Source organism: Apodemus sylvaticus, chromosome 4 (assembly GCF_947179515.1).
Source record: "Apodemus sylvaticus chromosome 4, mApoSyl1.1, whole genome shotgun sequence".
NCBI classification, from domain to species: Eukaryota; Metazoa; Chordata; class Mammalia; order Rodentia; family Muridae; genus Apodemus; species Apodemus sylvaticus.
The window spans coordinates 76,989,034-77,058,694 of record NC_067475.1 but is presented as its reverse complement, the minus strand read 5'-3'; the positions used below and the strand labels follow the sequence as shown (position 1 = coordinate 77,058,694).

Here is a 69,661-nt window from a genome sequence, read left to right as displayed (position 1 = left end):
CTTTTATGAAGGACAACATTTAATTGAGGCTGGCTTACAGTTTCAGAGGTTCAGTCCATTATCATCATAGTGGGAACATGGCGGCATCCAAGCAGGCATGGTGCTGGAGAAGGTGCTAAGAGTTCTACACCTTGACCTGCAGGCAGCAGGACATGACGGTGAACAATTAGGCCTGGCTTGAGCTTCTGAGACCTCAAAGTCTACACATTTCCTCCTACAAGGCCATACCTACTCCAAAAAGGCCACTATGGGGCCATTATTGTTCAAGCTACCACAAGTTCCATCTTGTTTTCTCTCTCTCTCTCTCTCTCTCTCTCTCTCTCTCTCTCTCTCTCTCTCTCTGTGTGTGTGTGTGTACTGAATGCTGTGCACATATATTACCTAATTCCTGGTTTTTCAAACTGAGAGATACAACCCAATCTACATAGGGATATAGAAATTCAATCACAAATAAAAGGGGGAAATCACAAAAAAAAAATTGACAACGGTAAAAGATTTTGGAAGAAACAAGCAGAGATTAATTCAGAAGCTAACAGATGATGGCTCAGAGTGTGGGACCACACTGCTTCCCTTAGAGCTCCGAGCACAAGCAAGTGCTTTGTGGTGTGCAAAGCTTCACAGCACCGATGAACGCTGACGCACTGCTCAGGTTGAGGCTAGCTTATGTTATGATTTGCAATGCTTTTGCTGTATGGACAAGGTTTTTCTACTTTTATAGAAACATAACTTTTTACGATTTACTTTTATTGTTTTTAACTATGTATATGTATGGGGAAGGGTATGTGCAGGTGCCCTCAGAGGCCAGAGGAAAGTTGGATTCCCTGGAGCTGGAGTTACAGGTGGTTGTGAGCTGCATGTGGGTGCTGCAAACCAAACTTAACTCCTCTGTAAGAGCAACCAGTGCTCTTGACTGCTGAGCCAGCTCTTCAGCCTGGAAAATGAAGGCTATTAATAATTTCCTGTCATTATCCCTCAGCAAATTAGTAACAAATTAGAGTATTTTTGGATATTATTATGTTTGGATATTTGATTTTAAGAATTGTTGCTCGAGGCCAGGTGTGGTGGTCCACTTCCTTAATTCTATTGCTCAAGAGACAGAAGCCGGCTGATTTCTGAATTTGAGGTCAACCTCAGAACAAGTTCCAAGACAGCTAGGGCTACATAGAGAAACCCTGTCTCAAATTTTAAAAAGGAATTAATAATTGTTGTTTGAGGACCCTAAAGATGTAGTTTAGTTGACAGAGTGTTTGTTTAGCATGCACAGTCTTGGTTTTAGTTCCTGACACTATCTATATAAGCCTGGTGTAGCAGCACAAGCCTGTCATCCTAGCACTCTAGGGGTAGAGGCAGAAGGCTTAGAAGATCAAGGTCTGCCTCAGCCACACAGTAAGTTTAAGGCCAACCTAGAATATATGAGAGCCTGTCCCCCTAAAAACATGGAAGGCAGAGGGAAGCAGAGGAAATGGCTTAGCAGGTAAAGGCTCTTGCTAATGTGTGTGTGTGTGTGTGTGTGTGCAGTTGGAGCTCTATTAACTTTAAGGCCAGCCTAGTCTACATAGTGAGTTCCAGGTTAGCTAGGGCTACCTAGTAAATCCTGTCTCAAAAAGACAAAAAAAAAAAAAAAAAAACCCAAAAAACAAAAAAACAAAAAACAAAAAAACCAACAGTTATGGAAACTCACTAGTATGTAAGCTATTTTTTCCTTGCCTTTAAGAAGAATTTGAACACTGGTGTTCTCTAGCACTTCTCCAGCACTATGTGTGCCTGTCCACATGGGCGGACAGTGCTTCCCCTAGAAGACATGCGTTATAACTGAAAATCTCAATGCCAAGTATAGGATATGTCCCTGTGCTGCTGATGAGGGAAGCTTCAGAGCCCCCTAAAGCTCTTGCCGTTGCTCTTATCTCCCCAGCCCAGCTGGATGGCAAGATGCCGTCGATGAGGACTCTACACACTGGTTGACCTCAAATTCAGAAATCAGCCGGCTTCTGTCTCTTGAGCAATAGAATTAAGGAAGTGGACCACCACACCTGGCCTCGAGCAACAATTCTTAAAATCAAATATTCAAACATAATAATATCCAAAAATACTCTAATTTGTTATTAATTTGCTGAAGGATAATGACAGGAAATTATTAATAGCCTTCATTTTCCAGGCTGAAGAGCTGGCCCAGCAGTCAAGAGCACTGGTTGCTCTTACAGAGGAGTTAAGTTTGGTTTGCAGCACCCACATGCAGCTCACAACCACCTGTAACTCCAGCTCCAGGGAATCCAACTTTCCTCTGGTCTCTGAGGGCACCTGCACATACCCTTCCCCATACATATACATAGTTAAAAACAATAAAAATAAATCGTAAAAAGTTATGTTTCTATAAAAGTAGAAAACCTTGTCCATACAGCAAAAGCATTGCAAATCATAACATAAGCTAGCCTCGGACCTGAGCAGTGCGTCAGCGTTCATCGGTGCTGTGAAGCTTTGCACACCACAAAGCACTTGCTTGTGCTCGGAGCTCTAAGGGAAGCAGTGTGGTCCCACACTCTGAGCCATCATCTGTTAGCTTCTGAATTAATCTCTGTTTGTTTCTTCCAAAATCTTTTACCGTTGTCAATTTTTTCTGTGATTTCCCCCTTTTATTTGTGATTGAATTTCTATATCCCTATGTAGATTGGGTTGTATCACTCAGTTTGAAAAACCAAGAATTAGGTAATATATGTGCACAGCATTCAGTACATTTAGTTTCTTTCCACCTACTTGCTGACTGTCTTTTTTCCTTCTCAGAAGGACATATTCTCTGTCTTAAAGCTGGGCAGGTTCAGACCATTGCTCTTCACTTCTTTTAGGGATGATCTTGTCCTGAGACTTCCTCCTCCTCCTGGGATGTTAAGGTGAGTTCCTGTGCCAGGATTCCAGGAATCAGCTCCATTTCTTTCCAGAAGGAAAGTCCCTTGATGAATCCAGAGCCAAGGATAAAAAACTGGGTGGGAATAATGCTTTTCTTTCTCTTTCTTTCTTTCTTTCTTTCTTTCTTTCTTTCTTTCTTTCTTTCTTTCTTTCTTTCTTTCTTTCTTTCTTTCTTTCTTTCTTTCTTTCCTTCCTTCCTTCCTTCCTTCCTTCCTTCCTTCCTTCCTTCCTTCCTTCCTTCCTTCTTTCCTTCCTTCCTCCCTCCCTCCCTCCCTCCCTCTCTCTCTCTCTCTCTCTCTCTCTCTCTCTCTCTCTCTCTCTCTCTCTCTCTCTTCCTTTCTTTTCTTTCTTGACAGGATCTCATTCTTATGCAATCCAGGCTAGTTTTAAACATGCTGTGTAGTTGAAGCTGGCCTTAAACTTCTGATCTTCCTACCTCATGTGCTGGGATTACAGGTCTCTACCAATACACCCAGAGATGCAAATGATCTTAAATGACCATATTAGGGTGTATGTCTCTCCTTGTAGAGAATATAATTGATTTATTTTTCTTCTTTTTTAAAAGATTGAGTTATATCTTAAACTTTTATTTGTATGAGTGCTTTCCTACGTGCCTATGTGTGTGGTGACTGTGGAGGTCAGTAAAGGGAGTTATATGCCTTAGAACCGGAGATAGTCAGTTGTGGAGCACCATGTGGATGGTGGAAATTGAACGCAGGTCCTTTGCAAGTAGTGCTCTTAACCACTGGGCCATCTCTGAAGCTCTGGTATCCTTTTGAGTGCACTGAATTCTTGTGTATGTCACATGATCTGTAGCTGGGATAGTATTTGTCTGTTACAGAAGAGGGGAGCATAGATTTCAGAGTTACCTATTTGTGAGAGCACACAGTGAATGTAGTTACTTTGACAACCTGCTTGCTTGTTTTAGTAAAAGACCCTAATAACTGAGTATCTGACCTACCCTGGCCAATCATAGCAGTCTGTCTCCCTGGCAACAGCAATTGGCCCATGGTAGAATATATGAACCAAGCAGGGCCAAGCAGGGCTTTCCCCTGTATTAATAAGCAAATTGTAGTGTCTTAGTTAGGGTTTTACCACTGTGAACAGACACCATGACCAAGGCAAATCTTACAGAGACAACATTTAATTGGGGCTGGCTTACAGGTTCAGAGGTTAGGTCTGTTATCATCAAGATGAGAACATGGCAGCATCTAGGCAGGCATGGTGCGGGAATCGCTGAGAGTTCCACATCTTCATCTGAAGGTTGCCAGCAGAATACTGACTTCCAGGCAGCTAGGGTGACACACCTACTCCGGCAAGGCCACACCTTCTAATAGAGACACTCTCTGGGCCAAGGATATACAAACCATCACACCTAGGTTGGAAGAACACCTGGCCAGTGCATGGATGAATGGATGATATTTAATTCCTTATAGCTCCTGAGGCTGGATCAATGAATGTCTGTAAAGATAACTTTATTTATTTATTTTGACATAGGTAGGGGCTTATGTATCCCAAACTGACCTCAAACTTACTACATAGGTGAGGATTATCTTGAAGTCCTAAACCTCTTTCCTCTACTTCCCTTGTGTGAGGAGTATACCACTGTGCCAATTCATGGGATGCTAGATTTCTAGCCAAGCAGGCTACCAACTCCTTCCTCCTTTTTAAAAATAAGGTCTCTCTGTGTAACCCTGGCCGTCCTGGAACTCCTTCTATAGACCAGGCTAGCCTCTGCCTCCAGCCTGGTCTGGAGTGCTGGGATTAGAGGCCTGTGCCACCACTTCCCAACACCTTCCTACCTTTAGTGACCTGTGAGCTTGTCTCTTAGCCGAAACACTGACTATAGTCAGCAGCTTCTCCTCTTGTTTCTTCGATAAAAAGCCTGGGTAACAACTTAAAGCTGAAAGGATTCAGTTTGGCTTGAAGCTTGAGAGGGTACAACCAATCATTGGGGAAGGCGGAAAGGAGGAACACTAAATCAGCCGAAAGCTTACACTCTGTCAGCAAGCCCTGAAGCAAAGGGGTCGATGAGACACTAGGCCTGGCTCTCACCCTCAGGGACTACCCTACCTCCTCAGGTTGGGCCTCCTATCTTAAAAGCTGTACAGTTTCCAAAACAGAGCAACCAGTTTGGGATCAGTGGGGAAATTTTCCTTCATAACACTGAGGATTAAACCCAGGCAGGCCTTGTACTCACTGGCAGGTACCTAATCACAGAGCTGGATTTGAAGTGGAAACCTAAGGGTTCTTTGGAAAGTCAGCTGTGTTGGATGGTGTTTTGCTGGGGCAAACATGTGAAGGAGTGTTTTCCTAAAGTGGACACAAGTGAAAGGATGTTTTGCTAAAGCAAACATGTGAAGGAACTTTTTTGCTGAAGCAGGCACAGGCAAAAGGATGTTTGTTCTGTTAAAGCAAGTGAGATGACATGTGATGAAGGATTCTTCGCTAATGACGCATGTGCATTGGTCTGCCTTACGTTGTGTAGTTGAGCACTTCTGGTGGTGTGCTGTGGCTTCTCGTCACTTCAGTGGACTCAGGCTGATTCGCAGAGTGAAGTCCTAGCAATCACATGGTGGCTCACAACCATCTGTAATGGGATTGTCTGGTGTGTTTGAAGACAGCTACAGTGTGCTCACCAAGATGAATAAATAAATCTTTTTTTTTAAAAGTTGGCTTTAAAGAATTAAAGTTAAATAGTGTTGGTGTCAGAACCACTGAAACAGCCCGACCTGCACACCTGTTGCCAAGGCAACAGATACCAATATTCCTAGAATCCACTTGGCTCACCTCCCACCTTTACCTGTGATGTCACCATCTACATATAAAGAAAGACCCCTCTGATCTCTCTCTCTCTTTTCATCCCTCTTCTCTTTCTGCTACCACTTTGCCCTTTCCTCTCTCAATAAACCTCAGGTGGAACTGTTTGGCCTGGTGTGGTCTTTCTTTATAGATTCTTAGCTTTTTTTTAAACCCTTTATTTTGAGGCAGGGTCTTGCTAAATTGTTCCTGAATCTGTGACCTTCCTACCTCAGTGTCTTGAGTTACTAGATCAGGCCTTGATGAAAGATTTAAAAAGAGATTCATTTTATTTTAAAGTATGTGTATCAGTGTGTCTGTGTGTGTATACACATGCACATTTGTGGTGTTCAGAAGAGGCAGCATGGGATCCCCCTGGAACTGGTGGTTGTAAGATACATGACATAGGTGGTGGGTACTGAATTCTGATCCTCTATAAGCACAGTATGAACTCTTAATAAGTCATCTCTGCAGCTCCTGAAAGATTAAGAAAAATTATTGCTGGGTGTGGTGGTGTGTACCTTTCAATCTCAGTATTTGTGAGGGAGAGGTAGGTAGATCTCTGAATTTGAAGCCAGATTGGTCTGCATAGTCAATAGCTGGTCATCGAAGGCTACACACAATAAACAAGCAACAATAAAAAAATAAGAGTAAAAAATTGAAGTAAAATATAATAATTATTTTTATTTCTGTGTTTAAGTGTGCACATGCATATGAGTACCTGCCTGAAAAGATCTTCTGACCCCCTAAAGCTGGACTTATAAGCAGTTGTGAGCCACCAGGTGTGGGTGGGGGACCTGAACTCTAGGCCTCTGCGAGAACAGCACAAACTCTTAGCCACTGTGCCGTCTTTTCAGCCCCTGAAAGGACTTAATTAATAGAATTAATGTTAATTACTGGGTCGAGATTCAAGTATGGATCCCAAAGTCTTAACTCTTTTACCATAACTGATCTCTGAAACCACTTTCTCATGAGTAACACCCTAGGTTTAAAAACACTGCTCCCACTGAGTCACCTGTTACCTTTCTGAAACTGGCTACCATCCCTTTCTGGAACGAGGAACTTCCCTGAGTTCATCGGAACACACCAGGATACAGCTCTCAAGTTAGATGCTTCTGAGAGGATCACTAATCACTTTCATTTATGTGAATACTTCTCAGGACCAGTTCCACCAAGTAACACTGCCTACTGCTGGCCCTCTCTTCTGGCAATTGGTGGAGCCTAGCTTCAGCCTCAAACCTGCCTGACATGAGGCTTATGTTCTTGCTGGGACAGCAGCCAGCCTCTGGCTGGGCAAGGCCCCAGGAGTTGGCAGCCAGGGTACAGATGTTCTGAGTGCTTGACTCAGGAGGCATCAGACGGCAGAGCTCTGGAGCTCCAGGCCCTCTGCAGCCTGGCTGTGAGGAGCTGTGGGTGTGGACACCTGGCTCCAGCCTTTTAGCTACAGTGTGGAGGGATGATGGTCCAGATGGCAGCTCTTTTCTTCTTTCTTATCATGGGTAGGGCACTCGGAACAACAGTGTTACACAGAGGTCTAACAGGATTTAGTTTAAACTAACAACATGTTCCTCTTTGTGACCCTAGAATGCAATAAATTATCCTTTTATGTGTACACAGGTTGACTCTGATATATGACATAGAAAACCACACTTTATGGGGAACATTTAAAGAATTTTCATTACCTAGTGATGTGGTATCATGACCTTAGCTGGGAGGAAGTACATCTTAGGTGCTCCACCCAGCTTAGTGTTGGAGCCTATCCTGGCATGACAAACTGCAAAGTGAGGACACTGGAGGTTTAGGTGTAACTGTGGATTGTGAGTGGTTACAAGTGGATGAATAATCAAATATTACCCAAGAACCAACAGACTCTAAAAGAGAAATAAGATAGAAAGGAGGTGATCTGGAATTCTTGGAGAAAGACTTGAAAAATATGCGTAGTTGTAGAACTGCATAAAGGTGAGTTGTCAGGTTAATAAAGTTAATATACTACGCCACCAATTTAATTCTTAAACGAAAATGTAGGCTGAGGGTGTGGCTCAGTGGTAGAGCATTTACCCAGCATGTGTGAGACCCTGAGGTCCATGCCCTATACAAAACCACACAAACACAGAAAGAAAGGAAGTACGTGTCACACGTGCCGCCCAGGTTAGCATTGCAGTCTATCTTGCCATTACAAACTGAAAATGGAGAACACATTTGGAGGTTTAAGCACAGCTGTGGAGGAAGTGGGCCCTTCTAGCAATGCGATGGTAACTGCTATGAAATACCACATGGGTTATTTAATCTGCTATGTATAATTAAAAATGTATTGCCATTTAAAACTCTGACATCTAAGCACATTTGTTCTATTTGGCAATGATTTGGCTCTGGGTTCTATCTCTAGCATTGGGGGGTGAGAGAGAGGATGATGTTTGCATAATTCATGCTGTGAAAGTGTTTGCTAATCTATATTATTTGAAGATTCTAATGAGACAGCTCTTTAACGTATGTTACATTGATTCATTGGTATTAGAAAACAAAGTCTCCTGTTCTTTCTGGGAATCCTTGTAGAAAAGTACATTGAACATGCGGCTTTCCTGACTAGGAAATTCACTGAAAGATTTCATTGAGAGAGATAGATTAGCATTTTTAACAAGAGTTCAGAGTCTCTGGCTTCCCCGCCTCACAACCTGGCTTGTATACGGACCTTACTCACAATCACTATGTCTCTGCAAGATTTCCAGTTAGTCCAATGCTTCAACGCTTCAAAAGTTGTTTGGATGCTTCAGGAGGAGTTGGAGTCCCTCAAAAGTCACAGCAGTCTATAAGCCTGTTTCCTTGCAGGATGTTTTCCTTAGCAGTTTAAGAGGAAGAGGAGCTGTTGCCAGGGAGAAATGATTTATTTATTTATTTTTGGAGAGATGTGGTATTTCCTGATGAAGTCTCCGAGTCTCTGAGTTGGAGTACAGTGAGAAGAGACTATGGAAGTCCAATACTCTGAGACATATCACATTCCTAGATGACCGTTTACTTCTGACTAACTGGATCTGTATATGAGTGACGGTTTCTAAGCGACGAAATGACAGCTGCATGTGGCAGCATGTGTGGCACTCCATCACGTCACTTGGGAGTCTGAGGCAGAAGGATTGTGCATCGGAGGCTACCCTAGGTTGCATAGTGAGGTTCTATTACTAAGTAAAAAGGAAGAAAGGAAGGAAGAAAGGAGAAGGAAAATAAGACAAAACAAAACAAAAAAAAACAGAACACAGCAAAGCAATCCACCAAATTGTGTACTGGGACAGCAGCATTTTCTTCAATTTCAGAAACAATTTTCTAAGTAACACTTCTAGCCTGTGACTGTCCTAGGAAAAGTTGTCTCTGGAGTCTCTCTCTCTCTCTCTCTCTCTCTCTCTCTGTCTGTCTCATGAATAAAACTGACATTGTGTTTTTACATGTATTCTTTTACTTTTTCTCATTTTAAAATATTTTATTCTTCTTTTAAAAAAATTATTTACAATCCAGCTGTTGCCCCCTCCCGCTCCCCTCTCCCGTAGTTCCTCATCCCATTTCTCCTCCCCCTGCCTCTGAGAGGATGCTCCCCCATCATATATAGCAGAGGACTCCCTGGTTTGTCTTCAGGGGAAGAAGATTCACCTAATCCTTGAAAGACTTGAGGCCCAGGGAGGGGGAATGCCTGGTGGGGGGAGGTTCTTCCCTCTTTAGCGTTACTTAACTTTCTGCTTTACTTACTTATATGTGTGTGTACACACATGTGTGCATGGCACATATGAACACCTCTGGGATTTACTTCTCTTCTTCCACCATGTGGGGCCTTCAAGTTGACAGGAACACCTTACCTGCTAAGCCTTTTTACTAGCCCTGCTTTTCCGTAAGTTTATGTACTTAGTCTGTTGCTGTTCAGTGAAGAGCAAGCGCTCGGCACCATCTGAGCGTCTTTTATACCCTGTTGGATGGTATAAAAGGCTACAGAGATGCTGAGGAGGATCCGGATGATGCAATTTGCAGCTGAGTCCATGTTGTGGTTTGAACGATAATCCTCTCCCCCAGGCTCCTATGTTTGAATAGTTTGCTGTTAGATAGATGGTGGCACTCTTTTGGGAGATTGCAAGACCTTTTGGATTTGCAACCTATTTGGGGACTTCTCTGCTACAGAAGTGGGCCTTAAGATAGCCTTTTCAACAAATGGTGCTGGTTCAAGTGTCGGTTAGCATGCAGAAGAATGCAAATCGATCCATTCTTATCTCCTTGTACAAAGCTCAAGTCCAAGTGGATCAAGAACCTTCACATAAAATCAGACACACTGAAACTAATAGAAAAGAAAGTGGGGAAGAGCCTGGAGCACATGGGTACAGTGAAAAATTTCTTGAACAGAACACTAATAGCTTATGCTCTAAGATCAAGAATTGACAAATGGGACCTCATAAAATTACAAAGTTTCTGTGAGGCCAAGGACACTGTCAATAGGGCAAAACAGCAACCAACAAATTGGAAAAAGGTCTTTACCAACACTACATTCAACAGAGGGCTAATATCCAATATATACAAAGAATTCAAGAGGTTAGACTTCAGAGAAACAAATAACCTTATTAAAAATGGGGTACAGAGCTAAATAAAGAATTCTTAACTGAGGAATATCAAATGACCGAGAAACAACTAAAGAAATGTTCAACATTCTTAGTCATCAGGGAAATGCAAATCAAAACAATCCTGAGATTCCACCTCATACCAGTCAGAATGTCTAGGATCAAAAATTCAGGAGATGCCAGGCGGTGGTGGCGCATGCCTGTAATCCCAGCACTCTGGGAGGCAGAGGCAGGCAGATTTCTGAGTTTGAGGCCAGCCTGGTCTACAGAGTGAGTTACAGGACATCCAGGGCTATACAGAGAAACCCTGTCTCAAAAAAACCAAATCCAAAAAACCAAAAAACCAACCCCCATAAAACAAACAAACAAATAAACAAACAACTCAGGAGACAGCAGGTGTTGGCAAGGATGTGGAGAAAGAGGAACACTCCTCCACTGCTGGTGGGATTGCAAGGTGGTACAACCACTCTGGAAATCAGTTTTGTGGTTCCTCAGAAAATTGGACTTAGTACTACCTTTGAAGGACCCAGCTATACCACTCCTGGGCATATAGCCAGAAGATTCTCTAACATGTAATAAGGGCACATGCTCCACTATATTCATAGAAGCCTTATTTATAGTAGTCAGAAACTGGAAAGAATCCAGATGTCCCTCAACAGAGGAATGGATACAGAAACTGTGGTATATTTACACAATGGAATACTGCACAGCTATTAAAAACAATGAATTCATGAAATTCTTAGGCAAATGGATAGAGCTAGAAAATATCACCCTGAGTGAGGCAACCCAATCACAAAAGAACACACACAGTATGCACTTACTGATAAGTGGATATTAGCCCAGAAGCTTGGAATACTCAAGATACAATTCAGAGACCAATTGAAGCTCAAGGAGAGGGAAGACCAAAGTATGGATACTTTGGTCCTTCTTAGAAGTGGGAACAAAACAGCCAAAGTTTTGAGCAGAGACTGAAGGAAAGGCCATCCAGAGACTGCCTCACCTGGGGATCCACCCCATATACTGTCACCAAACCCAGACACTAATATGGATGCCAACAAGTGCTTGCTGACCGGAGCCTGATAAAGCTGTCTCCTGAGAGGCTCTGCCAGTGCCTGACTAATACAGAGGTGAGTGCTCCCAGCCAACCATTGGACTGAGCACAAGATCCTCAATGGAGGAGCTAGAGAAAGGACCCAAGGAGCTGAAAGAACTGTCAGCCACACAGAAGGAACAACAATATGAACTAACCAGTACCTCCAGAGCTCCCAGGGACTAAACTACCAAGCAAAGAGTATACCTGGAGGGATCCATGGCTCCAGTTGCATATGTAGCAGAGGATGGCCTTGTTGGATAACAAAGGGAGGGCCCTTGGCCCTGAGAAAGCTTGATGCCCCAGTATAGGAGAATACCAGGACAGGGAAGCGGGAGTGGGTGAGTTAGTGAGCAGTGGAAAGAGGGGGGATGGGATGGGGTGTTTTTGGAGGGGAAACCAGAAAGAGGGATAACATTTAAAATGTAAATAAAGAAAATATCTAATAAAAAAAAGAGCACCAGCTAATCTTTAAAAAAAAAAAAAAAGAGTTCTAGCCCATCCCCAGTTACAGCATGAAGTCTCAGCTTCTAGATGACACACTGCAGCAGGAACTGCCTCACATTCCTACTGCCATGAAGCCATCCACAGTCTCACGTTCTCCATGACGGATGATACCCACCCACATCACGAACCCAAAGAATCCTTTTTCCTTGAAATTGTCAGGGGTTGATCAGTGATGAGGAAGTAACTAAGACAGAAAGTCGTTGCTGTTATAAAACTGACCGTATTGTTTGTGAGTCTTCGGCCGTGGTTTGTAGGAGGAGTATGGAAGAGTTTAGAATTGTGGCTTAGAGAGGTCCTGAAGTTCTGTAGTCAGAGTCTGCGGAACCATTCTGGTTAGTGCTCCGACCACACCATTGATAGATAGGTGGACACTGTTTAGACTCGTGAGGATTCAGAGGGGAAGGAAGGGCTAGGAGGGGCAGCACATACCTGTGAGCCAAGTTCTAAGAAGACGGAGGCACCTTAGCTACAGAGCAAGTTTGAGGCCAGATTGAACTACACATGAAATTTCTCAAAATAGACAAAACAAATAACAGCCAAGACAAACAAACCAAACTAACATACGCCTTAAAAAACAAAGCAAGGTTTATAAGCAGACACTCGGCCAGTGTCTATGTTTATTTTAAATTCAGATAAAGGAATTGGTTATGTGTTCTGTGTAGGTACCGAGACCTGTGAGACCCGTGACATCATACAGGTGACAATTAGGACAGTGTATAGGTCTGTTGCCAAGGCAACAGTCGCCATATACCCAGAATTCAATAGCCCATCTTTACCTGTAATTACATCATCACCCGTATATAATTGGGCAGCGTTTCTCCCCCTTTCTCTTTCTCTTTCTTTCTTCCTTCCTTCTTCCCGCCCACTACCCCTTTCCCTATCTTAAATAAAGTCCCACGTGGAACTGTTTGGCCTGGTGTATCTCACTGCAGCCCACATCTCCACCGCATCCCCGTTGCCCGCGCAGTCTGCTCGGCGGGCAGACAGGTGACCTGTACTGCGGAGTAGGCAGGCAGACCTTTGTGCAGAAAAACCAACATTCTGTCCTAAGAATCTGAGCAAAGTTGAATTTAGAAGCAATAGACTAATTGCCAGACAGAGCAGGATTCAGGTTGTCACATGGTTATTGATCCTTGTCTTTAGCTATGTTTCCAGTAAAAATTTCTGGAGTGAAAAATGTGGAAGATGAACAGTTTTAATGCACACAGGAGCATGAGCCAAGGTAAAGTCGCAGAAGGGGCAGATAAGGAATTTGCAGACAAAGCAGCTACGACTATAAAGACAGAAGCACAATTAAGGACAAGCCATGCAGCTTGCTTTGGGACAGTAGGAACGGTACCTTAAAGGCAAGACCTTACTCACTCAAGGGTTCAGGGCATGAAACTGAGAACCTATTTGAAAACGTTCATTTGAAAGGAGAGGGTCTGCAAAGGGAAGCGCCTTCACAGGGTGCTTTTTGCTTGAAAATGGCTGCCTAGGGAATTTTTCACTGATTAAGTCATATAGATATGTGGATACCGCAGCCATGGTCCAAGTGGGTCAGGCTACATTTCAAGTTGGCAGTAAAAACTTGGTGCTATTTCCCATGCAGTACTGGCTTGGCAGGCAAACAAACCTCGAGATTCGTGGGCCAGTGGAAATTTGCATTGAGATTCCACAAAGCTGCTGAGGTCAGGCAATATGTAGTAGCAATGTTTCATTCTCCGCATGCAGCCCTTGAGTGGGCGGTGCATAAAGTTGAAGCACAAGTTTCAGTGGAGATTCCAGGATGCTTGAGATGCCACGAATTTGGACTTCTGCAGGCACTGAGAAGAACCAGGCCCAGGGAACACATATGCTGCAGGTTTCAGGGCTGGAGGGACAGGGCTGTCCAAACCTGTTGGAGCCCGGACGATGCTGTCAGGAGTCCCAGAGCCTGGTTGTGCAGTTGTTGCAAGGTTTGGTATCTGTCTGTGTGGCTTCTGGGCCTTCTCTAGTCTGCTATTCTTGTTATGTTTTTCCATTTCTTCCTTTAGGAACGGATATGTTTGTATCATTGTATGCTAGAAGTATGGAACTTGGTTTTTTATTTTTTGGGGAATTCTTAGTTAAGGGTTTCTTTTGAGTCTCAGAAGAGACTTTGGACTTCTGAAAAGTGTTGGAACTTTAAGAGTTCAGGGACTTTTCAATCTTTATTCACTTTTCATTTTTCGTAAGTGTATAATACATACACAAATATACCTGCATATAATGTGTATATAATGTATACATAACATATATATATATAAATTCATATAATGTATATATACTGTATCCATAATGTATATATGTATATATATATTTGTGTGTATGTGCACACATATACACACATGTGGGGTTCAGAGGCTAAGCCTAAATGTTTTCCTGAATCACTGTCTCACTCATTATCCAAGGCAGGGTGTCATATTGAACCTAGAGCGTCAATTGGCCAGACTAGCGACTAGCAAGCCCAAAGAGTCCTGCCTTCTGCCTCCCGGCACTAGGGTTCCATGTGTGCCCCGCCATGCCCAGCTATTTATGTGAGTTCTGGCAATCCAAACTCAGCCTCTCACGTTTGAGCAGCAATCACTGCGGACTGAGCCAGCCCTCCAGCAACTCTAGTGACTTTTAAAGTTGTCCTGGATGTGTGAGCGCATCCTGCATTATGGGGCGGCCATGAGGCCACCTAGCTAGAGGAGAGGCACATGTGATGGTTTGGATGGGACGTGTCCTCCACAGGCTCACAGACGTGGCCCATAGCAGGCAGTCCTGTTTCAGGAAACCTCTAGAACGTGGGGCCGAGCCGGAGGGAGGCAGGCCTTAAGGAGTATGGCCCAGCCCAGCTTGTATTTGACCTCTTTGCTCTCTGGTGATGACATGGTGTAAGCAGTGTCCAACCGTCCTTCTACCCCAACATGGAGTTGCTCTTGCTTCTGTGGCTTTTCTCATCATGATGCACTGTTCTATCTTGAATCGCTAACCAAAAATAAAATCTCCTCACAAGTTTTTTCTTTTAGGTATTTTCGTAACAGTGATGGGAGAAGTAACTAGTGCAGGCCAATAGGAACTTTATGTTATTTTATGTGTATGGGTGTTTCCCCTTTAAGTATGTCACGTCATTCTGTGCATGCAGTGTTCAAGGAGGCCAGAAGAGGGCAGTGGATCCCCTGGAAAATTACAAGGGCTATGTGGGTTCCGGAAACTCGATTCTGGGTCTTCTGGAAGAGTGCCAGTACTCTCAACTTCTGGGTCACTTTTCCAGTCCAAGATCTTGATATCTTTATCATGGACAGTTGTGTAGCTATTTCCTCAGAATTGAAACATCCTTCCAAAGCTCAGGCAGTAAACACAACATTCATGTCTCAGGAAGTTCCTAAAACAAGATTCGCAAGGTGCCTCCCTGAGGGTATAGAATCAGAGAAGATTTGTGGAGAGAGGAGACCTGTTGATTTGCTGAGCTGCCTGCAAGCAGAGCAAGGTGTGCCAAGGATGCAGTTTCATAAGTTGGTACCCTTGCGAGGGTGAACTTTCTGGTAATGCTCTGATTATCCATGCTCCAGTGAGTAACCTTAACAAACTCCCCCCCTCACTACAGACATTTGCTCAGGGCTCCCCAAGAAAAATCACACAGCATGAGGTGTGACATCTCACATCTCCTCATAGATAGAAGCTGCCCAACAACAGGCCTCATGGGGTGGTGGGCCTTTAGCAGAGGAAGAGAACAGGGAGGAGGAGCATCAGGGGTGAAGAGAAGGCAGAGAGTGCACAGTCTTCTCAGAGATGGAGGGGGGTGTGGAGTGAGAAGCTCCCTCTGAGGAACTCTTCCAAAGAGCTGGGTATTAAACTCCCACTCCATAGCAAGAAGGGAGTTTCTGGTAGCGCTGAAGACAGCTAATTCCACAGAGTGCTAAGAAGTCAGTTTTCAGAAGGCTTGGGCTTAAGGTAGAGGACTGAGTGTATCTGGAGATAGGGTATTTCAGGGAGAAGAAAAGATATTGGCTGTGAGGGACAGTACCTGAGTCTCCACTCACCATCCATCACACACGTACTTTGTGCTATGCACTAAGGGATGGAGTGTTTCACGAATATTTCTAATGATCTATATCTATCTGTAGAGATCACTATGTGTGTGTGTGTGTGTGTGTGTGTGCATATATATATGAATGTTATAGAGTCGTGGGTAAGAGGCTTCAGAAGTGCACTGAGAAGCAGCTAACTGCATGCATGAGTGTGCTCAGGTTTGCAGGAGACCTAGGAACTAGATTCAGGACAAAACCCAGAGGACATGACCTTTGTGCTGACAGGAAGGGTGATTAAGAGGCTGGGGGTGAGGCTGCAGTGATGTCTTAGGGATTAAGAGCACCTGGCTGCTCTTCCAGAGGACCCAGGTTCAACGGCTTACATCGATTTGTAACTCCAGTCCCTGGAGACCTGACAGCATTTTCTGGTTGCCTAGGGCACCGTATGTATATGGCACACAGACAAACGTTCAGATAAACACTCATGCACATAAACTAAAATAATAAATAAATAAATTTTCCAAAAATAAAGTAAGTCAAGAGACTGGTGGATAGCTCCACTGAGGAAGTGCTTTCCTTGAGAGTACAGGGCATGGGCAAAGATTTGGGGGCATGAGAGTGTATGACCTATACCTCAGCAAGGTAGAGTGCCTAGGACAGTATGCCGTGCCTCGACCTTCTCATTCACCACGTCCCTTAGTCTGGAGAGATCTGAGATTTTAAATAGTTACCCTGGTGGCAGAGCTGAGGAGGGTTTAGAGTGAGGCCTCAGAGCAGGGGTGGGAGGAGCATCTGGGTGTGTCTGCAGCAGGCCCAGATGATTTGGAAGAGGCCTAAAGCAGCGTGGACACAGTCCAGACCTGTTTAGAGACAATAAGCAGACTGACCAGACATCTGGTTAGCAGGCAGGAAGCAGGAGGCTGGGCAGAAGCCAAGTGTCTGGTGTGGGCCATTGGGTGGATGTTCTCGTGGTCCGGGGAGGCCTGGTTTGTCCACCGTCTGTCTCCAGTCTCCATCACTGCCCTCTGGGGACTTCGCCCAGCTCCTTTTCTGGGTCCCAGTGGTGAGATGTTTCCTGTGTTCACTCCTCAGGGGTTTGCAGCTCTCCAAGGCTCTGTTTTCCAAGGCCTCACTGTTACTCCTGGGACTCAGGAGAGAAGTTATGATTTGCTAGTGTAATCAGTGGTGTGCTTTCAGGCATCGAGGTGAGAGAGGGATCCCCGACCCTCTGGCTCCTGCCCTCAGTGACCCCCGTTGTCACTCAGCAGCCACGAGCACACTGTGGGCACCTGGTGAGGGAGAGATCCTGTGCTCATGAAGAAATGACTAAGACCTAGTCTATACTGGAAGGGGCGGTGGGGAGCGACAAAGGCTTCTTTGGAGTTTATTTCAAATCCAGGCCACAGCACATTTGTAGGCCACAGGAAAAGGTGTCAGAGCAGAGCCTCTGAGAAGACAGGCTCCTGGGCCCCAGTGTGACTGAGACCTGACACTAATGTGCCGGACAGGTGGAGGGGTCTGGTCTCAGCAGCAACCCTCCGTGAGGACCCCCGGGATCACTGGTAGTTGGAGCGCACAGAAGATTAACACCACTAAGTAACTCATCTTTAAATCTTCGCTCCTCTCTTATTCGTTGGGTAGGAACATTTCCTTGAGCCATACTTTTCTTTTCGATCAAGTAGGGTGAGCGTTTCCCCCTCCCGGGGTTGTCTTATGAACTAGGTGGGATAATCTATGGAAAGCACTGTACACAGTAGTCCTCAGCTCTGGGAATACACACACCCCTTGGGACTAGCAATCAAGAGTGAAAGGCCTGCGTTCCCTTATGCTGTCCTTGCTTCCATCGGAAGAGTCAACGGATAGGAGTTATAGAGCAGTTCATGAATGGATTAATGCAACTTGATAAGAAAAAGAACTTTAAAACTCATTTTAGGGTACAGGGGAGACTAAAAGTGATCCTTGTGGGAAAAAAAAGGTGTAGGCTCTGAGGTGTGGTACCACTTACCCAGCATGCAGGGTGAGTCAGAGACAGCACAAAGACTTGCACCTGGGCTGCTGAGAGTGAGACCATTCCTCTTTCCAGCGTACTACTCCTGAAAAGGGGAGAGGGAGCCCATCTGGGCATGTCCAGGCTCTCATTTCTGAAGCTCACTTCCTGTTTCCCCCTATCCTGGAGTAGGCGTTGAAACAGGTTCCCAGTATCTGGCTTCCTGTTTAGTCCACCTAGGCTTCTCAGCAGGGACTGTCCAGGAAACCCCTTCGGTGCGAAGCAGGTGTGGGTGTGGGAAGGCTCTTTGGAGATGAGTCACCACTGCCTCCTCCTTGGTGAATCATGGCTAGGGCTTGGGAACAGCTAGCTAGTTGGTGGACAGGAGGGAGAGCTGAGAACTAAATCGCAATGATACATCTCAACCACCAGGGGGCAGAAGCCGGATAGGCAACCGCTCTCTGCTGTAAAACTCGTGGCACTCAGAGCTTGGGAGTGGGTGTTTGGAATGCGAGGCTGATTCTCTGTGTCAGCCTCTAATCCCCATCCCTGCCCTCTGGGAACTTTGCTCCTTTTCTGGGTCCCGGTGGCAGGAAGTTTCCTGTGGTCACTCCTCGGGGGTTTGTAGCTCTCCAAGGCTCTGTTTTCCAACCCTGTTGGCCACTTATTGCCACTTCTGGGACTCAGAAGAGAAATTATTATTTACTAGTGGTGTGCTTTCAGGCAATGTGAGAAGGAAGCCCCGGGCTCCTATCTACCCACTGGCCCTAGTGACCCCTGCTGCCAGTCAGCAGTCATAGGCTCGCTCGTAGGCACCTGGCGTGGGTGAGCTCTTGTGCTCACGCAGAAATGAACAAGACCCTGTATTCATCAGTGAGCTCACCATGAGGCAGTGAGAAAGCAAGTAGGCAGTGAATCTGCCTAAATAGGAAGACGCTTAGACAGAGGGAGGGAGGGCACGAGGAGTGCTTCGGATGTGCCAGGACAGGTAGAAGCTGACGCTAGCTGGGTTAGAGAAGGCCTTTTACTTGGCTTTTCAAAGCGGAGATGGGAGAATCTCGCCAGACGGAGACGCCATGTGGGGGTGTGGGCACGTTCTCCCCGGGATGATCAGTGAAGCCCTGGCCTTGGTTGTACAGTGCGGCGCGCTTGTACCCTTGTTCAGACCGTGAGGGATGGGAGGAAGGTTGGGAATCAGTGTGTGTTAGAGTTTGGAGTGTTTCACGGTGCACCTTCTGAGAGGAGCCCTGCTGTGCTGCATGAAGTGGAGGGAGTCACCAGTGCTCTCTTCCCCATGGGCCCTTCCTCAGGGAGGAGAGTTTCTGTTGAGTTTTACCTAAAGTGGGCTGTGATGGGAAGAGAAGCGTGGTGAGGAGCTCACGGGCTCCAGGGAGGAGGGGGACACTGAGTGGTTTTGCAGAGGTTTAGAAGAGGACACTGGAGGACCCAAGACCCACGTTATGGGTGCTGAGCAGGCTGGTTGCCATACTGAGCCCTAGGCAAAGACCCTGGGGTCTGATTCTGCTGCCTCTCAGATTTTAGTGCTGTCAACACGGGCACCTCCCTGGGTGCTGCCTGGTGAGGGGCTCCTCTCTGGTGCTTGTGGGTTGGGGTTTCCGGCTGCTGCTCTGGCCCTGGGGAACAGGGTGTGCCGCTGAGTCACCACCTGGGTATCTGGGCTTGGAACCATGGGTGAGTCACCCCGCCCTGGGGGGGCTGAGAGAAGCGGCTTGGTGTCTGGAGGGGGAAGAGAGCTGGGGCCACAGGAAGGGTGGTGGCCGGCTGGGGATGGGGTGAGGAGCAGAAGGGGGCAGTGTGGAGTCGGAGGTCTTGAAGACAGCTCCTCCTTGAAGACAGCTCCTCCTTGAAGACCCCTCCCTTGGGCCCAGCTGAAGGACACTGTTTGTTTTTCTCCATGGAGAAGACGCTCTGGGGACTGGTGAGGGCCTGAGGGAGGGCGTGGCTGCTCCAGGCCCCTGTTTTCAGCCTGGATAGGGCACTCTTCACACACTGCAGTGTAGAATGAAGGAGAGGGTGTTCATGTCTGTCTTTATTTCTCTTTAGTACTCTCCTGCATTCGGCACAGACTGTTGCTTACTGCAACTGTGTCTGGTGCAGAGCAATCTTCATGATTCCTTTTGAAGCAGTTTTAACCAGACAGTCACCTCACTAACTCTTTAAGAGGTGTTCTGGTGCCAGGCATTTACAACAAAACAAAACAATAAGAAAAAATTTCTTTCTGGATCCTTTTCTGGATGTCCCCCAGGTGCATTGTTGGACCCCAGTTTTCTCAGGGTAGCTAGGACTGCCCCTCTCTCTCTTTCAGTCTCTCTTTCACACACACACACACACACACACAGACACACACACAGACACATACACACACAGATGCACACACAGACACACAGACAGACACTCAGATACAGACACACACACAGACACATACACACACACACAGATACACACACACACACACACACACACACACGAGAGTGAGCATGGACTGTGAAGTTCCCACCCACTCTGTGTCACTGCATTCTCTGACAAAGGAAGGAGCTGTGACTCAGAGGCATAACATGAGAACCAGGCTTGGAATGAGTGTCTAGGCCCCAGAAGAAGAGCTGTCTCCTCTCATCCCTGACCAGGTTCCTTATCTTTGTCAGGGTTCGTATTCCTGCACAAAACAGCTTACACTTCCACATTGCTGTTCATCACCAGTCTGTATAGGAACTCACAGGGCAGGAACTGGGAGGCAGGAGCTGTTGCAGAGGCCATGGAGGGTGCTGCTTACTGGCTTGCTTCCCCTGGCTTGCTCAGCTTGCTTTCTTATAGAACCCAAGAATACCAGCCCAGGGATGGCACCACCCACAATGGGCCCTCCCACCTTGATCACTAATTGAGAAAATGCCTTACAGCTGGATCTCATGGAGGCATTTCCTCAAGGGAGGCTCCTTTTTCTGTGATAACTCCCGTTTGTGTCAAGTTGATACACAAAACCAGCCAGTACATCCCCCCTTCCCCACCACACCTCTGTTTTCTGCTGGGGCCTAGATGATATCAGGTATGCCCTTGGATGGGGCTGGAGGTTCCTCCAGCTGGTGCTGAGACCAGTGCTATCTGGGAGGGACTATATGGAGCGGGAGGAGGCCAAATTTTACCAAGAACAGCTTAGGACAAGTTCTGTTTCCCCAGAATGACAAGCTGGAGGTCAGTTGGGCTGGCATATAAGCCAGTCTCTACCCCGGGCGTCTTGACCATTTTACTATCTCCTAGGTCTCTCTGCTACCTGATCTGGCAAGTACCTCTGTCCTGTAGAGGACTTGGCTTTCTATCTTTGTCCATCTGGACCCTGGTCCTTGCAGCTTTTCTCTGACTTGCTGGTGGGATCTCTCACTTGAAGGGATCCTCTCAGTGAAGATTCAGACGGAAGGGCCTTTCCCACATTCTCCTTTGAGGGCTTAGGGGCTTACTCTACTGCCTGTTCTCTGGTCTCTGTGTCTGAGGTCTCTGTGTCTCTCAGTTTAGACATGACCATTTAGGGAAACTTTTGGCGGGTTAGGCCTAGGAATAGGTTGCGGATATGTGAGCGGTGCCTTTATAAGAATCCCCAATTTGAGGCAGATGCAATGGAGCCTGTCTGTAATCCCACACTCAGGAGACTGATGCAGTAAAGTCATGAGGTCAGGGTCACACTGGGTTGTACAGTGACATGTCACAGTCAGTATTGAGTTGTTTTTGCTTTTGCAAAGTCTTGGATTCTTTTAGGACTAAGAAGGCAGAGAGACAGGGTCTCAGTGTTTAGTCCTGCCCGGGTCCCTAGTCCTGTGTGTAGAGGCAGAGCCATGCCCAAGGCTACTTCCTGTGCTTTTCTAAGTAGATGAGGGTGGGGCTGGCAGAGCAGTGCTGGCAGGGCAGGCTGGAGGCTTTCCTGCCTCCAACACTGGCTCCTCTGGCCTTACCCTGGAACCCACTCAATATTCTTGGAGGAATTTTGAAGAGGTGACCTCTGACCTTATCTCTTCAGCTTCTAGCCTGATCCCAAGACACTGACCGTTTAATTTCTTTAGTTCTGACACCAACGGAGTCCTTTCTGTTGAAGAGGATGTTGAGTCACTTCCATCCTGCCTGTGCCCTGACTACAGAGAGCCAGCACTGTGCAGCACAGCTTCGCTCATCGGCCTGGCAGGAGGCACATCTGTCACTCTGTGAGAGTCCCTGGTGTGAAGAAGGAAACATTCCTGCTCAAGGGAGCTCCCCTTTACGTGGCAGGCAGAGACTCTGACCTCAGTAGACAAGAGTTTGTGAAAGGTTTGGCCCCTCTTGGAGCCTTGTACTCCGAGCTGTTCCCAGGGCTACTGCCAGGTGATTCTGGGAGCCCATGGTCACATCTGTGCTCTGCATTCCTGGCACAGGTAGGTGTCACATTGAGACTCTAGACACCCTGCAACCCTCCCCACCTCCTCATCTTCCAGTAGACACTCAAACAGGGAGATCTACCTTCACAGATATGTCCTTAGGTCACAAGGTTCTGCTCTAGGTGACTCTCACAGCACAGGAAAGTTTAACATCTGATTACAGTGTGGGCCCTCGTCCTTAGACCTCCATACTTCTAGTGTAGAATGCAGGCAGGGTGTGACTTGCTGGTCCTGGAGGGGCTTGGTGAAGCAGAAGCAGGCTTTGGAGACCAGACTTGAGGTCCCAAGTGCCTTGGTGAGTGTTCTTTTGTGTCTCTAGACCCAAGATGTCTAGTGACCTGGGACAGGTTGTGGATGTGATGGTCTACACCTTCCACAAGCACACCAGTCAAGAGGGCAAGAGGCTTAAACTCAAAGGGGAGATGAAGCTTTTGCTTAAGGAGTTGCTGGGCTACTGGGGGTAGTGAGGCAGGCCAGGAGGGGAGCCTGGGATGGGGTGAGTCTGTTCCTGCTTTCATTCTCAAGGTGCCTGCTGGTGCCAGTACCAGTGCCAGTGCCAGGGTGGGGCTGAGGATTCCCCATCAGCTTCCACTTCACAGTCCCTGGGGGGCCAGTTAGGTCTGTTAGTGGCTGTTCCCTTCAGCATTGTGGAGCACAGTGCTCTCCGGAGCTCCAGAGTCCAGCTGTCTAATCCTGTAACTGACTAGTTGAATGTTCTCAAACTCAGAGAAGAGTAGCAGCTGGCCATGGGCCACACAAGGACATTATTAGTGGCATTAATTTCTTTTTATTTTGTACATTTATATGCCAAGCCAAAAAGGTATATAGAGAAAATGGATTCTAGACAAAACAGGCACCCTGGCACATTTTCCAGAGAGGTGCTGTTACCTCTCAATTTGTCTCCTACCCTGTACAGACTAATAGGTAATCGTAGAGTTAGGTCTCAGAGCTTAATGCATGAGGCAGGTCTTGCCTTTTTACTTTTCCTCATTTTGGGCTAACTCTTTTTCATTGATTTGGCTGGTATTAAAAAGTTTGTCTACTTTGAATTCATCCTGCTGATGTGTGTGGGGCAGTTAGCTCTGATTTTCTCATTATCAAGATGAAGTTGGGATCAAGCAAAGATTGGTTTCTTCATACTCTGGGGAATACCCAGGACCATCCCCCGCCCCTACTCCAGTAGGCATACTGGAGACACATCATAAGTCTATCTGTCCTTCCTTACTGGCCTTCTCGGTACCTCACAAGGGTTTCCTGCCCACAGTGAACTTGGCTGCCCACCTTGGGAGTGAAAACTGGATGCTGATGGCAGGGAAGGTGTTGGAGGTGGGTTGGGCAGGGGCCGGCTTGGTGATAACTCCTGTCCCTGTCACCTTCAGGATAACGTTAGGTGATAGAAGGTGAAGAAGGTGATGGGTGACCTCTATAAGAATAGTGACCAGCAGGTGGGCTTCGGGAGTATGCTCTGGTTCTGGCAGACTGCGTGCTATCTTGTTTAATAACTTCCTCCAGGGGTCCCCAGACCAGTCCTGAAGCAGAGCACACCACTCCCTGCCAAGGATCTCTTGGTTGATACAACTCTATGTCTTTTATGTCTTTTAAAATTTGTACTAAATAAACTTTTTCTTGTGGAGAGTATTGTAATGGGTCAGTAATGCCTTGTACCTTGGTTGGATCAGTTAAAGGCCGGGGAGCAGAGGGGTCCTTGGTTTCTAACACCTTCTGTACCCCGACTTTCCTGAGGCCAAAGGTTCTACTCTTTGGGATTTCACACAAATGAAATTTTGGGAATTGAGGTAGGCTGGTAACATTTTATTTTGTTAAGAAAGGTATTTTAAAAAGGAAGATTGGGAGCTGGATGTGGCAGTGCAGACTTTTAATTCCAGCACAAGGGTGGCAGAAGCAGGTAGATAGCTGTGAGTTCCAGAGGCCAACCTGGTGGTATACAGCCTGGTATACATAGAACAGCTAGGGCTGTTACACAGAGGAACCCTGTCTCAAAACAAAACAAAACAACAAAAAAAGGAAGTTTGATGGCAAGGTGGGGAAACCTTTATCCCAGCACTCAGGAGGCAGAGGCAGGAGGTGGGGGGAGTGTGGGGGTGGGGGCCAGGGCAGGGGCAGCACACATAAAGACACAAACCACCTACAACCGCAATCATTTTAGGGATCCCTCCCCCTAATTCTAACTTCACAGAGAAGGGAGGATACAATCCCAGAACATGGCACCTTGACACTATACTTAAAGAACAAAATAATAAAAGGGTGCTGGATTTCAGATGTGGCCTGGACCCAACTCCAAATATGTGTGTGTGTGTGCATGTGACTGTCTGTCTGTCTGTCTGTCTGCCCACAAGCATGCTTGAGCATGAGCATACGCTAAGGTGTACTTGCAGAGATTAGAAGACAAATCCTTTATGCAGGTTCTTCCTGCTTCTGAGACAACCTTAATGATTTGTGAGATCAGTAAAATAGAGCAGAAATGATGCTCTGGGGATTCTGAAATACATCTTTAGACTGTTTCAGCTTCCAGTTTAGCTTCTTGTAGTACTTGCTCTAAGGCATGTCAGAAGCTAAGAGAAGCCCAAGCTTCCTCCCAGGAAGCTCTGATGTCTGTGTGGGTCATTTGTAGAGTAGATCAGGCAGAGCTCTGCGAAGGAGGAAGGAGCCGCTGAGAGGCCATGTGACAGCCGCTTGCTCTCAGTGCTCTGTCTTCCTTGCCTGTGTAGGGCTGGGCAATAAGGCCAGGCAGGCCTCTGGGACAAATAGTTTCTTTTCATGGTAATAAAAAGAGAGAAGCCCACCTTCTTCTTCTTCTTCTTCTTCTTCTTCTTCTTCTTCTTCTTCTTCTTCTTCTTCTTCTTCTTCTTCTTCTTCTTCTAATAATTGACTGGGAAGTTTTATTTAATCTTGTGAAGGGTTCAGTGTATTAATTACTTTTCTTATTTCTGTAACCAGATACCTGTGAGGAAACAAAGAGTTTATTTGTGTTCACAGTTTGAAGGTACTTTTTCTATCTGGGTGGGAGTGGTAAAGAGTCATGAATACAAGGTATTGAATAAAGTTAATAAATGAGGAGCAGTAGATGCTGTTCTTCAGTTTGCCAACTTCTTCTTCGTTCCTGGACCTTAGGCTGTAAGATACTGCTGCTCATAGTTAGGGTGGGTCTTTCTGTCTCAGTTAACTCAGTCTAGAACTCTCTGAAAAACCTGCCCAGAAGACTGTCTTCTGGTGATTTTTTTTTGTTTTTTTTTTATTCAATATATTTTTTATTTACATTTCAAATGATTTCCCCTTTTCTGGCCCCCCACTCCCCGAAAGTCCCATAAGCCCCCTTCCCTTCCCCTGTTCTCCCACCCACCCCTTCCTACTTCTCTGTTCTGGTTTTGTCCTATACTGCTACACTGAGTCTTTCCATAACCAGGGGCCACTCTTCCGTTCTTCTTGTACCTCATTTGATGTGTGGATTATGTCTTGGGTATTCCAGTTTTCTAGGTTAATATCCACTTATTAGTGAGTGCATACCATGATTGATCTTTTGAGACTGGGTTACCTCACTTAGTATAATGTTCTCCAGCTCCATCCATTTGCCTAATAATTTCTTGAATTCATTGTTTCTAATGGCTGAATAGTACTCCATTGTATATATATACCACATTTTGCATCCATTCTTCTGTTGAGGGATACCTGGGTTCTTTCCAGCATCTGGCAATTATAAATAGGGTTGCTATGAACATAGTGGAGCATGTATCCTTATTACATGCTGGGGAATCCTCTGGGTATATGCCCAGGAGTGGTATAGCAGGATCTTCTGGAAGTGAGGTGCCCAGTTTTCTGAGGAACTGCCAGACTGATTTCCAGAGTGGTTGTACCAATTTGCAACCCCACCAGCAGTGGAGGAGTGTTCCTCTTTCTCCACATCCTCGCCAACATCTGCTGTCTCCTGAATTTTTAATCTTAGCCATTCTGACTGGTGTAAGGTGAAATATCAGGGTTGTTTTGATTTGCATTTCCCTAATGACTAATGAAGTTGAGCATTTTTAAGATGCTTCTCCGCCATCCAAAGTTCTTCAGGTGAAAAATCTTTGTTTAACTCTGTACCCCATTTTTTAATAGGGTTATTTGGTTTTCTGGAGTCTAACTTCTTGAGTTCTTTATATATATTGGATATTAGCCCTCTATCTGATGTAGGGTTGGTGAAGATCTTTTCCCAATTTGTTGGTTGCCGATTTGTCCTTTTGATGGTGTCCTTTGCCTTACAGAAACTTTGTAATTTTATGAGGTCCCATTTGTCAATTCTTGATCTTAGAGCATACGCTATTGGTGATCTGTTCAGAAACTTTCCCCCTGTGCCCATGTCCTCAAGGGTCTTCCCCAGTTTCTTTTCTATTAGCTTCAGAGTGTCTGGAAGCCCACCTTCTTAACACTGTTGGAGAGGGACCTGGTAAGTATAGGCCAGTGAATCATGATGCCAGTAATTAACATTCTGGGGGAAGTTCTCCCAGCTCGTGATCAGCACACTGTCATTTTAGCTTCATGGTAACCCCGAAGGGGCTATCATTAGACTTTTTTACAGATGGGAAAGTTGAGGGCTTTAGCTTTGAGCTTTAGCCATTTGTAAGCCCTGCTTCTGACCAGGTGCTCAAGATATTAAAGCACTGGCCCTTTAATCCTCTCTGAACCTGCACTTTGCAGATGAGGAAACAGAAGCTGAGAGACATAAAATAAGGGCTAGTGTCAGGGCGTGATCTTCATCTATAAGGAAACTCCCCATCCCTTTGGGATACTGGGGTGGTGGGCTGGGCCTTGTTCCTCTTTCTGCAACCATCTCTAGAAACCATCTTCCTGTGACTTGGAGGGGACCTGGCTGAACAGGGTTCAGAGGTACCTGGCCCATCCTCCTGAATCATAGGGAGATGAGACCCCCTTGCAGGTGGTTGACTCTGTGGCCTCTGATTTCTTTTGGTGCTCCATAAGTGCGGGGCTTCTTAGTTTTGGAGTTGGACAGTAGGTTGGGCTAGCCGGACCAGACTTACCTTGCTGCCTCTGAGATTTCCCCCACTTGGAGAAGTTCCAAAGTGGCTATTCCTTCTTTTTGGTATTTGTCAGACTAACTGATATCAGACTGTTGAATCCTGACTAAGGACTTTCCCTATTCTCTGTGCTGAGGCAGAGGAGGGTCTGGCCATCACTCTGCTTGTCAAGTATCTGTGGCCAGATCTCCCCTAGTCCTGGAATTGCTGCTGGGACAAGAAACACAATAACCTGGTCTCCTGTCATATCAGCATTTTTTTTTTATTTGATATAATTTATTTACATTTCAAATGATTTCCCCTTTTCTAGCCCCCCCCACTCCCCGAAAGTCCCGTAAGCCCCCTTCTCTTCCCCTGTCCTCCCTCCCACCCCTTCCCAGTTCCCCGTTCTGGTTTTGCCAAATACTGTTTCACTGAGTCTTTCCAGAACCAGGGACCACTCCTGCTTTCTTCTTGTATCTCATTTGATGTGTGGATTATGTTTTGGGTATTCCAGTTTTCTAGGTTAATAACCACTTATTAGTGAGTGCATACCATGATTCACCTTTTGAGTCTGGGTTACCTCACTTAGTATGATGTTCTCTAGCTCCATCCATTTGCCTAAGAATTTCATGAATTCATTGTTTCTAATGGCTGAATAGTACTCCATTGTGTAGATATACCACATTTTTTGTATCCACTCTTCTGTTGAGGGATACCTGGGTTCTTTCCAGCATCTGGCAATTATAAATAGGGCTGCTATGAACATAGTAGAACATGTATCCTTATTACATGGTGGGGAATCCTCTGGGTATATGCCCAGGAGTGGTATAGCAGGATCTTCTGGAAGTGAGGTGCCCAGTTTTCGGAGGAACCGCCAGACTGCTTTCCAGAGTGGTTGTACCAATTTGCAACCCCACCAGCAGTGGAGGAGTGTTCCTCTTTCTCCGCACCCTCTCCAACACCTGCTGTCTCCTGAATTTTTAATCTTAGCCATTCTGACTGGTGTAAGATGAAATCTTAGGGTTGTTTTGATTTGCATTTCCCTAATGACTAATGAAGTGGAGCATTTTTTAAGATGCTTCTCCGCCATCCGAAGTTCTTCAGGTGAGAATTCTTTGTTTAACTCTGTACCCCATTTTTTAATAGGGTTGTTCGGTTTTCTGGAGTCTAACTTCTTGAGTTCTTTATATATATTGGATATTAGCCCTCTATCTGATGTAGGATTGGTGAAGATCTTTTCCCAATTTGTTGGTTGCCGTCATATCAGCATTTTATTGAATGGCTCAGCCCTGGACTAGGGATGGACTGTGCCTTTTCTGTGATCTGGAACAGGACATAGAGAAATGTAGTTGGTATGAGTGAGGTCACAAGGTGGTGATGTGACTGTGAATCTTGAAACTATCTGAGTTACTCTTATCTTGGTGTCTTTAACCTTGAAGGGGGGAGGACAGAGGTTAGGGTAAGCTGGTCTTGCACTAGGAGCCCCAGACAAACATTTATTAAATGACTAACATGACTCTGTGCAGAGTTCAGCAGAATCTGACCCAAAGGCTAAGGTAGCAAAGGAGACAAGCACAAATGGTGGAAGTCCTTAGCATTTTCACCCTTAGTTATTGCTAAGATCCCAAGGTATTGCTTCGAAACCTAGGTTGTGCTCAAACATTCAGCAATCAGCCTGCCTCAGCCTACCTAGTTCTAAGAGGACAGGCACACAGTGCCAAGCTCAGTCTCATCTTGTTCTAGTTATCCACGAGACTCTTCTGTGGGCCGGAGGGTCAGTGCCTACAGTAGAGTGGCTTTCAAGTAAGTCTTGAAAAGTACCCTCTGTGGCGTCTATCATTTTAAACCAAACATCAGTCGCACTGGTACAGGACCTGCTCAGTTCATCACCTCCATAGCTACTGATGTTCAAAGTCAACTCAGAGCCAGCAAAGCCAGAATTGGACGGCTCCACACTTAAGAGCATGTACTGGGTGTGCAGAGGAACTGAGTTCCGTTATCATAACCCACATGACACTCAGTTATGGGTTCTGAGACGATGGAGTGAACGGGTACCCTACAGCTCCCATGTGGGCCACTTCATCTCTCTACCAACTCACTGTTCTCATCTGGGCAATGGACACAGCCAGCCGTTGGCTTGGTTGTCAAGGCAACCAAGGTCTAACCTCTGCTGGCTCTTGGTTTAGATTTCTCCTCCCTCTCCCAGCTCCAGTTCTATAGCTTCAGCTTTGGTTCTAGCTTCCTCACTGGCCCCAGTCATCAGATACCCCTTCCCAAATGTCCTCCATATGTGGCTCAGAAGATTAGGGAGGATGCCTATCGTTTCGATTAAGTTCATTTAGCCTCAAAGGGCTATTGGACATGGGGGGAGGGTTACTCTGGACATAGGCTCAGGACCTTTTGCCAGAAGTGAATAGCGTGTCCAGATTCCTGGGACACCCTATCTTATTTTCCCCCCTGAAGTGCAATAGCAGACACTGGCCTTTAGAAGGGTGATGTGTTTTCCAGGGATCTTAGGCGATGGTGGCGATAGTGAGGAGAGTCAGAGTTTCAGCTTGTAAGAAATCCTGCCAGATCGGCTAGCATCTGTGCTCGCCCTCTGTACACCCTTTTGCTGATCCTTTAGAGGCAAAGCTTTTCAGTCTCCAGCAACAGCACATTTTTCAACGGTCAGTTCTCCTGTCCTCAGGGAGTTATGCAAGGTGAGAAGCCACGGTCCTGGGCTCAGCCTAAGGGTGGGGATGGAGCATGTGCACAGGAAAGAGCAAGAAGGAGGGAAGATAGCTCTAGTCCAGGCCTTGGAACTGGGGTCCACTGCTGTGCATTGGGGCCACTGCAGGAAAAGGGTTCAGGGCAGAGTCTGGAAAAGTTCAACAGAGCAGGAAGATTCCAGACACTTTAAGTTTTATTTGTTTTTTTTTTTTGGGGGGGGGTGGGTACAAGGGAAGAGAGTTTAGGGTCATCTTTATGGAGGCAGAAGTGGGCAAGACGACCTGGTGAGGAAAGACTGGTTCTAACTCCCTTCCCGCCAGCAATCCAGGGAATTCGTATTAAGTTGAACTCAGAGTCCAGAACACTCACACTAACACAATAACTAGTAATAAAAGGTATTTGAAAAAATTTTTTGAGAGAAGGTCATACTACGTAGCTCTTACTGACTGGAAACTTGCCATGTGGACTAGGCTGGGCTTGAACTCTCCAAGATCTGCTTGCCTCTGCCTTTCAAGTGCTGGGATGAAAGACGTGTTCCACTACATAAGGCAATACTTAGGATTCTTAGGGTAGGAATCTTGGAGACAGGAAATTAAGTCTCTAACAAGGTAGAGTGCAGACATGTTGAAGTCAGGTGCGGAGGTGGGGTGGAGTTCTGAGTGAAGGCCCAATTAAGCATTCTTTCCACGTGCATCCTCCAACCCTGTGTCTCCACCAGACATGTCTCTAGGCCTCTCCCAGCTTTCTCTCGGTGGACAGAGAAGCTCTGTTCCCCGGGGGCTGTGGCTGTGTCCAGAACCATGAAGGATAAGAAAGTGGGCTCAGGAGCCAGGCTGCTGGGCTCTCCCAGCCTATTAAACATTGGTTTGTTATTGTCTGTTTCTCCCACTAGATTGTCATCTCCCTTGAGAGGGACTGTGTCTGTTTTGTTTACGCTATACCCCCATGCCCAGGATCAGCGCCTCTGATTACTTATATAAACCGTGAATAGCGAGCCTGCCACTCACTAGTTATATGATCTTGTCATATAACTAGTAACTAGATAAGTCATCACCTCTCAGAGTTAACATTTCCCAAACCCTCACTGTGTTTTAGCAATGTTTATTCCATGAGCCTTGCATACGCTAACTGAACTCCACAACAGCCTTATGAGATGGTTACTAATTTTATTTCCAACAATGAGGAAAATCAGGTTGTGAGAGCAGAGATGACATGCTTAAGGTAGCTGGTAGCAGAGGCTCACCACAGGTGAGAACAAGTCATTGACCTAGAAGCAAATTAATTGCTGGTCCACTCTGGCCCCTCCTTCTGAGGCTGTGTGACCATCTCTGTTCTCTGTTTCAGACTGCTCATAACTCCTTGCCAATAAAACAGAGTTAATCACAACTCTTCCTTCCTTCTGCCTCCTTTGCCCACCCCCCTCATCCACAGACTGGCAATCTCTAAGAGGAGATAGTATTCCAGACAAACCTGGGTACCGGGCCCAGGCTGAGGTCAAGGGCTTCCAGAATGCCTGTGTAGGCATGCGGTTTCATCACTGGCCAGGAGGCCATGTTTCTCTTCTCCTTCCTGTATTCTTCCGGGTGTTGGGTTTTCTTTCTTGTGTAACTTAGGGCTGGGAGAGAACAGAGAAGCAGCAGGAGGGCATTTCCATGCCTCTTCCTGTGCCAACTAAGAACAGCAGGGGAAAAAGAATGGCTGACAATGCTAAGCAGAATTAAAGTGCTCTAGTTCAAATATCAAAGAACAACAGGTATTAAGAAAATCCCAAACCAGACATGGTGGTGCGCACTTTTGATCTCAGCACTTGGGAGGCAAAGGCAGTTTAAGGCCAGCCTGGTCTACATAAGTGAGTTCCAGGATAGCCAGGGCTATGTAGAGACTCTGTCTCAACAACAAAACAAGTTTCATTGTTGTTGGAGAGATGGCCCTCTGCTGTTCTTGCAGAGGACCCGGATTTGGTTCCCAGCACCCACATTAGGGCCCTTACAACTACCTGTAACCCCAGCTCTGTGAGGACTCAACGTCTGTGGCCTTTGTGCGCAGCTGCAGGAATACAGACAGCACTCACAGACATCACATACAGACATAATAGCAAAACTAAATTACAATCTTTCAAAACAAAATCAAAAATTTAAAAGAACAAGAAACCAAACAAATAGAAACTTATTTTAAAAACCTTGTAAAGCTGTGTGCAGGGCAGGCACCCTGAGGGCTCCAGCCACGCCCACGCTCAGATTTGAGGTTTGATGATTTTTGGGGGGGAAAGACACAAGCTGAAGCCCAGGGCTCACAGAGGAGATGAGGAGAGACTCGATGCTGGAACCCCAAGGGGTAATGTGCTTAAGCTAAAATGAATGCTCTGCCCCAGGACTACCTGGAAAGCCGCCCGGCGCAGAACAGAGTGGTGGACCGGAAACCAGCTTCCTCGTGAGTTCGGGAGCTTGGGGACATGCCAACACTCTCATGAATCTGTGGCCCAAATTGGTCCATTATCACTTGGCGTAGAGAGGCAAGAACGTGCAAGCCTGACAGCTCGTGGCTCCCCAGGAGGAACACCCTAATTTCTAGGCTTCAAAATACCTCCTGACGATTCCCTCCAGCGAGATAAGCAATTCGCAGCCAAAGGCCACCACACTCGACACTCCGTGATCTGGAGGCTGGGCAGAGAGGATGCCCATGGCCTCAGACTTCTCACCTGTAAATAAGGTCTCCCCTGCACAGACTCTCTCTGGAGGTACACCCTAAGAGCGTTCAAGGTGTGTTCCCATTTTGTAGTCCCGGCCTTTTTACAATAAAGAGCTCAGCAGAGGGCTACAAGTGGCTGGAAGGTGAAGCAGGAAGCTGTTAGCAGTTCCAGCTTTGGGGAAGGGCAGAGGGGGAAGGAGTGGGGAGTGGTGCCTGAGACTCTGACTGGGTCTTTGATGTGTGCGTTGCTAGGTGGGCGGTGGGCCTGTAATAGAGGCTGCTGAGGGAAGGAGGCAGGGGACCCTGGGGGCAGCCTCAGCGTTGACCTACTTGGGTCCTTATAATTGCTCCCTTCATCTCCTGAGAGGCTACAAATAGGGACAGCCAGTCGGTAGGCTTCTACAGCTGAAGCTACAGCAGCAGTGGTGAGTATGGCGGCCTGGGAACTGCCTTGGGCTCGGGGTTGGAGCAGCTCGGAAAGCCCTCAGCAGGTTCCTGGATGCGGGGTCTGGATATGGGAGCAGAAAGGTGATGTTAGCAGGTGATGAGGACTCCAAGGTTTCCTCGTACACCAAGGAGCTGTCAGGAAGTTAGTTTTGGGGAGTGTGCCCAGTCACGATCTTGTACTGATGCGGGCACAGTGGCCAGCTATGCTTCTGGAGCAACCCCTAGTGAGCTCCTGACTCTGCTTCCCTCCTGGGGACGGGTTGGGACAGGCCTGGGCTGCAGGAGAAGAGAGGATTCTTGTGAGTGAGTCTTCAAGCCCTGTGCTTCTGAAATAGCAAGTGAAGTGGCGCCAGGCAGGCTGGGAGGAATCAGAAGGCCTCTGAGGAGCCGGGCTCCTGGGATCGAGCTCCTGGGATCGCTCGCTCATGGCGTTTTTCCTCTCCAAGGATCGTGGTGCTTTCCTCTACTGGGAACGTGGATGCTTGCTCCAGTGCAGGGCTGTCACAGAGAGTCAGACCCCAGTAGTCCTGGCCACTTCAGCCCCATTCCCCTATTTCCTTGCCAGCTACATACAGTCTTGCTGGCCATTTGCTCCCGGCAGAGGGAACTCACCAGGGAGAACCTTGGCTCTGGCTGCCCTGTGTTGCAGGACTTCAGTTCCCCGAGGGAGTCAGGAGTGAGTCATTGGACTCACATGGAAACAACTCCATTGCCTTCCTGCCAGCCCAGGGTTTGCCCAGGCCGCATGAGCAATGAAAGGGGACAATAGATGTGGGCAAGGGAAGGGATTCTAGGAGGTGTTTCCCTTCCATCCCAGTGGGGGACTCTTCTCAAAGCCTTCTGAGGTCCCCCAGGGGAGGGAGGATGGCTAAAGGATGGGGTAGGTCATAGATGAGTAGATCTAAGACCTGGTAGACTCTGCACCTGGTCCATGTTTCTGACTAGGCCAGTGAGGCTAGATTGTCCCACTTTACAGATAAGACAACCGAGACCCAGAGAGAAACAGTCCACCCTCAGAGCTTCAGAGTGCACAAGAGAATGAGGGTCCCCAACTGCAGCTTCTTTGAGTTCAGGGCAGGAGGCACGGTGAGGTGGAGGCATCCTATCAGGCCTCACCACTGCCCCTGGCATTAGCCTCACCAGGATTTGGACAAAGAAGCCCGCCCTGGGCAGGGCTTCCTGAGCGAACTCTTACAGGATGGGGCTCCGGGTCCCCCAAAGGCAGAGGCTTTCTAGGATGGGGGCAGCATCACATGGAATGGTGCCCAACAGGAGACTGAGAATTTCCAGGTGTTGCGATGAGAAAGGATGGGGAGGGGATCAGAGTCCTGAGGGAGGCTCCTAGTTGGGGGTGAAGTCAGTGGAGATTCTGATCCTGAGGAATTTACTACGGCGATGTCAGGGAACTGAAACTTCTGTCTAGAAAAATCACAACAGGCACCATGGGAGGTGAATTGTGTGTGTAGTCAAGGAGGGCTGCTCAGAGGCAGGGGCACGTTAGTGTGGGTTTGGAATTAGTTCCTGGGAAACTACGAGGAAGAGGAGAGTCACTTCTCTCCTGGATCTCTTTGTGAGCCATACCCTTGTTTTGTGGCAGTGAGGATGACCCGGCCCCTGGAGCAGGCAGTAGCTGCCATTGTGTGCACCTTCCAGGAGTATGCAGGGCGCTGTGGGGATAAATACAAGATCTGCCAGTCGGAGCTCAAGGAGCTGTTGCAGAAGGAGCTGCCCACCTGGACCCCGGTGAGCACCTCACACCTTTCCCCACTTGGACTCTGCAAAGGGTGGCCATGGGCTGAGCACCAGCATAGGGCAGCAAGAGGGAGGAGCTGGACTGTGGGGAGGAGGGATATAAGGAGTGAGCTGACATGGCCTCCTGAGCCCCAGGGGAATAGAGTGTAAGTAGGATGACAGTTACTGTCGCTGTCCCATGGACAGCAGGGATCTTCACAGCCAGGCTGCTGTCAAGATGCTCAGCAAGTGAGCTGGGAAGGGGGCAGAGGGGGATTGAACTGGGTGTCTTACCAGATGAGCTTGGCCCCATGAGCATTTTGGTTTGGGATGGGGGCAGCCTAACCGTCGGAGGGAAGTGGTGTGGGAAGCTGCTTTGGCACCTTATCCTGGTTTCCTGACCCTCCCTTCTCATCCCTCCACAGACTGAGTTCCGGGAGTGTGACTACAATAAATTCATGAGCGTCCTGGATACTAACAAGGACTGCGAGGTCGACTTTGGGGAGTATGTGCGCTCACTTGCCAGCCTCTGTCTCTACTGCCATGAGTACTTCAAGGAGTGCCCCCCTGAGCCCCCTTGCCCCCAGTAGCCTCTGATCCAAAGGCGAATGCTATCCCAGAAGGGCAGGGTCTGCTCCAGTGTTCCATCTTTGTCCTTGAGGTGGTCCTGGGTGTGTAGCCACACCCTTCCTACTCTCTCTGTGGTGCCCCTTTCAATCCAGACTTGCCAAGTCTTTGAAGAGCTCACCCAGCTACCCACGGGCTTGAGAGGCTTTCTTAGGGATGTCTAGCTAGCGAGGGGTGGAACAGTAGCCAGCCTTTGCTCCTTCTCTTCTTGGAAGGGAAGAACATCTCTGCTCTCACCTTCGAAGCTCTGCCATGCACACACAGTTGGGACCACTGTGGCAGGGGCCTCCTCAACTCCCAATAAAGAAATGTCATCTTGGCTTACTTTGTTTTTTCTGATGGGACACGCTGGGCCTTGGGACCGAGTCCTTGTTCCTTTATGCTCACCACTGGAGGAAGGACGCTTACCACTAAAGGCACGGGCCACCAAAGCAGTGTCAGACCCTGTAGAAATGCACACGTTTCACAAGGGTGGGGGCAACACAAGATCCCATCAGACGAGGCTGGAGGGTCTCTGTCTCTATCTCTTTGTCCCCTGTCTTGAGGTAGAAGTCCTTATCTTGGACTTTCTAGGAAGACAAGAGGCTCCTTGGGAGGTGCTCAGTATGTGTGACCAGATGCGACAAGGAGGGTGTGGTTATGGGAGCCCAGAACCAACCCCCACCTGACCTTCACTCAATCCCTGCATTTGTACCCTATCCTTAGAGATTAATCCTGACTCCCCATTTTACCGATTTCCTCTTTAATTCTCTTCTCCAAGCTGGGTATTCGACCCCAGATGCTCCTGCCATCCCCAATACCCTCACTGGAGCCTCCATCCATTCATAAACCTCCAGGCCACACTGCCACCCTAACTCCATCATGACCTCCTAGGTATAGCTCCCACGTAATACCTGGGGTGGTCCCAAAGGTCCCTCCTGATTTGCTAGTCTCCACCCTGGGTCTTCCTGATTGTGACAAGAAGCTGTTTAGGCTGGAGAGAAGGGCTGACATTGTCCCACTGGCTGGGGTCACCTCCTTAGTTCCTGGGCCACATATTTTCAGCTGTTTCCCATCTCTTCGCCCATAACACCTCCATCTCCTTTCCTGTGGCCCACACCTCATGCCCAGGTTGCCCGTTCTCAAAGCTTCCTAAAACTCTGGTCGAGCTGTGGCTACTTGGTGGTGCTCACCCCACCCAAGCCTCTGCCGTACCCACTGGAGCTCAGTCACTACTTGATTGTGTCTGCTGGGGAGCAGGAAGCCTGTTACCAGGCCAGGCTGGTGCAGGGTAGTTGTGTCATTTACTACACCAACCAACAGCAAGAGCGCAGTACCCGTGCTCCCCCATCCCCTGCATGGGCTGGGCCTGGCAGGGTATAAATAGGTCAGATTGTTGGGCTCTCCCCAAACTTCTCTGTTCAGCACTTCCTCTCTCGATCTGGTGAGTTGTGTTGGCCTGAGAGCGCTGTTAGCGGTGGGGAAGGAGAAAGGGGGGCCTGCTGGGGGCCAGATGTCTTTAATAGATCCAGATGAGAGATTCTGATGTGAAGGTTCGTGTGTGTGTGTGTGTGTGTGGTGTGTGTGTGTGTGTGTGTGTGTGCGCGCACACGCAGGTGCGCATGCATTTCACAAGGATGGAAACAAACAAACAAAACAAAATCAAAAACAAAAGGGTATAAATGGCTACATTTGAGCTCCCGGAGGTTCTGAGATGCCGAGACTTGCTTGCATGTTGCTATAGCGTATGCTGGTGCTTGGGAGCCAGTGTCATGGATAGGTATGCTGACTTGTGTTGCTGGGTCATACAAGCCAGTGTGTGGACACTTGGGTACAGAAAGCAAAGTGACAGGCGTCAGTAAGCCCTTTTGTTTTTACAACGCTTAAGTGACAGTTATTTACTTGTGTGTATGAGTGTATGTGTATGAGGGTGGGGCTGGGGCGAATGCCAAGGTGCACTTGTGGGAGTCAAAGGACAACTTGTGGGAGTCAATCTGTTCCTTCTAGCATGTGGGCTGTGGGGATCGAAATCAGGCCTTCGAGCCTTGGTGGCAAGCACCTCTGTTCACTGAACCACCTCTCCTGCACCCACCTGTAGGTGCTTGCGTTCGTAGAGTGTGTTGTGTTTATAGCCCTATGAACACCTAGGCCAAGAGAGCTTGGCTTCCCCACCCCCTCCCTTGCCCCTCTATTCATCCTATACAGCTACTACATATCTATACAGCCACTTCATCTTATTCCTACTAGGCAGCTGGTTTTTTTCCGCTGTAGGCCCCTGGGCAGGCAGCCAGCAGCCGCGCCCAATGCTGGGAGGGAGAAGAATGGGTTAGAGCCTGGTGCTTGTGGTTGAGTTGTGGGAGTGAGTAAGCTGAGTGAGGGATGGAAAACTGCTGTTGCCGAGGCCAGGCCTGGGAGGGGGGCACAGAAAGGCTGCTGGCACAGATCTCCAGAGTTTGAATGGTAGGCTTTGAAGGTTTCAGAGCCCAGAGCACTTGCGACCTTCTTGCCATCAGTGGGTCCCATTCCTCTGATCTCCCTGGGAGTGAGGTCAGTCTCTTGAAGTGCTGTTAGAGAGTCGGTTGGGATAGAGCACTTAAAATGGGGACAGAACGGGTGTGGCTTGGGTGATGCTCAGCGACACGTATCCAGTTCTCAACCCACTGTTGGCCTGTCTCCTGCCCTTAGGTCTTAACGGTCACCATGGCAAGCCCCTTGGAGGAATCCCTGGATGTAATGGTGAACACCTTCCACAAATACTCAGGCAAAGAGGGTGACAAGTTCAAGTTGAACAAGAAGGAGCTCAAGGAGCTACTGACCAGGGAGCTGCCTAGCTTCCTGGGGGTGAGTGAGTCCTGCCTGTGCATTGCATGTGTGGTGCCTCCCCGGGGTGGGGGGGCATGCTAGGGCTCGTGGCACTAGTTTGACACAGTACCTAGCTCTTGTTGGCATATATCCCCGCTCCAGGTGCTTGGGATGCAACCACCATGACCCATCTACTTCACACTAGCCCCAACTGAGACAAGGCTTAGAATGAAGACAACTGAAGAGGCAGAGGAAAACCAAAACAACCACATTAGGCAGTCAGTGTCTGAAACCATGGCCTAGATCAGGACTGTCTTTCCGGTGATGGGCAAGAGAAATTGAGTTCCTATTTGTGAAGACATGATTGTGGAGGCCTGCAGATCCTCCCCTCAACAACACCTTATATTAGTTAATGCATCACTATTATGACAGTTACCTATTAAGATAATTAAAACAAGCACAGGGAAGATGTGGCCTCATCTTTTCCCAGCCATCCCATGTGTTCATCGCATAGTTTAGCCCTTAGGCTAGCAAGGAGTGCCTGGAAACCTTCCTGCGCTCCTGGCTGGAGGCAAATGCCGGGTTTGAGTTGGCTTCTAACTGCACCTCTTCTACCTCCAGAAAAGGACGGATGAAGCTGCATTCCAGAAGTTGATGAGCAACTTGGACTGCAACAGGGACAACGAAGTGGACTTCCAGGAGTACTGTGTCTTCCTGTCCTGCATCGCCATGATGTGCAACGAATTCTTTGAGGGCTGCCCAGATAAGGAGCCCCGGAAGAAGTGAAGGCTCCTCAGAGAAAGTGTTGGGGTGTAGTTTGCCAGTGGGGCGTCTTCCCTGTTAGCTGCGAGCATATACCTACATATGCACAGTGCTGAGCAGGTTCAATAAAGGGTTTTGAAACTATGAGCTGTTGTCTGAGAGACTGGAGATTGTGGGTTGAGGGTTGTGGTAGAGACTGCTGGAAGATGTCCTGGAGCTTTGTGGGGGCTAAACTAGAAAAGGTTGGGGAGATGTGGCTTATTTTGAGTGCATTGCAAGCATGTATTTGTGTGTGCGTGCTTGTGTGTGTGTGTTCATCTGTTCCTGTACATGCAACAAAGCAAACTCCAGGAACACTAAAGGCAGAAACACCCTTCCCCCCCCCTCCCCCCCGCTTGACTTGAAAGGCTCCAGATGTGGGAGGTTAGCCAGCCCACGGCTCTCCCTTCTCTCTCCAGCACTGCCTCTGGGCTCACACTGAAGTTGGAAGGGGATTAAAGGTCACATCTGCTGCTGGTTGGGGTCTGGAGGGAAGACAACAGGCCTGCCTGAGTCATGAGGAAGGAGTCTTGGAGCCAGAGAAGAATGGGGAGGTGGACTGGCACTCAGCCCTGACATTTATAGTCCTGGTCCTGCCCTGCTACCCATCCCAGCTCATTGGCTTCGAACACTGGATTAATCCTTTCCTGTCCATGAAGGGTTAGATGAAGAAGGGTAATATAGGGGGAGGACATTTCCTCTCACTTCTGTAGCCAAGGCTAGCCTTGAACTTCTGATCCTCCTTGCCAGCCTCCTCAGTGCTGGCATTATGAACATATGCTACCATAGATGACTGAAATAGTCCTTCTCTTAACATATTGTCTCTGCCCTCCAAAGGCTGTGGGACAAGCGACTGCCATTACTATCACTATTATGTTATCTGCTATTACTATGGTAGTTTTACTATGGTAATATTCTATTACTAAGAATCATGTTGCTTAGAGGAAGACAAGAGACCTCAGGGAGAATAAATGAGGCAGCGGGTAGCAGCTAGGTGGGAGTGAAGGAGCTGACGGGGAGCTGACCATAGTTTTAGAGACATAATTTTGGCCATAGGATCTGATAAATAAAATTGAGGTCCCCATCTCCTCATCCTCTTACCCCCAGAACAGGAGGCACGATGTTGCTTCCCCTAAGAGTAGGCTTAAGGCCAGTGCTTCCAGAGTGAAGAGAAAGGCCTGAGATTAGCCGGCAAGCCCTTGCCCAGATGATACGGAGATGCTTAAGGTGTACAGAAGCATCCCAAGGCCGGCAGGTCTGGGCCTCTTGAGTCCAGGCTTCCCTTCTCATCATCGTGTGCTTTTCTCTCCAGCCTCGGAGGATGGGGTAAGTGACTCAGATGTTCCCTGGAGTTTGACTACCGAGACTTAAGTCCAGGCTGAGCCCGGCTCCTCTCTTTTGCACTCCCAGTCAATTTGCCCGTCTTCCACGGGAGTGCACTCCCTAGAGTCTCCTCCTGCATCACTCTCTACATTCGGAAACTCCTGTTGCTTAGAGACAAGTCCCAGATGTATCACTAGTGTAATAGTGGGGGTGGGATGACAAAGGGGCAGTGGAGTGGAAACAGGCAGGCTAGCACGGGACTTCAGCCAAGATGAGTGTTATGCCCCTAACCCAATTCTGTTCTTAGAGTCAGTGTGAGTGTTCGCAGAACACAGGCACCTTGCCTTGACCTCTGTGCCAATGACCGTACTTTAAACCCGAGCCTTTAAACCCCAGTCCATACTCTCATTCCCTTTTCCAGTCCAAAAACCTTCCTTTGGACCTTCCCCAGTCCTCGATTCTCAGTCCTCCCAGCCAGGAGTCTCCAACAATTATTTTCCATCTTTCACTTTATATTAGCTGGTGACTTTAGCCATGTCCTTGGCAGAAATTACTTCCCTTCGCTGATCCCATCCCAGGAGGGGTCCTTTCTGCTTTTGGAATGGATTCAAAGATGGGGGGCTTCAGTGTGCACTTTATCCCATATGGGGAGTTATGCTGGGTTTGGTTCACACCTTTTCCCATTTCTTTTATGCAGACTTTCCCTTTCTCTGCCTATTACTTCACCAGATGGTGAGGCTTCATAGGAAAAATGGGTTCTGTTATTGAAAATACGTGTCATGGGTAACTTCATGTGGCATATCTAGCTCTGTTTGTAAACAGCAAGTCAAAATTTCCAGTGAGGATTCCCTTCAACCTTGTCTGGCAGTCCTCATATTCCTGACCCCTTCTCATTGGCTGCACCCATCTTGATCCCCTGGGCACTGGGGACAAGGGAATAAAGGCACTGGCGGGGAGGCTGTGACTGCAGAATAGATTCTCCGGGTTTACTTCCTCCTTCTCCAGGTTCACTTCTTTCTTGGTGAGTCCTTCCTTCAGATGACCTCCTTCATTTCTGCTGGGCCAGTCTGTGTGAGCAGAGTATGACAAGACATGGAATCCTCCACAAGGAAGGCCTAGCCTTGCAAGTGGGAGCATGCTCGGGGAGCGGGGGGAGAGGACAGAGCACTTGGGATTGTGACTGACTGTAAGGATTCCCTGAGATGCAACGCTGGCAGCAGGAAAGATGAGGCAGATGATCATGGGGTTGAGGCCAGCTATCTTAAGATACATTATGAGATACTATCTCAGAGAGAGAGAGAGAGAGAGAGAGAGAGAGAGAGAGAGAGAGAGAGAGAGAGAGAGAGAGGAATCAGCCAGATGTTGCTGCAGATGCTCAGAGTTCCTTCCTTACCTTGAACAGTGGTCCTGGCTGAGCCTCTGTGAGGTGAGAAGCTGACAGTCTGGGTGGTGGGAGATGAAGGATGGGTTCAGTCTATTCCAAGAACTTCTTGGGTTGGAGGCAGAAGTTGTCAGTTTCTCACCACCCTCCCACCCAGCCCGGGGTTCTCTCTGGGATCTGCAGAAGCCTCCAGTTCTGTGGGCACTGTTTCCTTCCTCTTTAGGGAAAAAGGTGTTTTAAGTCTTGAGTCCCACAAGCTTCTGTTGTCTTTTGTTCTCTTTTGGTTGAGTGGCTATACTGACAGAATTGAGACCATCAATCAAACTTAATTTCTAGAACTAGGTCTTACAAGATCCCAGCCATGTTGATAACCCTGCCCCTCATCTCCTGCCCCTGCCAGGCTTTGGGTACAGCTCTATGGGCACCAGACTGGAGGTCACTGAGCAAGTCCAGTCACCTCTCTCCTGCTTCCTGCTGAGACTTTATCTCCCAGTTTCAGCCCCAGTGCCCTCTGACCTTGGACTTTTTTTTTTTTGACTCCATTTACAGTGAGACACTCCATCTCAGGTGACTCAGGATAAAGGAGGGTGACTAGGTGGAAACTGTGGCTGCAACTGAGTAGGGAAGAGAAAGATCCTGACCCGATCTGTTCTACAGCTCTTTTGAAGAGGCATCCTGTACTCTCTTTGATTCTGGACCTCTTTGTCAGCATGCCTTGATCAGGGGAGCTGCACCTCCTTTGGGGGCTGGACTTACTCACAGCTTCAGCTGTTCTAGTGTTTGCCATGCCTCTCATTACAACATATACACTTACACACACACACACACACACACACACACACACACATTTTTTCTTGTTGGTGGAATTTGGTCTCACTGTGGACTTCTTTCAATGGTAGTTTGCAAGAGGGTCTTTGGGTGTGCATGATTGGTGAGGTCTTTGGGTGTGCATGATTGGTGAGGTCTTGGGTGTGCATGATTGGTGAGGTCTTTGGGTGTGCATGATTGGTGAGGTCTTGGGTGTGCATGATTGGTGAGGTCTTTGGGTGTGCATGATTGGTGAGGTCTTTGGGTGTGCATGATTGGTGAGGGTCTTTGGGTGTGCATGATTGGTGAGGTCTTTGGGTGTGCACGATTGGTGAGGGTCTTTGGGTGTGCATGATTGGTGAGATCTTTGGGTGTGCATGATTGGTGAGGTCTTTGGGTGTGCATGATTGGTGAGGGTCTTTGGGTGTGCATGATTGGTGAGGTCTTTGGGTGTGCATGATTGGTGAGGTCTTTGGGTGTGCATGATTGGTGAGGTCTTTGTGTGTGCATGATTGGTGAGGAGCAAGCTTAGCTTCTCCAGTGCTGTGATGTCCTCTCTCCTACTCCAGAGTACATATCGTCATGGAGACTCCTCTTGAGAAGGCACTGACCACCATGGTCACCACTTTCCATAAATATTCAGGGAGAGAGGGCAGCAAGCTGACCCTGAGTAGGAAAGAACTGAAGGAGTTGATCAAGACAGAGCTGAGCCTTGCAGAGGTAGGTTACCATTCTTCCATATCCCACTACACGCTCTGAGCACTCCTTCTGGGAGATACCCATCTACTCTCGGGGTACTGTAGTTTAAGCAAGTGCCAGGATTGCTGAAGGGCCAGAGAAAGGGAAGAGCTGGACATCCCTGGCTAATGAGTCTCTAGACCTGTGTGCTGGAAAGGAGGAGGTGAGTCTGGGAGTGGCCTTCTGCCCATGGGAGGCTGAAGAATTAGATACAGGAGACTGTGATAATGACTTGCATAGCCTGTGTTAGGGATGTTGGGCTTTGAGGGACATGGAGTGCCAGGTTTGACTGTGTATGACTAGGTATCCTTCTTAATTCTTCTCCATGCCTGGCCAAGGTCCTAATAGTCTAATATGCTGATTTATGAACACAGGATGAGAAGGAGAGAGCTTTGAATCTGATTGGATGGCTATGACAGGAGTGGTGAGGGGCTGATGTGAGGGTCTACTCAATAGAATAACTGAATCTCAGAAACATCAGAGACCTTGTCCATTGGGAATTCCACTGAGCTGGAATTCTAGGCATCTGCACCAACTCTTATTTATTTTTACACTGAAGTCCTAAATCCCAGTGTCCCCCTGGAGAGAAGTTTCCCGGAATATGTTCGTGGGCAGCAGTAAAGCAACTGCCCCTCGTCCTAGGCCTCTGTGGCCTTGCTCTCCAAGGCACATGAAGTTTACCATAGCATAGACATTGCCTTTTCTTTTTGAGACAGGATTTCTCTGTGTAGACTTAGCTGTTCTGGAACTCACTCTGTAGTTCCTTACCAGGCCAGCCTCCAGCTCACAGAGATCTACTTGCCTCTGCTTCCTGAGTGTCAGCACACCTGGCCTGGCATACACAGTCAATCCCAGAAACTGCTTTGCTTTCCTGGAGCTAAGAAGGTAGAGGGGAGGACCTCTGGTTCTTTGGGTGCTAATTACAGGGACAGAGCCCCAGGGGAGGAGCCCAGATGGGGTTCAAGGTCATGTTACAGAGAAGCAGTTTCCAGAGTCATGAGTAGCAATATCCTGCATCCAAGGGAGACCTACAACTGATTGCAGTGGAGGGAAAGCAGGGTCTGCATGCTTGCATTTTCTTGTTTTACTCTAAGGCTCTGTCTTCAACTTCTTAGTAGACCAGGGTACAGGGACCAAGTTGGGAGGAGGACATCTGGTGCCAGGGCAGGTCTTGGGGCAGGGGACATGCTGGATTCACAGCTCCAGTATACTGATCTTAAAGAGAGTAGTGATGCCTGGATCCTTTACCAGCTTGGCCTTCCAATGCTAGTCTAGGACTTGGACGATGCTCAAGGCCACACGGCTAGGCCTCCAGCTGTTTTTAATAAGTATTGGTACGAATTATAGATTATTATTTCTTCAGATGAGAAAATGTCCCAGGAGCAAAGGTTAGACAAGTATCCCTACTGTAATTCATTAGGAATCAGCACGCAGGTCATTGACCCCTATTTGGTGTTGGGTCCTGTGGTAAAGGTGTGGGTTGGGGCTGAGCTGCTGAGCAGTCTCCTCGCTTTGGGCCCTTGCAGAAGATGAAGGAGAGCAGCATTGATAACTTGATGAAGAGCCTGGACAAAAACAGCGACCAGGAGATTGACTTCAAGGAGTACTCCGTGTTCCTGACCACGCTGTGCATGGCCTACAATGACTTCTTCCTAGAGGACAACAAGTGACCAGGATCCTCTATACCCTCACCAGCAGCTCCTTGTTCTGATCTCTGCAGCCTCTTTAACTGCCCCTCCTATGCCCCCTGCCCTTTTCCTCTCCTAGATGGAGTCTTCCAGCAGAGAAATAAAGCCTTATCCACTGTGTGCGCTGGTTTTAAGGTGGTTTGTATCTCGTGCCTGAGGCAGGGCAGAGCAGACAGACATTTTGAGTCACTCAGGCTTAGGCCGCACACAGGTGGTCTGTGGGTACAGGAGCTGGGCTCTCACCCCACTCCACTGGCTGTTCCTTATCATGGACATCGCTGGAGGTGTCCTGGCTTTGTTCTGCACTCTTGTAAAATTACAAAGCTGCCCAGATAGCAAAGATGCAGCAAAAACAAGAGAGAAAAACTCCAGGAGAGCCAGGAGAGCAGGGGGGAGGGCAGAGGGGAGGGCAGAGGGGAGGGCAGAGGGCAGCAGCAGGAGACCCCCCCCCCCAGGAGTAAAGAAGGCAGTCTTAGCCCTTCTCCTTCCTTCCAGGATTACTTACTGAAGAGTGACTTCAGGATGCTAATCCCTACCCACCCCCCAACAACTTCCTCTTCTCAAGACTTTTTTTATTCAGGAGAAAATGTTGAAAACTTTTCACTCGAGATGAGTAATTAAGAATGCTCGCTGGGCTTGGCTCCACTGAGTGCACATTAATGCATACACTGCTCTGAGGGTGAAATTCCAGGCAGTGAGTGGGAGGAGAGTGATGCTGTTAGAAATTTATGGTTAGTGGGGGATGCTGTTTAAAATCTTTTAGACTGTGTTCCTCCTTTTGAGACAAGGGTCTTATATAGGTTAGCTCAAGATTCTACCTCTTGGGATCAACCTATTTAGCTATATCAAGATTTAGACCAGTGGGTCTCAGCCTGTGGGTTGAGACCCCTTTCACAGGAATTGCCTAAGACCATCTGAAAACACAGATATTACATTATGATTCATAATAGTAGCAAAATTATAGCTACGAAGTAGCAACGAGACTAATTTTATGGTTGGGGGATCACCACAACAGGAAGAACTGTAGTAAAGGGTCGCAGCGTTAGACAGGTTGAGAACCACTCTCTTGGAGGAAGTGGTAGACTGACTGCTTCCCCTCCCTCACTTGGAGTTCACCTCGCCACTAGAGGGCAACAGCATCAGTGTGGTTCCCAGTCCCTCTCACACTGATGCTAACTTTAAGGACACTGTTCTCTGGCTTGCAGAAGGTTCAGCACACAAACCAGAGTTACGAGTCACGTGCCAGTTAAACACGGAATTAGAGAAAACTCGATGTCTCCGGCTTGCACTGGTCACCTCTGGGCCGGTCAGGGTCCACTAGGCTCCCTCATACCGCTCCCAATCCCGGACAGGCAACAGGGGCGTGGAAAGTTGAGGGGGCTGGAATGTGTGTTTGCCTTGCCTCAGGCACTGGGTGGGGTCGGGGCGTGCCAGCACTCCCTGGGCGGACCTCACGGATGCTGGCCACTATAAGGCCAGCCAGACTGCGACACAGTCCATCCCCCTCGACCACTCCTTTGGCGCTTCGCTGTCGATCGTGCGGTGAGCTCTCTCTTGGGGGGTCCCTCTAGGGTCTGTCCGCTCCTGGGCAAGGGGTTAAGCCACTTCCTGCCCCAGTCAGCCTCTGCGGGCTCCGTGGGTGGAATGCATTGGGATCCAAGTTTTCGGAGCCCAGGGAGGCAGGGAGAGTCATGATCAGCTGGGCTGTACCAGGAAAACCCCGGAGGCTAAGGCATCCCTATGAGGCGGCAACCTGAGTCTGCTCTTCTGGGGTGCAGGAGGGTTTGCCCTGAGTGTGTCATCCTCGTCGTCCCAGTGTGTGGCCCTGTCAGGAGGTGCCCAGGGGCAGCCTCCATTCTCTTCCTTGCTCAGTCATATGCCCCAGTTCTCTTGGAAGCCCTGGAGGACAGATGGTGCTCACAGACCCCAAAGTCCCTTCCATCCTTATATCCCCACCTCGGTTGCCTTGCCGGCCATCTGTGTTGGCTTGAGGCTGGCTGCTGCAGGCAAATAGTCACCTGACTCAGGGGACACGGGTGAGAGAACTCTCCGCTCTCAGCAGCACTGAATAGCCCCTCTGTCAAACAGCTTCTAGTCCCGTGGTCAGTCATGGCATGCCCCCTGGATCAGGCCATCGGCCTTCTCGTGGCCATCTTCCACAAGTACTCTGGCAAGGAAGGTGACAAGCACACCCTGAGCAAGAAGGAGCTGAAGGAGCTAATCCAGAAGGAGCTCACCATTGGCGCTGTGAGTAGTCCCTGTGCGTCCCCCACCCTTACTTATCTCAGAGGCATTAATCACAGTCCCCGATCTTACTTCCTGTAGAGGGATGCCCGTATGCTCCCGTGCTGTCCTATCCCCTGGGGGGAGAGCAGGGGCTGAGGGGAGTAAATCAAGGTGGTAAACCTAAGCTGAAGGCCCATCTTTGGTCACAATTAGCAGAGCTACTTGCATGAGCGAGGGCTTCCAGGGAAGGGGAAGGAATCTAGGGTGCTGGCCACCCCTGAGTGTGCACTTCTCCTTTTAATGTATTAGAAGCTGCAGGATGCTGAAATTGCAAGGCTGATGGATGATCTGGACCGGAACAAGGATCAGGAAGTAAACTTCCAGGAGTATGTCGCCTTCCTGGGGGCCTTGGCTTTGATCTACAACGAAGCTCTGAAATAAAATGGGAAGGAGAGCTGCCTCTGGGGTCTGCCTCCGTCAAATCCAGTGGTGGGTAACTATACAATAAATATCTCGTTTTTGTTATTGCCTGCTCAAGTGTTTCCGGCGTCCCACTGATTTCCGTCTGCTTCCTGGCTTGCTGCTGAACCCACCGTCCAGTGGTCTTAGTCACAGTTGGTCTCTGGGAGTAGTAGCTCATTGGGCCACCCAGACAAGGTCTGCCAGCTCACCAGGAATCTTTATGGCTATTAGAAGAGGTGTCCCCTCTAGGCAAAGCTACTTTAAGCAAAGGCTCAATCAAGTGATATCCAGGAGAAAGGGGCGCCTGGCAGCAGCGCTGCAGTAGTCCCCGCAGTCTCCTGGTCTGGGTGTGCTGAAATGGGCAGTACTAGATGGGCCCTGACATTGGGCAGTCCAGTTTTTTACTGTGTGTTTGTGTGATATATGAGGGAGGGGTGGGAAGAGGTGCATCTGACACAGGATGACTGAGTTTCCTGTAGCTGCCCGTGTTCCAGTTGGAGGAGGAGGAGACTTTAGGAGACTGTCCCTGGAGTCATGTGTGGGGTCCTTTTTTTGTCTGGCGGTGAGCCAAGGAGCTGTTAGCTTCTTGGACATATGACTCACGAGGTGCTCGCAAGCAGGGCAGGGCTGGGGTCCTTAGACGTGCCAAATGTGGCTTCAGGCCTTTCTGTCAATATTGACCCAGCTTGTCGCTGCGGAATGACTCATGGGGCCGCTCCCCTGGAACCCAGTTGAGCCCTCCGTCCCTGTCAGAGTAGATGGCCAACAGAGTTACTGCCTATTATGTACATTAGCAGTTAAATCATAGATGTGTCTGGGGGTCATGGAGACAGTATTTGCTGCTATTCCTCCGGGGAAGACCTAAGCCACGTTAGGTAACATCCTGGCCAGGACCCGAGGAGAAAAGATCTGGACTTCATGTGGAGACGATAGCTGTTTTCTCTTCTTAGCACCCACCCCTTCTCCAGTCAACTTAAGACATTAACGGTCTTCCCTTGCTCTGAGCCGGGGCTAGCAAACAGCAAAAGCTGTATTTCTTAAAAACCGTTCTTCTCCAGCAGTGTCCTGGTCTTACCACGTTGTTGGACAGCCAGAGGGTCCCCGGGACACCCCCATCCCATGCCGTTCAGTATAGTCTCTAGTCAGTGGTTCTGGAAAAGTACACCACGCCCAGTTGTTGATACTTTGGGGTGTGGAGGGATCGCCCTCTTGTGGACGGAGAGCAGGTTGCGGGTAGGGAAGGTGGGGTTAGGGACTGGGCGTGGCAAAAGAAGGAGTGGGGGAAAAGGAGTCTGGATGACAGGTTTAGGAAGAAAGTCAGTTGATTTTCTGAGCCCTGTAGAAGGAGCACCGCACCGCACCGCACCGGGGCCGGAGCCAAAGTTTAAGACTTAAGGTCTGGGCTGTTAGAGGGGGACAGAATTAGCTAATCAGGGAATGTCAGGGTCGCATCATCATTTAGTTCCCAGCAATCAACCCTACTTCATCCGAGGTACATCTGTTACATGCAAGTCAAGGAAGGAAAAGCTTTTAGAAAGACAAGAGGAATCCAGTCCCATCCCGCCCCCCTCTTCCTGGGGTTAGAAGACCAGGACAATTAGCTAGGCTCTTGGAGGGCAAGGGAGAGGGTTTTTTTTTTTTTTTTTTTTTTTTTTTTTTTTTTTTTTTTTCCAGGGTGCAGGGCCTGGTGGTGGAAGGAGATGCTTGGTGCCTCAGGAGGCCTGCAGGCAGGCTTTGCTGTGTGTCAGGATCACAAGACTAGAGAGGAGCTGAAGATGCAGAGTCCATCTGCTAAATAAAACTTCTCCTCACTGAGCATGTGGTGTACATCTTTAATGCCAGCACTCAGGAGGCAGATAAACGGATCTCTGTTGAGTTCAGGGCTAGCCTGGTCTACATAGAGAAATGCAGGCCAATCAGGGCTGCATACTGAGAGCCAGTCTTAATAAAAAAAATGAGGTGGGGAGGGTAGCAGGGGGGAAGCTTTGAAAAAAAAAAGAACAAAACAAAACAAAGTGAAATCAAACAAGTAGCAAAACTTTTGGCTGCGTTGGGGATATAGTTTAAAATTGAGAAGCGAAGGGCCATTGACACTGGACGTTTTGGTGGGGGCAGAAGGCAAGGGGTGGAATTGGGTGTGGTCAGGTGTAGACTGACTTCTTTCATTAGTCCAAAGGATTTCAAACTGGCTCTTGAGCATCGTCTAGGTTCCCAGGAGAGGGCTGGAGCCGGGGACCTTGCAGCGGACTCCTTCCTTGCAGGTGGCCCAGGACTACACCCAAAAGCTGGGCAGGGAGTGTCCTGCTCCCCCTCTTCCTGTAGTCAGGCTCTCCTCTTCCCTTGCCCCGCCTAAGCAGCACCAATCCCATAATCTAGTTACCCTTACACATGGGAGGCCGGAACTGCTTCCATAAGCCGGGTGGTCTCCCAGGTTGGGTGTTGGGGTGGGACTGACTTGGGACTTACTATCTGCCCTCTGCCATGGCTATCGGAAACTGTCAAGAGCACCAGCGCCACTTCCCACAGTGTCTGCGCCCTACAGCACTTGCATTTGAACAAGGCGTTACTACACCTGCTGAGGCCTCGTCTCTGGAAGAACTATGTGTGGTGTGGGTTACTAAAGGCTGGAGCCCACCAAGGTGGGACAGGAGAAGTTCTTGGAGGGAATGAACTCTTCTGACCCTAGGCCAGCTCATCAATGTTTTTCTCTGCTGCTTTAACACCTAATGCCACTATTTCTTCTTCATCCCTTTCTCTTAAATGTTTTAATTAAATATCAAGAATATAAAAACAGCTTATAGAATACACTGAAAATATAAAAACTTCACCACAAACTACCCAGTCTAAGAAACAAATATTGAGGCACATGTCTTTAATCCTAGCACTTGGGAGACAGAGGCAGGTGGATCCCCGATTTTGAGGCCAGCCTGATCTACAGAGTAATTTCCAGGACAGCCAGGGTGACACAGAGAAACCTTGTCTCAAAAAACTAAAACACAAACAACAAAACAAAAAAATAACAAAAAACAAAAGACCAACCAGCCAAATTAACAAAAAACAATTCCTAACATTTTGCTGAGATGAGTCAGTGGGTAAAAACGTTGGGTGTTAAGCCTGCTGACCTAGCTGGGCGGTGGGTGGTAGCACACACCTGTAATCCCAGCGCTCTGGGAGGCGGAGGCGGGCGGATTTCTGAGTTTGAGGCCAGCCTGGTCTACAGAGTGAGTTCCAGGACAGCCAGGGCTACACAGAGAAATCCTGTCTCAAAAAAACCAAATCCCCCCCCCCCAAAAAAAAGCCCGCTGACCTGAATTTAATCTGTAGGAGCCACATGGTGGATGGGGAGAACTGATTCCTATAGGTTGTCTCTGCCTTCCACATACATGCTGTGTCGTGTGTGCCCATATATCTGTGCACACATGCATATACACACAGAAATGAATAAATGCAATACAATAAAAAAAGAGATACTGTGTTGGAGAGTTAGCTCAGCAGGGGACTGAAACTGGGTTCCCAGTACCCACGTGGTACTGGGCTCCTAATGACCCAAACTATAGATCCCAGGGATCTGTCTGATGCCCTCTTCTGGCCACTGCAGCCACATGCACTCAATTGCACATTTTATTTTCTCCAATACATATATACATCTAATTAAAAATAATCTTAAATCTTTAAAAGATTCTGTAACAGGTATATGGTTTGCTTAGTTTTTCTAGAGTGGATCAAAGAGCCAGACAGATGACGTTTGTGCCCTGGTTCATTAGGGATCTAGTGAAGGAAGCAGATCAGCAGCCACATGGGAAAGATGCCCAAGGCCCAGCATTCGAGGAGTGAAGGGCTCTCCTGCCTTCTCTGGGTACTTTACACTCAAGGAGCCTGTATGTCTTCAGGTACCTGAGCCCTCTGTTCACTTTACTCTATTTGTACAGAGTCTCAGGTGGTCCCAGAAGACCTTGACCTTGCTTTGTAGTTGAGGCATGGTTTGAATTTCTGATCCTCTTCCCTCTCACTTCTGAGTTCTGGGCTCACAGGGGACATGCCACCATACCTGGCTTGAGCCTGATTCTTTTAGGTTATTTATGGAAGCTTCATTAGGAAGCATGATTGATCACATCTCTAGCCATTGACCAAGTTTGCCTTCAGCCCTGGAAGTTGGCACGTGAGGATGAAAATGTTAATCATGGAACATCTGGGTCTTCCTGACGACCAATTTCACTCTACCTTGGGCCACTGGACATCTCATCAGTGTGCAGTCCTAGTTGGGGTCACTGTTGCTGTGATGAAACACCATGGCCAAGCGGTGGAGGAGAAGGTTTATTTGGCTTATATTTTCACATAGTAGTTCATCATTGAGAAAGTCAAGGCAGGAAGCTGGAGGCAGAAGCTGATGCAGAGGCCATGGAGGGTGCTGTTTACTGACTTGCTTTCCATGACTTACTCACCCTGTTTTCTTATAGAACCCAGACCACCAGCCCAGGGATGGCAGCACCCACCCCTGTGGGCTGGGCCCTGCCACACCAATCATTGATTAAGAAAATGCCTCCTCCATGGAATGGCATGCGTGAGGTACACTTACATACATGCAAGCAAACCACCAATATACATAATATAAAAACGAGTAAATCAGGCATGGCGTCACAGACCTTTAATCCTGGCACTCTGGAGCTAAAGGTGGGCAGATCTCTGTGAGTTCCTGGGTAGTCAAGGTTACTTAAGAAGATCCTGCCTCAAAACAAAACCTAAACAAGTACCCTCCCTCAAGTAAATGAATATTTAAAAAAATATACTTCAGTGTGAGATGTTCTATGATAAATTTCACAATAAAATTTTTTAGAATTTGACTGGCACTGCTTTGGTTTTGTAGAGCAACTTGTAGAGAATGTTGACCCTTGAAATCCATGAACATGATTTGTCTTTTGTTTTGTTTGTTTGGGTTCCTCTGTGTAGACCTGGATCTCCTAGAAGTAGTTCTATAGACCAGGCTAGCCCCAAATTCAGAAATCTGTCTGTCTCTACCTCTAAAATGCTGGAATTAAAGTTATGTACCATTATGCCCAGGTTATCTCTTATTTTTAAAGGGTATTTTCAATATCTTTGAATGACATGGGATCATGTCTAACCTGTAAGTAGGTACTTGTATTAGCTTTCTGTTACTGTAACAAAACATGTGAAACAATAGACTTAAGAAGAAAGGTTTATTTTGGCTCACGGTGTTGAAGATTTAAGTCCATGGTAGGCTGACCCTAGAAGCAGTGCACCATAATGGGAACTTGTGAGAAACAATGTGAACAATTTGCCTCCTAGCCTAAACTTGAGAGAAGAGAAAGGGGCTGTGGTCTCAATGTCCCCTTTAGGGATATATCTCCACTGACAAGAAGACATCTCACTAGGTTCTACATTTTTTCCCCTGTGTGTTGAATGATGGGCAAATCTTCTACCACTAAGCTAAAGCTCCCATACCCTTAAACTATAAATTTTATGGTTTAAAATATTTATTTATTTGGTCCCACCAAGACTGTCCCTGTGTACAACTTGTACTAGGTCCATGGAAAAAGCCCAAGGTCGGCGGATACTGGTGTACTCTTCAGGAATGCCACCATCACTGCTAGTCTTCTGTCTTCCCAGGAGCCAAGTTCCATCATCCTAGTCTCCAGCCAAGGCTCCGCCTTTCTGGCCTATGTCCAGCAAAGCATCTCTTTACCTTTGAGTGTGTGGCTGCCCTCCTCCCGTCTTCCCGGTCCACCCAGGTTGGGTAGCATCTCAGTAGCAGCCAGCAACCCTTGCCTCAGTCTACCCTCCTCAGGCTCCAGATGCCCTTGCTGTCCAGGCCTCCCCCTTCTTTTGAAAGTCTTTCCAAGCTATTCCTCACCTTTAGCCTGGAAATGGGGCTTTCAAACTCCATTAGCTTGAGTTTTTTAATTTATTTATTTTTTATTTTTTTATTTTTTATAGATGTCAGAGATGCCAGGAAAGGCTGTGCTCATTGACTGCTAACGGAAGTGTGAACTGTTATTACTGTTTTGGAAAGTAATATAAATTAAATATACATGTGCCTGACACCCAGCATCTTCACTCCTGAGAGCCACATCATTGAAATAAAAGCATCATTCCTTAAAGATGGAAATATATAAGTACTTCAGTGGAAATATTAATTACTTTTGGTGAAAAAAAAATGAAGCAGGAAAGGGAGTTATCAGAAGGCTGGATGAGTTGTTGCACTTCTCAAAATAATACACACTTGCCTTAAAAAAGGTATCTTGAGTCTGGTGTGATGGTACATTCCTGTAGCCCTAGCACTCAAAAGGTGGATGCAGGAGGACTCCTACAAGTGTGAGGCCACTGTAGATTATATAGTGAGCTCAAGGCCAGTCTGACATTTATCTAGAATCCCTGTCTCAAAGCCAGGCCGTCCCAACCTTCACAGGCAGAGCTGGTGGAGGGGGCAGACCCTGGGGAGTGAGCAGGGAGAGGGGGTGGGGAAGAAGCTTGCTGTGGAGCTTTTCTTGAAGGTAAACTGGGGGCAAAGAGGAGTCCGGGAGGCAGTGGGCATTGCAGGGATATGTCAGAGTCCCCCCAGTGCCCACACACCGGGGCAGTGCCTTTTCAGAGTTCGGGAGCTCAGCTCATTTCCGTGTCCAGAAGAAGGTGAAGGGGTGGGGAGACTGTAGGCTCCTGCTTCCATCCTTCCTCCAGAGGAAAACAAGAACCGTCCCCGCCCATTGGTAGGGCTCTCTCCTGCCTGCAGGCTCAGTTTGGGACTTTCATGTGGGGAGGGTCTCACAGGATGCTCCTCCCTCTTCACACCCACAGCTCTGAATGCTCCTGTTCTTCCTTGGGTCACTGCGCCCCACTCCTTACAAAAGACATTCCAGCGGTAACCTCTCTGGTGTGCTAGAACGAAGCGTGGGGAGTTTCCACATGATGGCTGCCTAGACTCAGCGTGGAGGATGATCCCAGCACTGAGTCCCATTCTTCTTTTGTATAAAGGCAGCTACTGATTTCCTCATGAATTATCTACAGCAGCGGTTTTTTAACCTTTGTTAAGAACCTTTTGACCCTTTTGGGGTTGCATATCAGATATCCCGAATATCAAATATTTACATTGTAGCAAAATTGCAGTTATGAAGTAGTGATGAAATAACGCCATGGTTGGGGGTCAGCGCAACATTGGGAACTGTACTGAATGTGCTGAAGGGTTGCAGCTTTGGGAAAGTTGAGAACTGCTCACTATGACTTCCACCTGCTCCATGCACGTTCCTCTCTGGGAAAAGAATTAACAAGCTAAGATGGACTCATTGTCACCTATCTGTCATTATAACTTCTTTTTCTATCACATATTTATTTTATGTGTGCATGTGTGCATGTGTGTATGTACTCTCCACGGCTTGGTTCTTAACGAACCAAGGACCACAGCCCATGAATGGCTCCACCTACAATGACTGGGCCCTTCCCCATTGGTCACTAACTGAGCAAATGCCTTACATACAGCTGGATCTCCTGGAAGCATTGTTTCCGAGGAGTCAAGTTGACCCAAAACCAGTCAGCACACCACTTCACAAAGAAGAGGGTGAATGGCGTGAAAAGCCACGTAAGTCGCTTTCTGTGGACAAGGACACTACCCATGTCTTGGTATGTCCCCCGAATGGACTAATTAAAAGGTGCATCTTTACAAAAGCTGTGTGAACACTCATGTTGAGAACAGTATGATTTGGAATCTTTTTTAATGTAGCGGTAACACAGGTGTTCATCAGCTGCTGTACACGTCAGTCACGTGTGGGGTACACCTGATGGAGTGCTAGTTATAAAAAGAGCTGAGTCCTGATGTGTGCTGCAGAGGTGGGCCGGAAGCAAGGGAAGCAGTCCGGCATCCAAGGCCGCTGAGTGCTTTCACGTATATGCAGTTCCCAGAGTGGACAGACGCACAGACAGGAAGTGCGTCAGTGGTTGTCGGGAGGCCAGAGGGAGGACTGTCAGTGGGCATCAGGTTGCTAAAGGGATTAAAATGAGCTGATATCAAGTCATGGTAAAGGTTATAGAATGCCGGGTTTATGAAATACCTCTAAATTGAAGCTGAAGAGCTGGCTTGTCAGTTAAGAGCACCGGCTGCTCTTGCAGAGGACCCGGGTTTGGTTCTCAGAACCACGACAGTAGCTTACTGATACACATATAAGCGAAACACACTAAGATTTAAACATTTAGACCTCTGAATTGACATTTTGGGGGTTTGTGGATTTGGGGGTGCTTTTTGAGGCAGGGTTTCCTTGTATATCCCTGGCTAGCCTGAAATTCACCTTGTAGCCTAGGTTGGCCTCTTATGCGTTATCTTGTTATATTGATCATTGGTTCAGGTACTTGTGTTACCCTCCCCTAGCACAGTGGTCCTTACTAGCTTAGCCGAAGTGTTTTGTGGATTCCCCTGACGATGCCACACCTGGAACTTTCTGAAGCTGGGAGGGCAAAGGGGCCTCGGAGGCTTTGCAGTGTTAACATTGTCACAGTAGCTGCAAAATGAAACACAAAGCACCTGCTGAGTGAAATCCCCTGGTGAACCCAGCAGCTGGGAAGCAGTAGGCTTGCTGCCAAGGTCACCATAGCAACCAGAAACAGACAGACCCTTCACGGGGTTTCCCTGCCCCTGCAGAGACAAAAGACCTGTGGACCTCATTGTGAACTTTTGGTGGCTTTTGGCTGCTCGCTTTGCAGTGCCCTCTCTTCCCAGGTTCGGCGAATTTTCCCTGATTGGTGCTACCCCTTTTACCTTATTTGTACACCCACATTCGCCAGTCAGGCCCCCACCCTGGCACCTCTGTGAACCCTCACTTCCAGAGCTGCAGAGCCACAGCTGCTGTAGCCCACCGGGGAAGAACAGAAGGAAGACTTCAAAGCCTGCAGCCAGGCTCCAGATGTTCCTGCTTTCCTCAGAAAATCTTCCTGAAGACTTAAGAGTCTGGCTTTTAGCTGGCTCGCTCACTGGAGAAGGAAGGGCGCCTTCCAGAATTACCAGGGTCACAGAGAGGAAGGTCCTTGGGTCTAAGGTTTTAGGCGGGAAGCTTGCTGGGTTCCAACGGTGAGCAGCTGCAGGTGGGGACCTTTGCTTGCCGCATCCTTCAGGGCTCCCCTCACCTGGTGGGCTACGGAAGGGAATTTTCTTCTGCAGCTGTTTGTACTCTCTGAGACTTGGCTTAGCCTGGAAGCTCCAAACTTTCCGATCGATCTGCCAACTGAGAGACCTGTGACTCCAGCTTTGGAGACCAATTGCTGCAGAGACCTTCCGCTCCTGTCTTCTGGAGCCAGACGACTTACTGCTTCTGTTATTGTCACTGCTGATCTGCAGGTGTGTTCTGCAAGGCTCTGCTCTTTATTGGCACCTGAGGGCCTCTGGCCTTCGAGGTGTACCAGTTCCCAGAGTTCTAATACTTCTCAGAGCTGGCATGGACGCCTGTTTCAACTTTTATCTCATTTAAAGGGAACTAACAATAAAGTCCTTAGTTTGTCTGCCTACTTCATTCTCGGAGAACGGTGGGACAAGACCTGGTTGCAGACCGACGGTGGACTCCACTGGCTGCTTCAGAAGGGCTGTTGTAATGGGCAGTGGCTGGAACCTAGATTTTGGAATAGGTAGAATCAAGTTTAAACCTTGTTGTGAGCCTGGTGTAGTGCTCATGCCTGGAATCCAGCACTTAAAGGTCAAGGTAGGAGAGCCAGGGGTTCCAGGCCACGATGGTCTATGTGATGAGTTCCAGGCAAGACAGGGCTACTGTGAGACCCTGACTCAACCAAACTAATCCAAACTTACCACATAAAAACAAATGAAAGCACTCTCCACCCAAGCCCACAAAGTGAAACAACCCCTGATTCAAACCAAGCCATTTTCAAACCCTTACATTGCCTTAGGTGGAAAAAAGTCCTGAAGCCTCAGTTTGGTCCTCTTTAAATTGAGAAACACTCAGCTTCCTGTTAGAGATATTTTGAGAATGAAAGGAAATAATGTATTTACAATCCTTAGCATTACAACACAGTAAATGATAACTATTATTAGCATATTAAAAATGTTATTACTTAGTATATAAATACTTATTAGGTAGTAGTTAGAGTAGGTTGAAAGATAATAGTGATGTCATCCCACAGTTAGATCCATCACAGCTTGGGGGCATGGGCAGCTGGGATCTCAGCAGCCATCACCCCTGTGGAGGAGAAAGCCACATCTGGTGGTGGGCGGAGGGAGCACTATGGGTCGGGTGAGGGAGCATCAGGGTGAAGTGACCTAGACTGGCCCAAGACCATGAGTAGAAGTGTGAAGAGTGACAGAAGTGAATGGGGGGCAGGGTGAGGAACGCCACCTTCCTTATTAGGACGCTGGTATTCTTTGGAACCGTGTGAACACAGTGCCAACACCAGAAAGCTGACGGGTGGAGTAGCAGGGGAGAAAACCCAAAGAGAAGTTGTCCCTGGAAGATGCCATTTAGAAACAGTTCAAAGGAGTCTAACACGGGGCCCACGGGGAGGGAGCCGCCCACTTAGTCTGTCACTGGCTATTGCTTTTGCTTCAAACAATAAGAACAATAATCATCAAAAGAGTGAAGCCAGCTGGGATGGAGCAAGGTGAGAGGGTGAGCCCTATTGTCCGAAGGTCCTGCTTCTGAGGAGCGTGTGGGGAGAGAGCAGGCTGTGGGAGGCTGTCCAGAGAGAAGATTCCGGATGGGGTGCGTGTGCGTGGGCATCCAGGAAGAAGCCGTGTGGCCCTTCTGAGTCTGAGGAGGAGGCTGTCATGGGTGGATGACATTGTAATGCAGGCTGCCTGTCTGTAGGGGTGAGGGACTGGTGGCCAAGGCGGGAATAATCATGGACAGTGGATATGGACTGTGGTGGGCAGTCAGCTCTGCTCTTCCTCAGGAATAAGGGCGGGGGGGGGGTAAACATCATAGAAAACTTGAAAAGACAATATTACAGATGAAAAATTAAAATGAAAAGTTCCAGTTTCTACCGCCTAACCATGGTGGGTTTTCATATTGTGTTCCATGGCACTTACGTCACCATTACGTGATGACATCACCATTACGTGGTGACATCACCATTGGGCATTTTACACTTTCATCTTGACTTGTGGCATAAACTGTCCCCACCACATGCTTAACTTGTTTCGCATACAGCAGTAGGGAGTCCTCTCCTCTACACCACCTAGAGTCTGGACGTGCCCATTCTGTACAGTTGTCCTGAGAGGTCTCAGGAAAGCTGTGCTGCAGGTATGTGTGTCTGGCTGTGTGGGTCAGAGTCTCCCTGGGCAGAACGGCAAAGGATTTGAACAGAGTACGAAGGGTTAAAGACTGAGGGTCAGCAGGAAGAGCCAAGTTGTACCCTTCCTCTGGGGCATGGCTTTTCCTGACCTGTATCCCAGCACCCTCAGAAGGTGACTGGTGTCTTTTTAACAATTCCTCCAGCTCTGCAAGTTTCAAGTTTCCCCATCCCAACCCTCGTGTTGATGCCCTGGTCCTTTTATCCTTTTTTCTTGACAACTCCCAGTTCCCTTTATCCTCCACTACAGAACCCTAGTGTTAACTGAAGTTTAAATATAAAGCCACAGAAAAACCGGTTGAGACTGGGAGGCCTCATTCTTAGTGATTGTTTCATGAGGCAAAAGGTCAACACTTGTACTTTTATATTTCACACAGTAGCAAAATATGGATGGATACTTGTATTTTATGTCAAAGTTTCAGAACCTATTAAGTGATTGGAACAACTTACTTAGTATTTTTGGGAAAAATTAGAAATATACTATAAAACATCACATAAAATACAAAAAATAATCATACCCTCCCAAATCTCCAACCAAGCAAGAAGTCCTTTGTGCCTTCTCTTAGTCTCTGGTGAGAGATGCTTAGAGTTTGCCCTAGGAACCTGCCCTCTCACCGCATACCTACCTCCCCACCCTGAGGACAGCACTGTGTTTCCTCATCAAGTCTTCCTAGAAAAGCATAGTTGGCACTAACTGACGGTCAGAAACAGAAACTGCTGGTGTGTGGTGTTTGCTAATGCCCCTTCCTTTGGGACCCTTGAGACAGTTTCTGGTTCCACTTTCCTGAATTACGGATTGCTTATGGAGAATGTGTCAGTGAAGGCAGCTTCACCGTGGTGGTGATTTTCCAGAGCAGGAGGCAGTCTTCAGATCTCTCTTATGCTGAGCCCTGGTATGTCATTTTGTTTTGACAAGCCATTTCAGCAGTACAGTGTTAGCTCCACAGTGTTAGCTCAGGAACACTCACATGTAACTGAAACATGACCATTTGTTGATTTACGAATTTAGTAAGTAAAATCTATTCCAAGATGGAGCCGAGGAGACAGCTCCTGTAGGGTCCCTGAAACCCACTTAAAAAAAGCTGAGTGTGGTGGTGAGTGCTTATGACCCCAAAACTGGGGCGATGATTAGTTCCAGGGATTCCTGGAGCTCCCTGATCAGTCATCTTAGCCTGTTTAGTAAGTTCCAGGCCAGTGAGAAACCCTATCAAGAAAAAAAGATCCCAGTCTTAACAGACACACGTACAACACAACTCTTACACCTAAGGCTTAGAGATCATTGTGGAAGATGGGGTGGAAAGGTTGTAAAAGTCAGAGGGACAGAAACTTTGCTCTGAGGTTGGTGGGGACATCAGGTGAGTTGCAACAAGTTTCTTGTAGCTTCTAGATGGTGGCTGATAGTGTGCTTAATCTTTGTTTGGTAGGAACTAGTGGTTTGTCACACTATATATACTGGTCTCTTCTTAATCACCACTAATTTCTTAGCTCCAGCTGACCAGCATCAATTGTCCCAGTAGTCTCCCTCTTCTCTTGACTCTAAAGCTACATGGCCAAAAGCTGCTGAGTTCTGCTGTTTGTAGGAGTTGAAACGTGGCTCCCTTGTTCTATTATGTTATCACCAGCTTTCTGTTTTCCAACTCCCTCCCTGTCACTATATTTCAAAAGGGCTTATGTGATAGTCATAAGGAAGTTAAGTCTGAGATGGAGGAGGAAATGAATGATTATTAAGGGAAGTAAAGAAAACCCAAGATAGTTTGGCTCTAAATCTGCCACGCTCCAGGGCTTTAACCATGAAGGTCTTAACAGTCCATCTTGGGGATCTATAATATAGGTATAGCTTCTTTTCTGGGAACCCAGTTCACATTCTGTATCCCAAATGTTGGAATAAAAAAAAGCCCCCTTTCTCTTGTGCTCCCATCTGAGCTCAGAGCCCGAGGGCAGAGATGATGGATCCTACATGCACAAGGCATGGAGACTGTTTTCCTCCTCTCTGACAGACAGGAGGAGAAGCTTAGTCTGAGCTGTCTCATGACCTGTCCTTTAGCACCTCCTTCTGGCCATGTTGTCCCCACTCACTATGGTCCTGCAGGGAAATCGGCCTGAGATGGTTAGGTTGCTATTGCTGGGGGAGTCCATTGGCCAGATGTTTGGACAACAACTGGTTTGAGCAGAAGCTAGAACCATTTGTTCCTCTTCAGGGCTAAGCCACTGGGCCACAGCAGAGCATAGGCCCCCAGAGGGAAGAGCTGGGCTAAGATCTTATATGGCCATGTATCTATCGCCCATGTTTCTGTTGAAAGGGCTTTTGGTTTTTCAAACCAAACTGGTCCTGCGCTTCAGACTCTCTATGAGCTTCAGCCACTGGCCAGGTCCTTGAGTTTGCACACCAAGCCTCCCACAGTTGTGTCTCTGCCTCTTCCGTTTAATTTTCTGCAACTTGTTGTTTTTTTTTCTCCAGGCTAGAGTTTACAGATGGACAGAAAGATTCCTGGTCATACACACAAACCAAACCAAACCAAATCAAACACCTCCAAATGACCCCCTAACCCCAAACTAACACCCTCCAATAAAAAACCCAAAACTTTCCTTTTAGTTATCTTGGAGAAATGTGGGTTACAACAGGACGCATGGACAAGGTGACATTTGCCAGATGGTGCAGGTCTAGACATCACAGTCCTCTGTGAGATTAACTGTTCAAAACAAGCAGAACACACTGGGACATATTAAAGCCAGTGCTAATATTTTACAAAGAGGATGTTGGTTAATGGGAGAACGTGTATCTTACAGGTTAAAAATGGCACGTTACAAATTTTGTTTGCTAACAGGTATTTTAGGAGAAAGTGATCACAGCACTAAGCTGGAACCAATGTATCTATTAGCTTCTCTCTGTAGAATCCAGCTCAGACCATGCTGCTGTGCTCACTCACAATAGGGACTGCCCTCTTCTGACCCTGCATCCTTCCAACCTCCATGATTTTGAACTAAGATACTTCTCCTAGGGACACATTACCATCCTCTTCATTCAGCCAAAGGCCTGCCATATAGTGGGTGCTCAGTAAATCTTTACTCACACTGAGGAAGGATGTAGGGTAGAGGACTCAGGGAGGAGCCAATGAAAGGGGCTTTTAGGTAGGGCTCTGGTCATGAACATCTTGGAGGATGAAGCAGAAAGTTGAAGTATGTGAAACTAGGCCACATAGGTGTGTGTGTGTGTCTGAGACTTCAGGCACTGGCAGGGGTGTCTTCAGTCATCTCAGGGACACGTGGGGGGTTCAGTCCTGAAGGCTGCATTTACGGCAGTGTTCCAACATTGAGTCAGGCACAGCAGGTGCTTATGAGTCATACTCACTGACTTTCTGAAGTGCAAATGCAGACTAATCCAGTTCTCTTCAAACAACACACTCTCAACCACTGTTCCTTACCCTGGATGAAGTCATGGCAAGCCCATAGCCTTTTTAGTGTCTCTGAGGTCATGACCTATGGGTAGTAGAAAGTCCACCTGAAGGTCTCCCTTCCAGTTCCACTCAAAGGCTTCTACTGTTCCAGTCAGGCCAACCCTGCAATGGGGGAAGGGACACATGAGGAGCCTCTTTACTCTTTTAGCAATTTGTCACCATCACTGTGTGACTGCCCACTCTTCTGATCAGGGGGAATAGAGACACAGGAGTCACAGGCTTTCTGAATATCACCCTCAAGGTGTGTTGACTCCTGTGGGTCTGTCTCTTTCACTTGATCACTTATGATAATCCCCACCAGGATCTAGCCAATGCCTACACTTGGACTCCATTGGCGTTAAGTTGTTTTGTAGACAGACTCTATATTTTAGGGATCTGAATCTGATCATGAGACCTCAATAATTGGCTGGACATTAGGTGGCATCACAGTTGACTTCCCTGGAGCCAACTTTCCTCATTGACTTGGGACAGACAGCCTCTCACCTTCAGAATGTTTTATGCATGGGTCAGAGGTCATTTCTTGTATTTTCCATGACATGAACCAGCTTCAGTCAATTGAGAGGTTCTCTTAGTGAGTGTCCCAGTTGGTCTAGGGGGAACAAATGGCACCCCCAAACACCCCAGTGGTCTCTCTGAGCAATCCTAGACTGTCTTTTCTTGAGGTAAGGGTAGGGTTATTGTAAGTGTCAGAGTTAGCCTCCTGCCTAGAAAATTCCCCATAGAGGAAGGACCAAGAGCCTCTCCAGAATGCTGAGAAATGTACCCCCTTTGCCTTCTACTTTGGGGCCACTGTAATTGAAGCAGTGAAAACATTTAGCTTCCTGTGGCTTTGAGGTCCGGAGAAAGAGTGAATGGATGGAATTGCAGTTGGGAGGGCTTGGTGTTGCTTCCTCCAGGAGCCTCCCTGGGTGAGAAATGAAGCCCGCAGGAGGAAGACTGGCAAGGGAGTGGCGAAGGGGCTCAGTGCTGGGTCCCCTGGATAGAGTGTGTGGTAACTGCAAAATGATCCAGTAAGTCCCCCGTGCCCAGAGGCCAGCTGAGAGGACAGATGGTCCTTACTATTATTCTTGCATTCATTTTCATCTGACCAACCTCTACCCTTTCTGAGGCTTTGCTCCTCATTTCCAGGGCAGCTGTCTTTCTCATTTCCATATCCTTCTGGTGGTACTTCAGGATCTAGTACCCACTTCTCACACTGTGGATATGTGACTACAGACATGGATGATCCAGGAACTTTGTTCCTTCATGCCATGAGCCCTGGACAAGCCTCTTGTGTGCCATCTCTCAGAGCTCTGAAATGCAGGAGGCAGCTTACAGTGGCTCATGACTGCAGTGTGGTTTCCACACACTTGGCTGATGGCGGTACCTGTAGCTGACCTGACGTGACTAATTCAAGGCAGATTTGGAACCCCGTTGGAGTTTCAGGAGGCAAGTCTGAGGACGTGGAAAGGGAAATTGGTCAGCGAACATCTCCTAGCTGACACCCTCTGAAATGTTCTGAGGACATGGAGTCCTCTGGCTATTTTACAAACAGCAACTCTTCACAAACAAAGGATCAGAGGGTGGCCTTTTCTCCAAGCCTTTAATTTAGCTCCTGTAGATGATGTCACCCCGTGATTGTTGAAAGAGGTGGATATGTAACCTGAATCAGGCCAATTAGATCCATAAATTAACCTGGTCTTTTATTCCTAAGGGTATAAAATCATCACAATATGAAGAATATTCCTAGTGTGAAAGAGGAAGAAGAGATTAACACACAGAATAAACACTGATATTAGAAGAGGAAGGGAACATTCAGGAGCCAGAGAGGTAGGGGCCGCTGGGATGGGGTGGTGATGTATGCTCAGGAAATGATTTTGGACATGACTGTGAAGGATATGAAGTTGGGTTATACAGTGATATGTACACCTTTGCATTGAAAATGAATATATGTAGCCTTTTGTCATGTAGTAATATAGACTCCATAGGCTTCTTGGCTTAGCAAGAGAAACTCCACAAAACAATTGAAAACCAGATAAAACAGAAACTATGAAAGTCATGGTCCAGGAAGAAAGCACACTGAAAAAAAGTATGCTTTTGGACAAATAACATTTAGTGTCTTAATGGTTTTCGTTTACCAGACTGAGACAACAACATACCTTAGATTTGGTGACTTCCCAGTACCAACAGCTGGGAGGGTAAGGTCAAGGGGCCAGCAGCTTCAGTGTTAGGGAGGCCTGCTTCTTGGTTCACAGATGGTTGCCTTAAGTTGTTTGACAGTTCGATACATTTATGTAATGGGTTTTAGTTGTGTTCCCCCGTCCCCTCTCTCAGCCCTCCATCTCTCACTGGGACCTTTCTTCCCAGCGAGTCCACCTCCTACTTTCACCTCTTCTTTTTTGTGTGACCCACTGAGCTTACTAGAGTTGCTTTCCAGAGAGCAAGTGGGACCTTATTTGATGGAGCACAGGGCACTTGTCAGTGGCTACACCACTAAAGAAAATGAATCCTAAGGTTATAAAATCACCACAATATGAAGACTATTCCTAGTGGGAAAGAGGAAGATGTTAACACGTTACCTCTGCCCTAACAGCTGTTGACTGACAATATACCCTCAGGGAGGGGCTGGGTGTCATTGGGTCCTTCCTCCATATAATAAAATGTTGATGAGTCCAGTCATATTCAGGTATTGTCCAGGTAAACACAGCTGCAGTGCGCTCATGACTGGAAGAGGTCTTTTTAGATGTGTTCTTCCACATCCAAAGATAGATGGCTAAGAGATAAAAGAACACTGAAGTTTCTTCACTAATCCAGTCATAGCATCTGTACCTGAACAGCTTAATATTCTGGACTGAACTTCGACATATGGAATTTGGGATATGGGTGGTATATGTTATGTTCATAAAAAGAGAAAGAGATTTTAAAGGATGTGATATACGGTGGTATGGGGGAGGGGGATGCCCCAGTGGGCCCACGCCCAGGTATCCCTTCCCCCGAGGGATCAGACACACACAGACATGGTATAGAGTAGAGTTTATTCAGGGCAGAGGATAGGAGGTAATGGGGTAGTGGAGGCAGAGAAAGGCAGAGAGAAGGAGGGAGTAGAGAAGTAGAGGTTGGCCATGACTATGTGAAGAGAGGGGGAGGGGAGGAGAGCTCAAGAGGGTCAAGAGGAGAGTTAGAGAGGCAAGAAGAATAGGAGCTAAGAGAGGAAGGAGGGTTTCAGTGTAGACTTCTATCAGACCTTCGTAGAAGACCTAACACCAATACTCTTCAAACTATTCCACCAAATAGAAACAAAAGGAACACTACCCAACTCCTTCTACGAAGCCACTATTATGCTGATACCAAAACCACACAAAGATCCAACTAAGAAAAAGAATTTCAGGCCAATTTCTCTTATGAATATCGATGCAAAAATATTCAATAAAATTCTAGCCAACCGAATCCAAGAACACATCAAAACGATCATCCACCATGATCAAGTAGGCTTCATCCCAGGGATGCAGGGCTGGTTCAATATAAGGAAATCCATAAATGCTATCCACTACATAAACAAACTCAAAGAAAAAAACCACATGATCATTTCATTAGATGTTGAAAAAGCCTTTGACAAAATTCAGCATCCTTTCATGCTAAAAGTCTTGGAAAGGACAGGAATTCAAGGCCCATACCTAAACATAGTAAAAGCAATATACAGCAAACCGGTAGCCAACATCAAACTAAATGGAGAGAAACTTAAAGCAATCCCACTAAAATCAGGGACTAGACAAGGCTGCCCCCTCTCTCCATATCTTTTCAATATAGTTACTGAAGTCCTAGCTAGAGAAATTAGACAACATAAGGAGGTCAAAGGGATACAAATTGGAAAGGAAGAAGTCAAACTATCACTATTTGCAGATGATATAGTAGTATACTTAAGTGACCCAAAAAACTCTACTAGAGAACTCCTACAGCTGATAAACAACTTCAGCAAAGTGGCTGGCTACAAAATCAACGCAAGCAAATCAGTAGCCTTTATATACTCAAAGGATAAGCAGACTGAGAAAGAAATTAGGGAAATCACACCCTTCACAATAGCCACAAACAGCATAAATTATCTTGGGGTGACTCTAACCAAGCAAGTGAAAGACCTATATGACAAGAACTTCAGATCTCTGAAGAAGGAAATCGAAGAAGATCTCAGAAAATGGAAAAATCTTCCATGCTCGAGGATTGGCAGGATTAATATAGTTAAAATGGCCATCTTGCCAAAGGCAATCTACAGATTCAATGCTATCCCCATAAAAATCCCAACCCAGTTCTTCATAGAGTTAGAAAGAGCAATTCTCAAATTCATCTGGAATAACAAAAAACCCCGGATAGCTAAAACTATCCTCAACAGTAAAAGAACTTCAGGGGGATTCAGTATCCCAGACCTCAAACTTTACTACAGAGCAATAGTGATAAAAACTGCATGGTATTGGTACAATGTCAGGCAAGCAGATCAATGGAATAGGATTGAAGACCCAGAAATGAACCCACACACCTATGGTCACTTAATCTTCGACAAAGGAGCTGAAAGCATCCAGTGGAAAAAAGATAGTCTTTTCAACAAGTGGTGCTGGTTCAACTGGAGGTCAGCATGCAGAAGAATGCAGATGGATCCATTCTTATCTCCTTGTACTAAGCTCAACTCCAAATGGATCAAGGTCCTCCACATAAAACCTGACACACTGAAACTAATAGAAAAGAAACTGGGGAAGACCCTTGAGGACATGGGCATAGGGGAAAAGTTCCTGAATAGAACACCAATAGCTTACGCTCTAAGATCAAGAATTGACAAAGGGGACCTCATAAAACTACAAAGTTTCTGTAAGGCAAAGGACACTGTCAAAAGGACAAAACATCAACCAACAGATTGGGAAAAGATCTTCACCAACCCTAAATCTGACAGAGGGCTAATATCTAATATCTACAGAGAACTCAAGAAGGTAGAACCTAGAGAACCAAATAACCCCATTAAAAAGTGGGGTACCAAACTAAACAAAGATTTTTCACATGAAGAACTTCGGAGGGCTGAGAAACACCTTAAGAAATGTTCAACATCATTAATCATTAGGGAAATGCAAATCAAAACAACCCTGAGATTTCACCTCACACCAGTCAGAATGGCTAAGGTCAAAAACTCAGGAGAGAGCAGGTGTTGGCGAGGATGTGGAGAAAGGGGAACACTCCTCCACTGCTGGTGGGATTGCAAGATGGTGCAACCACTTTCCTCAGAAAACTGGGCATGACACTTCCTGAGGACCCTGCTATACCACTCCTGGGCATATACCCAGAGGATTCTTCAGCATGCAAAAAGGACACATGCTCCACTATGTTCACAGCAGCCCTATTTGTAGTAGACAGAAGCTGGAAAGAACCCAGGTGTCCCTCAACGGAGGAATGGATAAAAAAATGTGGTATATATACACAATGGAGTACTATTCAGCCATTAGAAACAATGAATTCATGAAATTCTTAGACAAATGGATGGAGCTGGAGAACATCATACTAAGTGAGGTAGTACAGTCTCAAAAGATCAATCATGGTATGCACTCACTGATAAGTGAATATTAGCCTAGAAGCTTTGAATACCCAAGACATAATCCACATATTAAATGATGTCCAAAAAAAAATGGAGGAGTGGCCCCTGGTTCTGGAAAGACTCAGTGCAACAGTATAGGGGAATACCAGAACAGGGAAGTGGGAAGGGGTAGATGGAGGAACAGGGGGAGGGAAGAGGGCTTATGGGACTTGCGGGGAGTGGGGACCCAGAAAAGGGGAAATCATTTGAAATGTAAATAAAAAATATATCAATAAAGAAAAAAATTAAAAAAAAAAACGAGAGGAAGGAGGGGCCTAGCACCCTCTTTTATAGGCCAGGCCTACCTGGTTGATGCCAGGCAACTGTGGGGAGGGGCATACCTGGCTGTTTCCAGGTAATTGTGGGGTGGAGCTTAGATAGAACCCTAACAGTATAGACATTCAGTTTATAGCAAAATGAAAAAGAAGTGTTTGCTTTGCTTAAACCATGAAACATCCAAGGTTGAGATCCTGGGTCACCAGACAAAGAATGAAGAGCCACCTCTGAGGTTTCTGGCTATGTAGCAAGAGTAATGATGGTGGCTACCACGTGTAATTCTACAATCACAGAAACACGGCGTTTGGTTTTCTGTTGTGTGTGATAAACCTAAAACAAAGCCTGGAGCTGCAACCCTGGGTCCAGGAGTGTGTGCAGTGATTGCATGGAGGGGTAAAAGCAAAGGTCTGACAGAGCAGGTGGGCTGACGCGGGGAGCATGGGATGCACTTTATCTTAGCATCAAAGAGTGCAGAGCGACAGTCTGAAACACTCGGGAGGCTTGGGGCTGTGATTGAGAGTCATAGAGACTGGCCTGGAGAGGTGGCTTGGGTGTTAAGAGCACTTGTTTCCTCTTACAGAGGACCTGCGTTTAGGTGCCAGCATCCATATGGTGCCTCACAACTATCTGTAACTGCAGTCCCAAGTGAGCCTCTGTCCTCTTCTGGCCTCCAGAGGCACCACATGCACATGGTGTACAGACATAGTACATACAGGCAAAGCACCCATGCACACAAAATAAATATATGTTTTTAAAGTAATCAAAAAGGTTGTCAAAAGAAGATCTAAAAGAATAATGCTATAATTACCAAGACTTAGGAGGGAGACAGGGAGTGTAGTCTGGGAGCCAGTGGTAATGCCCTTATAACTTAGTTAAATAAACACAAGTTATTACTGTTACACTAAGGTGATGACATTTGCAGAGCAAGGGGAAGAGGAGTCATTAAAATGACTGCCCTGGAGAGAAGCTTTTGTAGTATAAACATCTGAATTATTTAACTTAAAAAAAAAAAGGCATATGCAAGCATCAGTTTGCAGCATACAGCTGTTACATTTCCTTTTCTGTAATGAGGATGGGTCACTTTCACATTCAAAAGAGAAAAAAGCATGACAAATGAATGACATCTTGGGACTGAGGAGGTGACTCAGGGTAAGTGCTCACTGTAGGAGCCCAAACACCTGAGGTTGAGTCTCACTGGGTCTCTCCGGTATCCGTGTTGAAAGTTGGGGGTGCTGGGGAGGTGGATTCAGGCAAATCCCTGGGCTTGACGGCTAGCCTGCCTTGTCTAAACAGCAAGGCCCAGGTTCCTCAGTCTAAAGAGAG

At 47.4% G+C, this 69,661-nt stretch overlaps 4 protein-coding genes across 7 annotated transcripts; all 4 read left to right on the top strand.

Moving 5' to 3' along the window:
* Nucleotides 1-19,682: 19,682 nt before the first annotated feature.
* On the top strand, nt 19,683-35,840 carry S100a3 (S100 calcium binding protein A3). Of its 3 annotated transcripts, XM_052179908.1 has the most exons (5): nt 19,684-19,825; nt 21,954-22,298; nt 32,400-32,787; nt 34,761-34,906; nt 35,320-35,840. In XM_052179908.1, the coding sequence occupies exons 4-5, from the start codon at nt 34,766-34,768 to the stop codon at nt 35,482-35,484; spliced, it is 306 nt and encodes a 101-aa protein (XP_052035868.1). In that variant the 5' UTR covers nt 19,684-19,825; nt 21,954-22,298; nt 32,400-32,787; nt 34,761-34,765; the 3' UTR covers nt 35,485-35,840. The 3 variants fall into 3 exon arrangements, with proteins under 3 accessions (XP_052035866.1, XP_052035868.1, XP_052035869.1); XM_052179906.1 differs by lacking the exon at nt 32,400-32,787 and having other exon boundaries at nt 19,683-19,825; XM_052179909.1 differs by lacking the exon at nt 21,954-22,298.
* Nucleotides 35,841-36,840: 1,000 nt separating this feature from the next.
* LOC127683053 (protein S100-A4) lies at nt 36,841-39,211 on the top strand. The gene is made up of 3 exons (XM_052179905.1): nt 36,841-36,944; nt 38,186-38,341; nt 38,924-39,211. Exons 2-3 carry the CDS (start codon nt 38,201-38,203, stop codon nt 39,086-39,088), a joined length of 306 nt encoding a protein of 101 aa, XP_052035865.1. The 5' UTR covers nt 36,841-36,944; nt 38,186-38,200; the 3' UTR covers nt 39,089-39,211.
* Nucleotides 39,212-41,365: 2,154 nt separating this feature from the next.
* Nucleotides 41,366-45,151, top strand: S100a5 (S100 calcium binding protein A5). Its single transcript, XM_052178668.1, has 3 exons — nt 41,366-41,447; nt 43,184-43,334; nt 44,879-45,151. The coding sequence occupies exons 2-3, from the start codon at nt 43,197-43,199 to the stop codon at nt 45,020-45,022; spliced, it is 282 nt and encodes a 93-aa protein (XP_052034628.1). The 5' UTR covers nt 41,366-41,447; nt 43,184-43,196; the 3' UTR covers nt 45,023-45,151.
* Nucleotides 45,152-46,464: 1,313 nt separating this feature from the next.
* LOC127683052 (protein S100-A6) lies at nt 46,465-49,544 on the top strand. 2 transcript variants are annotated; one of them, XM_052179904.1, is made up of 4 exons: nt 46,465-46,582; nt 47,129-47,287; nt 47,576-47,755; nt 49,403-49,544. In XM_052179904.1, exons 2-3 carry the CDS (start codon nt 47,150-47,152, stop codon nt 47,705-47,707), a joined length of 270 nt encoding a protein of 89 aa, XP_052035864.1. In that variant the 5' UTR covers nt 46,465-46,582; nt 47,129-47,149; the 3' UTR covers nt 47,708-47,755; nt 49,403-49,544. The 2 variants fall into 2 exon arrangements, with proteins under 2 accessions (XP_052035864.1, XP_052035863.1); XM_052179903.1 differs by lacking the exon at nt 49,403-49,544 and having other exon boundaries at nt 47,576-47,803.
* Nucleotides 49,545-69,661: the final 20,117 nt, after the last annotated feature.

Bases quoted from the DNA above. Each gene is read 5' to 3' on its own strand.
- S100a3 (XM_052179906.1), top strand. From the start codon at position 22,265: ATGGTCACATCTGTGCTCTGCATTCCTGGCACAG. The intron at 22,299-34,760 runs GTAGGTGTCACA...GTTTTGTGGCAG, and splicing joins GCTCTGCATTCCTGGCACAG to TGAGGATGACCCGGCCCCTG. The intron at 34,907-35,319 runs GTGAGCACCTCA...ATCCCTCCACAG, and splicing joins AGCTGCCCACCTGGACCCCG to ACTGAGTTCCGGGAGTGTGA.
- LOC127683053 (XM_052179905.1), top strand. From the start codon at position 38,201: ATGGCAAGCCCCTTGGAGGAATCCCTGGATGTAATGGTGAACACCTTC. The intron at 38,342-38,923 runs GTGAGTGAGTCC...TTCTACCTCCAG, and splicing joins AGCTGCCTAGCTTCCTGGGG to AAAAGGACGGATGAAGCTGC.
- S100a5 (XM_052178668.1), top strand. From the start codon at position 43,197: ATGGAGACTCCTCTTGAGAAGGCACTGACCACCATGGTCACCACTTTC. The intron at 43,335-44,878 runs GTAGGTTACCAT...GGGCCCTTGCAG, and splicing joins CAGAGCTGAGCCTTGCAGAG to AAGATGAAGGAGAGCAGCAT.
- LOC127683052 (XM_052179904.1), top strand. From the start codon at position 47,150: ATGGCATGCCCCCTGGATCAGGCCATCGGCCTTCTCGTGGCCATCTTC. The intron at 47,288-47,575 runs GTGAGTAGTCCC...TTAATGTATTAG, and splicing joins AGGAGCTCACCATTGGCGCT to AAGCTGCAGGATGCTGAAAT.